This window comes from Myotis daubentonii, chromosome 2 (genome assembly GCF_963259705.1).
Source record: "Myotis daubentonii chromosome 2, mMyoDau2.1, whole genome shotgun sequence".
Classification (NCBI taxonomy): Eukaryota; Metazoa; Chordata; class Mammalia; order Chiroptera; family Vespertilionidae; genus Myotis; species Myotis daubentonii.
This window is the reverse complement of record NC_081841.1, coordinates 26135486-26207574: the sequence shown is the minus strand read 5'-3', so window position 1 is coordinate 26207574 and position 72089 is coordinate 26135486. Positions and strand designations below refer to the sequence as shown.

Genomic DNA, 72089 nt, shown 5'->3' with positions numbered 1-72089 from the left:
CCAGTCTGGGTGAGGGGCTGAGGGCTGTTTTCAGGCTGGCAGGTGACGGAAGCTCCCAACTCCTCCTTTTTTTCTTTTTCTTTTTTTAATTCTGGGCCAGCTTTAGCTCTGAGGCTCCAGCTCTTAGGCCTCCGCTGCTGAAAGTAGGTATCTGGTTTGTTTTGGTTCGAAACAATGTATAACTCCAGCTCTGACTCCAGATCTGAGATCCCAGCTCGCTGAAAGCTGGTTTCTGGGTTTTTTTTTAGCTTCTATATTTGTTAAAAATGTTTCAAACTGCAGGCTCAGAGGCCTGCAAGGCAGGCGGGGAACGTTGGTTTCCTCCATCACTGAAGCAAGCAAGCCTCATGTTAGTTTCAAGCTGCCTGGCTGCCGGCGGCCATCTTGGCTGACAGTTCATTTGCATATTGCCCTGATTAGCCAATGGGAAGGGTAACAGTCGTATGCCAATTACCATGTTTCTCTTTTATTAGATAGGATGTGCTCCATATATATTTTATACACACACACACAGCAGGTCCTCGAATAACATTGTTTTGTTATAACATTGATGAGATGCCTGCTGTAGGAACTTAACTTTTGTTTATATCAATTAGCAGCTCAAGGCCCCGCACATCCACTCCTGCTGCACACGCAGCCTGCTGATTGGTCATTACATGACAGCGTCCCGACCAATTTGCATATTACCCTATTATTAGATAGATGATATGTATAAATATTATATGTATGTATAATATTTATATATTTGTTGTTGTGTTGTTTATTTCCATTGGTTCTGTTTCTCTGGAGAACCCTGACTAACACACAATGTGAGTAGGGGTATTCTAGGCAGAAGGAACAGCATGTGCAAAGGCACAGAGGTATAAAGCCACATGGTGGCTTTGTACAACTACAAGTAGTTCAATCAGTCTGTTAATCCTGTTCTGGGGCCCAGTCTTATTGACTGGCCTGATCACTCTATGCCTTGCTCCATAAACTAGATTCTAGGAATCAGATATTTTTATTCTGTTAGACCATCCAGGTGCTTTTGAAAGTGCATAAGTGCTTACACTTTTCTAAAATAATGAGTCTCAAAGGGCAGTTGTAAGATTTATCAGTTGGAACAAGCACACATTTTATATGCCACCCTGGCAGAGGCATGCACAGCTACCACTGTCAGGAAACAAGGTGCACTCTGGACATCATATTCCTTTTTGCCACAATTTTAACGTCAGTAGCCTTTGGGAAAATCTGTACCAGTCAAGATTCTCCAAAAAATAAAACCAAGAAGTGTGCAGTTTGAGTCTATAGACAGTCTGTGGGCAGAATTCCTTCTTGCCCTCCATCAAGAGACTCCTGGAAACAGGTGAAATAAGTCATAGTCATATCTTGTCAAATTCCCTGAGCCCTGGAGTCTCTTTAGAGCTATCTGAATTCCGTGCTTGTTCCATGAATAAGATTCAAGAAGTTCATAAAACCCATGAAAATGTTTGTAAAATTATGACTGTATGTACAAATATCTGAAGGAAAGGTCTACAGCTTTCATCACTTCTTTGAGAGAGCCACAGCTCACCTCCATTCACAGAGAAGATTAAGAATATGTATTTTAATGGGTAAAAGATCTTTTGGATACAAAAGGACAGACCACAGCTGTAACCCAGATAGCTTGACATACATGGTTCAATGACTTTCCAAAAATAATAACTGTAAAATTGATTCCTAAATTGCTACAGCTTCATTCATCTTTGTTGGGTTGTCTCTTCTCAAAGTGTTGGCCAAAGGAACACAGTTTATTTCTCCCTGCTAAGGCAGCATCAGGACCAGGACTGGGCATTCGGATACTGAAACTCCATCTGGTCCTGACTCAGACACTCACCTGCTCTGAGGCTTTGATGACTCCTCCCACTGCTCTGAGCCTCATTACATCCCAAAGGTTGGGTTAGATTGTAGGAAGCGGCTATAGGGTTAAGCCCCGGGACCGACCTGTTGGCAAAGCCACAAACAAGTCCCAGTTTAGAGGGCACAGCCCTCTTAGCATAATTAAGCTTGACCTTATGACACTCCCTACATCTTACCTGGGTAGCTAATGGGCTGAGGGAGATGCAGCAAGTGCTGCCAAAACAAGAACATTGTTTAACTATGGTGACCACTACCTTGTTTACCTCTGGCTATAAAATAAAGGCTCAGCTTGCCTCTGGATCTCTCTCTGTGGCCTCAGCCAGGCACAGGAAGATCCACCTAGACCCAGATTATTCTCTTTGTCTGTCTTTTCTACATCCTTTGCCGCCCCCCCCCCCACCCCCCGCCCCTGCCCCGCTCAGGCTCACCGAACCCTTGGCTGTGCTGGCATGGCACATTAGCTGATCTCTAAGGTCCTATCAGACTCTCAGGGTATTGTCACCAGTGACTCTGAATTACTGTCATCTTCCTGTGGCATTGCTTCAGGCTGTTCTTCAATGCTCTGGACAAGTGACATCTCCTTAGTCCTTCCTTCTACCTGCCCCTCTAATGGAGCTAGAGAGCCATGCAGATTAGCAAAGGCCATGAAATTAGTTTGGCTGGGAAAGAAATGCTTCTCTGCAAAAGGAAGAATTTTAATATAATTCAAAATTATGAATCATAGTACCTACACCATGGTTCTTTAGGCCATGGATACCCCTTGCCATTGGGTGAGGCATCACTGAGTGATTAGGAATAGAGAAAAACCAGTGACAATTTTACAGTATTCTGGTTATTATTTTTATCGCATATGATTCATTAAGGCCGTTCAAAAGAGTCTTCCACAAGAGGTGAACTGCAATCATTTTTATTATCTATGCCACATTTCATACATTAGCTATATTTCACACATCAGGAAATCAGTTGCTGCAATGAAAGAGACAGTTTGATGCAATAAAAAAAAAATATATTAGATTGGGAGTTCTGAGACCTGAGTCATGATCCCACTTTATCCATTAACCAGCTACATATATGACTCCAGGTAGGATTACCAGTAAGAATTCACTATCTTTCTGTCCTACTTAATTGAGAATTCCTCAGGGTCAGAGGTCTTATATACTTTATCTTGGTATCCTGGCTTCCAGCACACTATCTATTACATTGCAGGCATTTATTAAATGTGCTGCACAGAGAGGTAGATAAATGGATGAATAAAATCACATTCTCTTTAGGCTTCAAATTTCTTATCTGTAAAATAAGATCTGCCACAGAAGATTGTTTGGACAATCAAATGAGATAGTATACATAAAGCTTTGTCCTGATTTGGTATCAGAACGGACTAGGCAATCTAAGAAAGCCAATCTCTACTAATAGACCAGTGGTTGATAACAGACCATGTGTTGAGGTGTTAATCCTCTCAGATTGTATCAGAATCTTTGAACTTAGATCCAAAAAAGTAGTTAAGCTTGGATTTTTACACTCTTGGATATTTGTGGACAGATGGCTCCCACTCCCACAGATTACTCCACTAATGAACACCACCCTTGGCTATCCTGTTATCTCCAGATCCTGCATTGTACTTTTATCCAAGTTAATTCTGATTAAAATGACCTTCAAAGACAAATACCCTATATAATAAAACTCTAATATGCAAATCGACTGAACGGCAGAATGACCGGTTGCTATGATGCACACTGACCTTCAGGGGGCAGACGCTCAATGCAGGAGCTGCCCCCTGGTGGTCAGTGCACTCCCACAGGGGAGCACTGCTCAGCCAGAAGCTGAGCTCACAGCTGGTGAACACAGTGGCAATGGTGGGAGCCTCTCCCAACTCCATGACAGCCGGGCTGAGGACCACCCCCCTGCACCCCTCCTCTCCCGCCCCAGTGCATGAATGTCGTGCATCAGGACTCTAGTAAGTAAATAAAAGGGAATCAGTGGCATAAGAGGGTGGATCAGCATGAAAGGCTTAAAGGCAACTTTTTTTTTAATCCTCACCAAAGGATATTTTCCATTGATGAGGGAGAGAGAGAGAGAGAGAGAGAGAGAGAGAGAGAAGAGAAGAGAAGAGAAGAGAAGAGAAGAGAAGAGAAGAGAAGAGAAGAGAAGAGAAGAGAAGAGAAGAGAAGAGAAGAGAAGAGAAGAGAGAAACATCAATTGGTTGCTTCTCATAATGTGCCCCTACTTGGGATCAAACCACAAAGGTTGCAGGATGACACTTCAACCAACTGAGCAATCTGGCCAGGGCTTAAAGAGAAGTCTTGATAACAGAAAGACTCCTGAGCAAGATTACTTCAACAGAAAGGGATCTGAGGTCTTCTGTAGTGAGATTAATTGGTCTGCCTCTCACTGGCCTACTAGTGTCCACATCTTTGAGTCCTCTCAGCAGGGATGGATGAAGTCTCTGCAGAGCCTGTGGCACTCACTAAATTTTCCCTCCCCTGGCTGGGTTTGCTAAGGGTTATGGAAGCCACAAGGAACAGCGAGGATCAATGTGTCAGCATGTGCTAACATTGTCCCTACTAGAGATGCCCACACGTCACTAACTGAGAGACCTCTTGTAAGCTTTGACTACAGTAGCTGGCTCTATCTCTTTAAGAGTGACTTTCAGGGTGTGAGAAAGGAGATCAGGGTGATTTTCTTCATATATATATTAGGGGCCCGGTGCATGAAGATTCATGCACGGGGCAGGGAGGGGGGTCCCTCAGCCCGACCTGCACCCTCTCCATCTTTGTTGGGTTAATTTGCATATTCACCCTAATTGGTTGGTGAGCGTAGCGAAGGGATGGTGAATTTACATGTTTCTCTTTTATTATATAGGATAGGAAGACATGGTGGGTCCCAAGGAGTCAGCATGGTGAGATCTCAGGGGATTTGAATCCCCTGTCCCATCCTGGCTCAGGGGACTCCTGTAGAAAATGGGCCTTGCCAGCTGAAGAGCATCTATAAGTTACAGAAACGACCTCCTAACCAGTTCCCAGCAGTGCTGTAGATGTCTCTGAATGTCCTTCCACATCCCTCCTCTGGGGCATTTTTGAATGTAGAGAATAGTGTTCTGCACCATTCCCACTTCTATCAGTGCATCATTAGTTTGTATGAAATTTTAACCACCGACTCAATCATTCATTTTTGTTATTCCATTCAAAGCAACAATGTGACAGTGTATCTTTTTTTATGTATTTTGGAGAATGACAAGTAGTATATTGTAGACCAAAAGATTTAGCTGGAAGGAGCAGGGAGAGGCAGGTCTGGGGAAAGGATAGTATGTGTCATTTCATTGACTTTGTATAGTAGCCAGTTCAGCATGTGCAAGTTGGAGTGCAAAGTCAGTTTTGAGGGTAAATGTTTTTGCTAGACCACCTCTGAATCCTTGTAGTGGGCATTTTGACTTCCTCTCAACATCCATTCCAACTCCTCCCCCATTTTTACAGTGTAACACCCAGGGTTTTTGGCTGAATACAACCCACTCCTGGCTGTAAGGTGGGCTTTGATTGGGACCATTCACAATGAATGATCCAGGGCAGGGCAATAAATGGAGATATTAAGTCAATATGCCCATGTCCATTCCTTGGCCATGAGGGTGGTGCAAGATCCAAGGTGGTTAAAAAAACACACACACACACACACAAAAAACAGCCCCAGCTGGTTTGGCTCAGTGGATAGAGTGTTGGCCTGAAAACTGAAGGGTCCTGGGTTCGAACCCAGACAAGGGCACAAGCCCGGGTTGTGGACTCAATCCCCAGTGGGAGATGTGGATGAGGCAGCCAATCAATGATTCTCTCTCATTATTGATGTTTTTTCCTCTCTGTCCCTCTCCCTTCCTCTCTGAAAATAAATTAAAATAGATTTTAAAAATAAAAATTAAAAACAAAAGGAGATTGTAGGAGTTTCATTCTCCCTGGCCCTGGAGGAAACAATCATTCCTGTTGCTGCTGGAAGTCATTCATTCATTCTTCTCTCCAACCTAGTCTTATTGGTCTATGCGCCAAACACAACTCGGTTCTCAGGGCTAGGAATACCAAATCTTCCATCTCCCAATTTAGTGAAAAGGGCAGAAAATAAATAAACATATAAAGACATCGCGTACTGTCAAGTGACAAGGGCTAAGAAAAAAAAATTAAGATAAGAAAACAGAACGTTGTGAGATGTGATACTTATTTAAGAAACAGAGTTGCTTGGAGGAGGGTGAGAGTGCCCGGAGCTGAGGACACCTGGGAAGCCTTCCCAAGGAAGGGGAGATTTGACAGAGTCAGAGACAAAATAGAAAAGTGGATTGAATATGCAAGACATTTTGAAAATAAACCTGTTACGTAATGACTGATTAGATTGGGAGTTTAAAAAGAAAGATGAATCAAAGATTATATAAAAGCAATATTTTTTAAACTGCAATATTTCCTTAGTGGGTCATGAAATCAAATTAAATGGGTCATACAATCAGACTTTTTAAAATGGAATCAAATAGATTAGAATAAAATAGATTAAAGAGCATCATACATAGTGAGGGTAAGTACTATTTTATGAAATGTTACTCAGTTACATGTGTGTATGTGTCTGTATGTGTATGTACACCAGTTGTGATATAAAATCTATTTCTTACCACGGTCCAGAGTTAAAATTTTTAGAAAATATTGACTTGAGGTTTTAAATCTGCTTCAATGTAAGATTATGGTACCACTGGTTTTAAAAAAATACATTAATAAATGCCCATGGTTTTGAAGATGAAGACTTTTTAGTTTGAGTTTAATGTTTTAGCTGAATATCTAAATAGAAAGGAGCAAAGGCAGTTGGAAAAGTGAGCACAGACAAGAAATGTCAAAACTCAAGGTAGGAATTTGGGAGTCATCTGCAGAAAAAAAACACACAAAAAAACTATAGCAATGAATAAGGTTATTAGAAGAGAAAGTATAGGAAACAGGAAAAAAAAGTCAAGGATAAAGCCTTAGGCCATAACATTTGGGGGAAAAGGGTGGGAACAGAAAAACCACAAAAATGTCCAAGAAGGAGCAAGCAAAGGTTCCAGGAAAATCCAGAGATGAAGGAGTAAGAGATCCAATAGAGAACAGAATTTTGATAATGTCAAATGTTCTAAACAATCAAGGAGGAAGATGTGGATTTAAAAAAAGCCACTGGATGTAGCAACTTTGAGAATATTAATGATTTACAAGGAAACTATTCTTCAGGGGGATGAAAATACAAGCTAGAGGGGTTAGAACATAAAGACAGTACACTTTGCAGTGAGGAGAAGCATACAGAATGAAAATATATTCATTGCCTTCAGTTTCCCGCTTCACCAGATGTTTCCAACAAACAATTCTCAGCGTCATTGACACCAACTTTATCTCTTCACTCATCCAGTTCTTAGACCATTTCTTTTATTTTTATGTTTGCAGTTACAGTTTACATCAGCGTTATTTGATATTAGTTTCAGGTGCGCAGCATAGTGGTTAGATAACCATATACTTTACCAAGTGTCCCCCTCATATTTCCAGTACCCAACTGGCACCATGCATAGTTATCATATAACATATTACAATATTATTGACTATTTTTCCTATGTGGTACTTTATATCCCATTGACTATTTTGGAATTACCAATCTGTACTTCTCAATCCATTCACCTCTTTCTCCTAGTCCCCCAACACCCCTTCCCTCCGGCAGCCATCAGTTTTTTCTCTGTATCTCTGAGTCTGTTTCTGTTTTGTTTGTTTATATTATTCCTTACATTCTACATGTAAGTGAAATCATATGGCATTCATCTTTCTCTGACTTATTTCACTTAGCATAATACCATCCAGGTCCATCATGCTGTCACAAATGGTAAGATTTCACTCTTTTTTTTTTTTTTTTTTTTTTTTTTTTTATAGCTGGGGCATATTCTATTGTATGGATGTACCACATCTTTTTTATCCACTCTATTGATGGGCACTTGGGTTGCTTCCATAGCCTGGCTATTGTAAATAATACTGCAATGAACATAGGGATGCATATATTCTTTTGAATTAGTGTTTTGGATTTCTTTGGATATATACCCAGAAATGGAATCACTGGTTAGACCATTGCCTGAAGCACCTCAGATTTTTCCTCAAGGTGATGATCATCACCAACACCAAACATGCTTCACAGGCTGAACACAAGTATATCTTAGTCAAGGGATGTGTTTTTAATCTTTTCAGTGCTAAGAGACCAATCCTGAGACTGGCAGGGGTTCCACTCTGCTGGAAATGCAGGAAGCTTTGGGAGGAGACCATTTGTTTGTTTGTTTGGGAAATTCCTGAATGGGTTTGTGGTTATGCAAATGAAAGACTCCTTGCCCAATCTGGGGGAGAGATTAAGACCATGAAGACTTAAGGCTTCCAGAAGAGCACAAGTGAAAGAAGTGTCTGTCTTGAGTGCAGACTGCCGTGTTGTTTACTGCTTTTTGGCTTCCTCAAAACTCAGAGAGTAGGAATTGTGGTCCAGGATGTGGGGCGATGAGAGAGGAATGTGGGAACTAAGGAAGACTGTCATTACAGCAGGATGCGGAGGCCGAGGACGAAGGAGACAAATAACCGGTTGGGACTCTGCACCACAGAGTGGCCAATGGATTCAGCAGCAGCATCTCATATCCAGTTTCACATTGTTCTTCCCAAAGCTGTAATTTTCCTATAACCTCAAGTCTTCAGGAAAGTTTCTCAATCGTTACAATCTATCACTAGTAATAACTAACATGTATTGACAATGGGCCAGGTGCTCTTCTATTAGTAACTCATTGACCCTCACAGCAACTCTATGAAGGAACTATTATTTTCACCCACACCTCAGAGAAAGACACAGGTATAAATAACTTGTTTAAGGCCATGCAACAAGTAAGGGTCAGAGCCTGCATTGGAACTCATGAAGTCTGACTACAGAGCTCATAATCTTAACCACAGCTATTCTCTGTATCTTTATGTTCCTGTTAGCTTGGGAAACAAAGGGAGGATCTGTGATGACATTTTGGGGCAGAGTGGACCAGAAGTGTTGGTCACTATCAAGAGGTGAAAATGAGCCCAACAGTGCTGGGGTCCAGCCCCAGCAGGTCCAGGGGTCCCCAAAGGTGTGGACAGAGTCGGTGAAGAAGGAAGGACTCAGAGGCAGTGTTCAGGTGATCATCATAGCCAGGTTCCTCTAGCCTCATTCTATCCAGGTTCTCTAGCCAGGATCTCTAGCCAAGTTCTGTCTAGGTTCTCCAGCCAGGTTCGGTCGCCAGGTTCTGTTGCCAGGTTCTTCACCCAGGTTCTGTCTAGGTTCTCCAGCCAAGTTCTGTAGCCAGGTTCTGTCCAGGATCTTTTGCCATGTTCTCTCACTAGGTTCTGTCTCTAGGTTCTGTGTCCTGTTGTCTTGTTACATCTGTATTTATACCAGTTGATTCCAATCCAATCAATCTCTATTCCAAAAATTAGGGTGTTTCTTATTTCCATTCCAGGGAGTAAAGATTATGTAGCTTAAGCGTGATTGTTCATAGTTAAAGTGATTAACTACCCGCCTGGCACTTAGTTAAGGGGTTTTATTCCCTCCCTAACTTCAGGGGAAAATCCCTACCTGGGGAAACAACCTTTCTCAGAGAGGTGACCTTGGTTAAAACACATAGTGCCAAGAAGGTGAGCAAACATATTAAGAACAGTATGCCATATATGCCAGGTCCCTTGAAACATATGCTGTGCAGATGTTTCTTCCCTGCAGTGACTGTGTCAAGCAGCAAGGATGGACCTGCCCCCAGCACAACAGAAGAAATCTGGGAGAGGTCTGATGCAAGAACTTGGCAATAACATCAGGAGAATATCATCAAGTCCTGGGGACCCCAGAAACCCTTGGGAAGGATCCTGGAGTTCCTTCTGTACTGCAGAAATTTGCATGTAAATAGGTGTGTTTCACCTCTGTGAAATGTGGCAGCACACCACTGCCTCACAATGCTTGAATGCCTAGTAATTAATTGGCTGTTGTATGTGTTAAATCTTCCTGCCATCTTCTGATGTGCTTCCTAGCATCCCTTGAAGGACAATCCAGATTTTCACTCCATCGCCATGATTCAGCTCATAGTCACTGTCTGTTTTTGGCAGGTCAGCAAAGTTGACTCCGTGGCACAACTTCCCCTTTTTTATCAACTTCTAAGGCATATTTACAGCCTCCTAAGATACTTTACATGCTGGAAAATAATTACATTTATCCACAGATAAACAGACCAGAATAAAGACAACTTTCCCCATTAATAAAATGATCCAAGTGAATATTATTTCCTGATCAAGGTAACTGAAAGCAGATGGAGAAATACAAAGATTATATAAGCAGCTAGTAGTCAGTTCAGCAGAGATGAAAGTGTATTCGACTAAAACAAATATTAGTTAGAACACTATGCGGTCACTTTGTGTCTTTGGAGGAGGAATGCCAATGAGAAACTTAAGTGTGGAAAGACAAGATAACTGCCTTCCCCCAACTCAAAAAGGAAATAAGCTGCTTATCAGGCATGGTGGGTATATGGTCAGCCTTATTAGCATATCTTAATTGGGAATTAGACTGTCATGTACAGAAAACATTTAAGTTAAAACCTGGGAGACAAAATAATTCATTTAAATTCCTAATGCACATCTTGTTTCGTACCTATTTCTTGAAGTGTTTACCTTTTCCTGTTCCTCTTTTTTTCCCATTATTCATGTCATCTTTCTTCTATCTACAGCCATACTCTCAAAATTCCTGCTCAGGATACTAATCCCTTCTTTTCCAAAATTCTACTTGTGATATATTTCCACAATTATCAGATGTCATTACTTCATTTATAGCTCTCTGTTTTATATGCTTTTTTATCTCTACCTACTAGTATGCATTCTCATTCATCATTTTCACTCTTTCCCACTTTCTCCTTTCTCATGCCCTCCCTCTCTCTACCTCTCTGTCACTCATTCACACAAGCTCAATCTCAAATAAAAATTAACCTATAGTAAAATTTGTCTTTGCTGGTTACAAATTCTGGTTATGTAGCTTATGCCCAGAGTCTTGGGATGGCATAAGATTAGACGTATCTCACAGCCTGTTGCTCTAATCTGCAAATGTTTTCTTGACCCTTTCCCACTTCACACCAACTGATGGAATAGCATTATTTGTTATCTCCTTGGAGCAGGGCTGAGAGGAACATTCTGCTGAATATACATTTAGCCAAGACTGCATCTGTATTATACAAGACAGTGTTCATTTTCAGAACACAGGACACAGGCACATGCATTCAGGGCCTCATCTGCAAATGTGCTTGTGCTGCTCAGCAGCAAGTGCCCTGGTGAGCAACCTTTCCCCTGAACAGTCATGAAAGCTGTTGATCTTGGCTCATAAATGACCTTTGAGAGGGTACCTCTAGTTGTACAGGGCTGGTAGTGTACTGGTGGGTGGTATGTTTTAAAGAAACTTTCAAATAGAACAAAGTAACCATACACCAGCCAGCTGGTGTTTATGTCACAGGCCTGATCTGGTTATGAGAAGAATGTGGTGAGCTATGAACTGTTTGCCAAGGAATATACACAACTCTGTTGATGTGGGCTTTGGCTTTATTCTTGTGCCTGGCAGTCTAAATTGCAAGGCCATACAAAGTAGCTTAAGTTTGCCAGGAACATGATATAAATTATATGCTATTTTCTAAGCAGTGGCTGGGACTTCTGGAATAATTCTCTAAAAGTTTGCATAAGCATGAAAGACCTGACCCACAGGAACACTTTCTCCTCATGGTGGGCCTCAGAGTGTCAAGTTCTAGCTAGTCCCCTCAAGAAATGTCTAAACAGTTGCCCGAGGATGACTTTGAAGGTCTGCAACAGATGAATGCCAAATGAAGTTGTCCTGGATAGTCAAGGAGAAGCCCCACTTAATTAGTCTTCAAGATCCAAGATTGGCCTAAAGTTTTCAAAAACCCCAGGGAATGTGGGAACCTGCCCCAAACCCACTAGACTCTAATTAGTCTTAAAATTAGACTCAGTTTACATTGCCATAAACCAGCAGTGGTTCTCAACCTTCCTAATGCCACGACCCTTTAATACAGTTCCTCATGTTGTGGTGACCCCCAACCATAAAATTATTTTCATTGCTACTTCATAGCTATAATTTTGCTACTGTTATGAATCATAATGTAAATATCTGATATGCAGGATGTATTTTCATTGTTGGCGACCCACAGGTTGAGAACCGCTGCATAGAGCTAAGTAAGCATTTATAGCATACCTTGCTTATTAAACCACATGGTACAAGTGATTGTAAGTACTATGATTGGTCTCTTTTTTTACTAGTAGGACATGCCTGGTGAGAAAATGTATTCTTCCACCCAGAAATATAGAAACCCAGAGACTGGCTGAGTGGCTCCCACCAGCCTCTCTAGCTGGTTTGTATCTCCCCTTGAGGTTGGGTTATTGGGACTTGGCCTGATTGTCATGGTAGCCTTCTGTATAGAACCTGGCAGTAGATATTCCAAACTTAGCCACCTGAATGCCAGAAGGTTGTTCTCTAAGGCAGGCAAATGTCCTCCCCAAAAGCCAAGAAGAGCAATCAAGGACAATGCACCCTATAATGTTGTCTCGGGGTACAGGTCTATGATCCAGAAAGACAGATCCCAAGTATGCAACTTCAAATTTAACTCTTTCTAATACAACTGGCATTTTTCTGGAAAATGTTCAATTTTAATGGACTAACTCAATTAGTTTTCACCAGACACCTAACTTGTTGGTAACATTGACAGTCATATATTTCCAAATTTCAGATGAGGAAACAGAGGCCAAAGATCATTAAGAAAAACAGCAGAGTGACTCGGGAAGAAGATAAGTTTTTATTTATCTAGTTACTAAAGCTCCAGGACTGTGTTGAATCCACTATATATTACTATATAGTCCTTTGTCTTGAAATTAGTTAAGAGATTATATCATAGCATCAGTCTTGTTTGTCTCAATTACTTGTAAAATACAGCTACCATGGGATACAAACAAAAGAAATATAAACCTAAATTAAATTTTGGGATGGCAGAGTGCTTCAGAAATACAACTTCCCATACGCATGTCATTGATAGTCTAATAATGTCAACTTTCGCACTTTGCCTTTTATCAGAGTACAGAAGACATTTCCTGAGTTCCTCACCTTCTTCCTTTCAATATAAAGAAGGAGATTCAGAAACGACTGTGTGCATCATTTCCCTAAGGAAGCTCAGGCTCACAGAACTGAAGTGGAAACCCAGCTTTCAGTTTAGACTACTTATGCCCAAGGCCATTCCAATTTTAAATATTCTGTCCCAATATTAAGATAAGTGGCCTCTTCCCTCTCAGACCAGTCTGACTAGGCTCCAGAAACACGGACTCCAGCCTCAGCATTGATATTCATTTACCCATTCAGGTTATGAACCTACTATGTATTAAATAGATCAGATACCACCCCTGCCCTAAAGAAACTTACAAACCTGGCAAAGGCAAGTCTGTAGAAAAAGCAAACCAATTATAAGATGTAGTCTAATTGTCATGGTGGCAACATGAACAATGGCCAGGCAGTTCATGGAAGTCAGAGTCTTTGAACTGGGTTTGAGTCACCTGGGATTAAATGGGCAAAGGAAAGTAGAGGGATAGCAAATCAGATAGAGGAAACAGCATGAAGGTCAACACAGCTTTGATGAAGTAGAGGCATAGCTTTGAGACATGGTCAAGGTGCCCGACACGTAAGCATGTGAAGGTCGGGGAGGCAGGGAAGAGTAGAACAGACTGAAACTGCAAAGGCAGATTAAACCCGGACTCTGAAATGTCTTGGATACCAGGCTGAGGAGATGGGACTTTGTTCTTCATTTAATTTGAAGTCATTGAATATTTTTTGAGCAGATTAATGGCCTGAGAAAATATGAACTTTAGGAAAATGATGCTTTACTTGAAGGAGGGATATGTGTGGAAAGAAAATCAATTGGAGGCTGATTTTTCTGATGAGAGGAGGCAATAATCTGTGTGAGTAGCTAGATCGCAAACTGAGACCAAGCGATGAGGTCATAGAGGGCAATGCGGATTTCATGAAGAATGCATATGGAGACCATAGTTCCTATGGGCCACACTTTTATCTGAACTTGGGGCTGGTATCTTCCCTCTTGAATTTGCTTGAAATGATCCATAAATACTTCTCTCCTTCCATAACTCATCCTCCCATCCCCCACAATGTGTCATGTCTGAAGTGGACACCAGGGGGCACACTTATCCTAACAACTGTGGAAGAGACCAGAAAATAGTAGGAATTGGAGCAGAACATGAATGGGAAGGATTAGGGACACTAAAGTAGTCCAGGATGTGGGGTGAGGGGGAGGTGGGGGGTGGGGGGGGAGTAGGAGTGGACAAGACGAGAGGCATGGAATTCTTATCATTTTAGGAACCTTGAGATGAGTTTGCAATAAATATGGACAAGAGAGAATGGAGAATCACATTTCTTGAGTTCTTAAAATATCCCAGGAATCTGTGCTGGGTGCATTTCTACTATATCTAATATATATGATTTCTGCATGATGACTATGCATAGTTTCATCTTATAGCCAACAATTCCAGGTCAGAAGTTCACTAGCTGGGATATTTGTTGTGCATCCAGTGTATACCAAGTACTCTTCAAAGCACTTGGGATGCACTGAGTGAACAAGAAAGACCACCACTGCTCTCTAAAATGTCAGTGACATGAGGAGTGGGGGAGGGGATCACAAAAACAGATAAACAAATAAATGAATGAGACAATTCAGATAGTGTGATTGCTATCAAGAGAATAATAGCTCACTCATGGGACTGGCCAGCTGATACCAGCTGCTGGAAGGAGCTTCAATCACCATGTGGCGGTCTCCATCATACTGCTTAAAGGTCCTTGTGACATGGCAGCTGGCCTTCCCCAGAGTGGGTGATCAACAGGAGAACACACAGAAGCTGCTGTGTCAGGGGATTTGGCCTACGCAGTCAGTAGGACATCCCCCAAGGGCTCCTGGACTGCGAGAGGGCACAGGCCACGCTGAGGGACCCCCACCCCAGTGCATAAATTTCGTGCACCAGGCCTCTAGTATTATCACAACACAAGGTTGTTGGGTGGGGATTCAAACTGGGTAGAAGAAAAGGTAAGGGAAATAGCTCTCAGGATTCTAGCCCTAGCTATCAATACTTGGGGAAGTTTTTTATCTGTAACATAGGACTCATACTGGTACCTACCTAGTAGGTCTGTTTTTAGGATGAAATGGATTGATGGTTGCAAAATTCTTAGAATGATACCTAGCACATAGTATGTGCCATGTGAGTATTTTTAATTAATAAGCCAGTCAACAAATAATCAATAATACTGACAGCCCTCCATATTTTTATTCCTGTCTGAGTAATCTTCTAATCTGAGTTACACTGAGTAACTACCTCGATTTTTGGTCCACATCAATTTTTATACAACAGGAAGAGGTTGTCAAGATCGCTGTGTGGCAACAGATATCCTTGTCAATATCTGTCATGAACGTTAGAATGATTTGTTGGCCTGTTTGCCTCCCATCTCCACTGAAAGCCTTCAGAGAAGCTCTGTCTTTTTCTTCTCATGTTCCCTGAGCCTTGCCCAACATCCAGCTCACAAATAAGTGAAGACACACCCATGTGACATTAAAATGCTATTTTTGATGATGATATAATGGCTTCCAGAATTACCAAGAAGACTCCTGGAATGTATTTCCATGGGTGGGACTATTACACTATGTCTGGGTGGGCCCTCTTCCCACTAGGGGATTGCTATTTTTAGCCTTGGGCGTGCAGATTTTCCAAGGATGATTGAGAAGACTATGGCGTTGACCCTTTAGAATTGGGGGAGAGGTGTGCATGATGAGGAAAATCATGTACCCTTTTCTGGCTTTGTTCTTTACACTGTCCTGCCTGATTTCAGTTTGTTCACATTGCCTTCTTTCAGGTAGGTAAGTAGTGGGGTGGCGGGGGGAGAGGCGGATGAGAGAGAAAGAGGGAGAGAGAGGCACAGTGGGAGGGGGGAAATTTTTTTGAATGTGCCATTCACAGTAATGAAAAAGCACATGGCTTTTTATTACATCAGAAAGCCTGTTAAGGGGCTGAGAGCCTTGGGAATCTATCAATGTAACTAAAGCAGGTCAAGATTTAGTTATTCTGCAGCAAAACCACATTTTTAGTTAATATCATTTATTAAATGAAAGAAACTACCACAGAGTATTGGAATGATCTTATGAGACATTCATGTAATTTTTAATCAGGTTGGCTGTTTCCTAATTCACTAACAAAAAGGATTATAAGAACATGACCATGCTATGTCTACTGTTCTTTTTTGTTCTAAATAAAATTGAATGTCTTTTATAATAAAGTTGAAAGAATAAATTGGTGATTCTCATTTCTCCCCTCCCAAAACAACCTAATTCTCTGAAGTGACCTTGACATAAACCATTCTATAAATGGGTTTTTTTTAATTGATTTTTAGACAGAGAGAGGAAGAGAGAGAGAGATTTGTTGTTCTACTTATGTATGTACTCATTGGTTGATTTTTGTATGTGCCCTGACTGGGGGTTGAACCTACAACCCTGGCATATAGGGACAACACTAACCAACAGAGCTACCTGCTCAGGGCATGTAAATGGAATTTAACAGCATCAAAGGAATATCTAATAGGGCATGTGCAGGGCAGTGATGTTTTTGCCTAAGAACCCTGGTGTCCCCAATAGTCACAGTGGGAAATTTGCCAATTTTCAATATCTGATTTCCCTCAGCAGGCAACCTTCCTTTCTGCTGGATGGTGTTGAGACCTGCAAATTAGAATGCTAAGTCTTTCCCTGACATCTAGTGTCAACCTGTGAAATAACAGACTGGGAACCAGCCACTCATTAAGATGAGGATGTTAATCTCATTTGTTAACTGGATTGACAAGCAGCACTTTTTAAGGGGTGGCTCTTGGTCTCAGCCCTGAAGAGTTCATCCGAAAGTCTCTGTGAACTTCAACCCCTCATGAGTAGCCACAAGACAGAAGGAGCAAAGAGGCACCTGGAAAATGGAAATACATTATTGTTCTTAGTGTAAAATAGGTCTTATTGGTGTAAGACAGATATAGCATTCTTTGGGCTTATCTACCTTCTTATTGAAAACTAGCAGAAATCATGGCATACATATATATATGTAATATGTAAATAGACCATAATATGTAAATAGACCAAATGGCAGAACAACTGAACAATTGAACAACCAGACAACTGGTCACTATGACGTGTGCTGACCACCAGGGGGCATGCGCAGAACATGGCGCGCATCCACAGCAGGAGGCAGAGTGCAAAACAGGGTGGGCATCAGCCACAGCAGGATGGTGGAGCAGGTGAGTGGGGGCGCCAGACCAAGGCAGGGTGCTGGTCGCAGTCATCGGGGCAAGCCTCTGGTGGTTACTGAAAATTCTTTGCTCCCGCGTGCTGCAGTCCCGCTGGGCACTCACACCTGCTGCCAGCACCAGCCCACTTGCACCCATTGCCGGCTCCAGAACCACTGCTCTCACCTGCTGCTGGTGCCCAGCGCCAGCCTCGATCACTTGGCACCATCAGCAGGTGCAAGTGGCGGCTGCCAGCCCTGATCACCCCTCAGGGCTTCTCCACCTCCCCCTGCTCCAGAGGGGCAATCAGGGCCAGCAGCCGCCTCTCACACCCACTGCGGGTGCCGGCCTCACTCGCACTTGCAGCCGGTGCCAGAGCCGCCACTCGCACCTGCTGCTGGCGCCTAGTGCCGTCTGGATCGCTCAGCACTGTCAGCAGGCGTGAACAGCAGCTGGTGGCCCCAATCGCCCCTGAGGGCTTCTCCCACCTCCCCTTGCTCCTGAGGGGTAATTGGGGCAGCATCCGCAGCTCGCACCTGCTGATGGCGCTGGCCCTGCTCACACCCGCTGCTGCCAACAGCCCCAATTGCTCCGCGTTGTCAGCAGGTGCGAGCGGGACTGATGCTGTCAGCGTGTGGGAGCAGTTGTGGCAGGAGTGGGGCTGCTGGCAGAAAAGGGACCAGGGGGCCATAGTGGGAGGGGCCAGGCAGAGGCACAGAGGATGGGCTGAGACCTGCCTCTGTGCCCACAGCAGCCTTGCACATGAATTTTTTACTCCTATTTTTTCTGGTATATGGAATTTACACATAATGTACAATAAAGGGAGAGGAGAGAGAGAGAGAGAGAGAGAGAGAGAGAGAGAGAGAGAGAGAGAGAAGAGAGAAGAGAGAAGAGAGAGAGAGAAGAGAAGAGAGAAGAGAGAAGAGAGAAGAGAGAAGAGAGAGAGAGAGAAGAGAGAGAGAAGAGAGAAGAGAGAAGAGAGAAGAGAGAAGAGAGAAAGAAGAAGAAGAAGAAGAAGAAGAAGAAGAAGAAGAAGAAGAAGAAGAAGAAGAAGAAGAAGAAGAAGGAGGAGGAGGAGGAGGAGGAGGAGGAGGAGGAGGAGGAGGAGGAGGAGGAGGAGGAGGAGGAGGAGGAGGAGGAGGAGGAGGAGAGGGAGAGGGAGAGGGAGAGGGAGAGGGAGAGGGAGAGAGAGAGGGAGAGGGAGAGGGAGAGGGAGAGGGAGAGGGAGAGGGAGAGAAGAAGAAAAGGAAGGAAGGAAGGAAGGAAGGAAGGAAGGAAGGAAGGAAGGAAGGAAGGAAGGAAGGAAGGAAGGAAGGGGAAGGGAAAGGGAAGGGAAGGGAACATTCTTTCTCTAATCTTGACTCTGGATATCCCATTTGAGCTTGTCCCAGAGGTACCCAATAGCTACTCCAAGTAAGCAGTAATAAAGCACCATATGTATGGTGGGCTACAAGAAGTCTCCCCAATGAGATCTCATACATTTCTTCTATCAACCTAATTAGCAACTATAAAACAGCAAATGTCTTAATAGCAGCCTTATTAGCACAAATTTTTCCATTTCCGGTTAGGGCACATGCCTAGATTGCGGGTTGGATTCCAGTCATGGCACGTATGAAGGCCACCAATAGATGTTCTCTCTCACATCAATGTCTCTCTCTCTCTCTCTCTCTCTCTCTCTCTCTCTCTCTCTCTCTCCCCTCTCCCTCTCCCTTCCTTCCCTCCCTCCCCTCCCTCCCCTCCCTCCCTCCCTCTCTCTATAACAATAAGGCATATCCTTGGGTGGGATTTTCTTACAGGCTAAGGGTGGAGCCTGAGAATATCATAAGAAAAGACAGAAAATCAATAAACACTAAGGTCAGCTGTTGACCTGCCCCAGACAGCAAAATATAACTTTGACAGACAGATTTTTTATCTCTTTATTGGTGAACTTCAGAGTAGCATATGTAAATATCTGACTGGAGGAACATGGTGAATTTATCTTAAAATGATGAAACTGTTACTTGACCTCATTGGAAAAAATGGTTTTTATAAAATCTGTCTTATTTTTTGCTATTTCCAATTCAGTGACTCAAGTCTGTGAGCTTTTGAGCCAAACTGCATTAAGAAAAGAAGCTGACCTTGAAATTAAGCATTAGGAAATTCTTAAGGTTCTTTTAAAGCACAATTAGTTCTCTTTATTTTATTTTAATCCATTTTGTGATCCAAAGACTTTCCTTCAACAAAACAAACTACTATGACTCATCATTAGAAAAACTAGAGAAATTAGATGGTAGAGAAGAAAATTCAGACATTAACAAACTGGATTATCTGCCACCTTTTTAATTGTCCTGATATGAATCCCCATATAATGAGAGTATACATGGCAAAGACAGAAACTTAGACCACAGGGAGGGAGGAAGTTTATAAAAAATGAAAGCTCCAAAGTGTGATTTGAAAAGTAACATCTGTCTATCTGGTCCAACCCTTCTCATAATTTACTACAGAGTAACAGCAAGTATTGATTTCTGCCCTTCAGCTTCCTGATCTGCCATTCATCATGGCTTACCTCCCAGAGACTCATGTCAGAAAACCACTGTTCATCACGTTTTTTCATAACAACATATAATGAACTACAGGGAGAGAGAGAGAGAGAGAGAGAGAGAGAGAGAGAGAGAGAGAGAGAGAGAGTTAGTTTTCAATTAGCTTCATTAGAGCGTCACAATGCTTCCTCAGCCAATCTGCATTCAAGGTCAACCTAAAGTCAATTTTCTTCTCCTGGACTATTATATTTTAAAGAGAATATCCTGATAGAAATGCTTCCTTTATAACTAGCTCCATCCATGTATTTCTTTTTGTTCAAGCATTATGAGACGTTTTTGTCAGCATTATGAGACTCTCTAAGATACCTGTGAAGAGCTTGTTTGAGAGGACACCTAAACTTTATGTGATAAAATAAGCAAAACAACGTCCAAGTCCTTTACTGAAAGCATTCCAGAGATGTCCAGTTCACTCAAAGGACCAAGACCCATTATCATCTATAAATTAAGTTCCTTCATCATGAAACTCATTTAACCAAATGATTTAGTAGAATTGTAGTTCTGCAAAGAGCTTTGAGAAATCATGTGGTAAAAACTCAAGCCCTCAGAAAATTAAATGTCTAAACCTAGAGTAGCAAATGGGTTTCTTCTTAAGTAAAATTTTCAAAGGATTGGCAGAGGCCGCCTGGAATTCCAAATAGAGGATTTTGAGAGTTGGCCCCAACTCTGCAGAGGGTGTTGTCATTAATTAGTAATGTCTGCCAAGAGTACAGGGAAAGGATAAAAGGCTGACTATGGCCTAAATTACCTAAGATAGAGCACTTTTCTTAGGTTTGCTTACCATCTTCCTCCATCATACATTCTAGTGTTATATCTTTCTGTTAACCATCCATCACCTTGTAAAACCTTTCCAGAACTGTGTCCCACCTTAGTCATCCCTTCTGGAGACATCAAAAAAACTTTTCATCTTTCACTCTGGGACCTATTTTCCATTGCTTTAATCATCTTCATTGCTTGTTTCTACCGTCACTGCAATTTATTCACTTCCCTTTGAACAGTGGTGACCAACACTGAATACGGTCCTCTAATTTAGACTATAATCCTACCAATTTAGAATATAGACAGATTATTTCCCCTCATCTTCAAATTTCTTCATACATCCTAGTATCACATGAGCGTTTTCATAATGTCATGTGACTAACGCCTATGCCAGGTCATTGCTAACTGTGTCCAGACATTATTTTAGAACTTTCTCATTGGTGTGATTGATGTTCAGAGGTTTAGCATCATAATAGTTTGCCCAAAAGAAGTCACCATTTTGAGGGTAAAAAAGTTTGGACAAAAGTAAAAGATGTCTTTTAAAAAGAAAAAAGATAACCATTTTTAAAACAAAAGCAGATGTTAAAAATGTTCAAAATACAGTATTTTTGAAAAGTGAATTCAAAAATATCAGATGTTTTAATGAGAAGTTTTATGGGATACCAAATTAAAACTTCAGGTGACACAGATCCATGTCCTGTTTTCTTGTCACCCCTCCATGTCCATGCCACCCCAATTGACTTGTTCCCAGAGGGCTACAGGATCTGGGTGGGAGCTAACATAAAGAGAAATTATGATGCTAATTTGAGGAAGCTAAATTTGGCAATAAAACAATTTAAAAGTAAAATTTTAAACAAGACGACAGCTGGATTAATACAGATATGGGAAGGGTCAGTCCCAAGTGAGTTGACTCAGAGTTGATGGATGTGCCAGAAAAGCTTAACTGTATAGAGTTTAAATATGGAAAATATGCAGCCTTTTCAGGATTTATATTTTGGGTGCTTCGGGGATTTCCAGGACCACTCTGGAATGGAGCCCTTCAAGATTATCCTAGAACCTCTTTAGACCTGAAAGCAGGGGCTACCTAAATATCCAGCTGGCTCCTCATACTTTGCATGTCCAGATCTAAGTTTGACATCTTCCTCCTAAAGTTAATTACTCCTACAGCTTTCCTGTTTCATTAACAGCATGGCCAGTTTCCCAGCGTCCAGGCTTGTAACAGCAGAATAATTTTTGTTGTCTTCTCCTTAAATTCTTGTTGATTCATATGGCATCTAAGCCATATTTTTGGTATTAATCTCTTCCATTCCCATCCCATCCACTTTTTCCAGTTACTTCAAGTATACTTTCTTTCTTGACTACTGTAACATCTTCCCAACCCTCTCCCCACTTTCTTTCTTTTCCCCTAGAACCCATTCTATAATCATTTAATGACTATGATCTCACCAAATCAGTTTAAAATTCCAATCTCTGAGAGTCGGGACCTTCTGCAACAGAGACCCCAATCTACCTCCCCAAATAGGTCACTTGCTCCAGCTAGCATTTCCATCTCTATGCTTTTCTTGGCTCATCCTTCTGAACCAACTTTCTTCTTCCTCCCACAGATGCAACTTTCAAAATTTTACCCACCCTTTGAGTTCATCTCAAATGCTCCTTAAACACATGTACCCATGGAGGGCAGTTGGATTAGGGCCGGAGCAGATTGCTGTAAGGCAGGGAGCACTCCAGAAATCCATGGATGGCTCCCGGGGAATTTATGAATGTCCTAAGTTTTATGAAGAAGAAAAAAGTACATTTTTGCAGAGATGACTTTTACAAAATTTAAGGAACCTAAAAAGATTTCAAGTTACCTAGAGATAACTTCCCTCCCGGCTTTCTCAACATCAACCATGATGCACCTGCATTGGAGCCACTTGTCTAATTTCCCTCTAAACCATAGGGGATGGGCTCTGTCACCCTCTTGATATCACCCACCGCCTTCCCTGGCACTCCTCACAATTATATTGAATATCTGCTAATTGCCATGCATAGTGCTCAATGCTGAGGGTAAGGAAATGAAAGGTGAGCTCCCTGCCTTCATGGAGCAAGTACAGGCTGGTGAGCAAGGCATACAGTTAAACCCACAATTAAAATAGTTTGTGAAAAATATTCTACTGGAATAAGCATTGACAAAGAGTATCCCAGTCGGGCCTGGGGTGGTCAGGCCATCTCTTTCAGAGATGAAGAATTGGCTGAATCTGGAGGTAGCCAGATGCCAGAGGAAGGAAGGATCTTCATGAGAAAGGAGTAGTTTGTGGGAAATACTCCCTACAGCATGGTGTGAGTGGTATGTTTTAGCTCAAAGATGGAATGGACATGATATGGAAAGATTGCCATGAGTTTAGGACTCTGGATTTTATCATGAACAGCATGAAGGAGCCAGTGAAGAATTAAAAGCAGAGGAAGTACATGATACTATTTAAATTTTAGGGCAGTCATTTTTGCAATAGGGTGAAAAATGCATTATAGCAGTGAATTCTTAAGAGACTATTCAGATCCTTTAAATAAATCCTATTAGAGGGCTAAATTAATATCATAGTAAGGGAGATGGGGGGAAATGAATCTAGAAATATTTAGAAATTAGAATCAACAAGATACATGTACTAATTAGATGTAAAGAATGAGATACAAAGAGGAATCATGAATGACACTTGCATTTCTGGCCTGTGCATCTTAATAATAGGTGGTTATTTCCTGAGACCAGGAATGCAAAAAATAGGGGAAGGAAACTCATGGGTTGAATTTGTAGTTCTTATAGGACTAGTTCCAGAAACTTGAGGGGGCAGCCATTTGCAGGATGGAGAGGGGTGAGAACTGGTCTTGGATGGGTGGGCTGGGGTCTCCACACGTATGCACTCAAGGTCCTCAGGGATGAAGCCATAAGGTTATATGCATTGGCATCCTATGCTGGAGTTTTGGTCCTCTTAGCCCTCAATTGGGTCCCTGGCAGTAACAGAAGAATCCATCAACACCCATCCTGACATCAGCATCAAGGACAGGTAGGAGGGACTATGAATGAAAGTATGGAAGCCAATGGAATGTTTCTCACCTGCAGTTATACAGATGGAAGACATTGAGAGCCTGGAACAAAGGAGTGGCCTTTGGGGCAGGGAGATTTGAGCAGGTAAGAGATAAGCAAGGTGTATCTCTTCTATCCTCCTATCTCCATTCTTCAAACTTCTATTTCCTCCCTGAGGTGGCAGTTCTCCCCATCTCCTCTGTGCTCCCTCAGAGTCCCTCCCATTTTCTCCAGGTAGGAGACTTACCCCCAAACGAGACTAAAAGACAGGAAACATGTCTGCTTGGTCTTTTCCCCCAGCCTCTAGGTACAGCATCTAGCACCCAGCAATGTACTGGTGCATGTTTTAGTAGTCACCCTTGGCCCCATGAGTAGGCCCCACCTGTCTCCTTACAGAAGTAAGGCCAGGCGGGACTCCAAACACTCCTCTCCTTGGGGTTCAGCGTGGAGCTTTCCCTACTTCCTGTGTGCTCAGAAGCTGCCTGCCCTTCTGAACTGCAAACACGTCTTTAAAAATGAATCACTCCTCCTCAAGATCTACTTCAAAATTTCCAGTGAGTTCTCTTCTTTTTATCTTACCACCCACCACCCAACCCTATTCCCCTCTGTTCCCTGAAATAAACCCTTCTTTTAAACTCATTTACACATTTTTTACTGGAGCATTTTATCTAAATTTTGATATATTCTGCCTATTTCTTACTCAACATAAAAGACAGCTTCTCTTTTTGTTTAAGTGTGGAGTCCTGCACAATATCTTCTTGGTGAAAGGCCTTCTTTCAAGGCCTTTCTGAAATATTTTTGTCTGTGCCTGAAAGTCAGTGGAGTTTTGCACAGGGACTGTACTGGCTGAGTCCAAAACACAGTGGTATAGCTGTCTATTAACCATTTAATACCTCAAGTTTATCACTTTGATGAATAAATAAGTTGTCATTTGCCTAAAGGCCGTATTCTTGAGTGGTAATGGAGAGCTCCATAGCTCATCTTCCTGATACTCATAATTTAGACCAATTTCTTCTAAGAGTATTTAATTGCCCTACCGGTTTGGCTCAGTGGAAAGAACATTGGCCTGTGGATTTAAGGGTCCTGGGTTTGATTCTGGTCAAGGACATATACCTCAGTTGCAGGCTCAATCCCTGGCTCTGATTGGGGCGCATGTGGGAAGCAAGTAATTGATGTATCTCTCTCCATCAATGTTTCTCTGTCTCTCCCTCTCCTTTCCACTCTCTCTAAAAATCAATGGGGGGGGGGGGAAATATCCTCAGGTGAGGATTAACAAACTGAGCATTTAATTAATACTCAATTTAATACTTCAATATTCAATTCTATTTGATTCTTCCTAAGACATTTAATTCAACAAATAGTTATTAAGCTCCTATGGAAAAAACTGGCAATTTTCTGTCTCTTCACAGGATATCTAAGATCATCTTGAAAGTTGACCCCCATATTACAATGTCACCACTGAAGAGAGCTAAGTGTCAGCTGTAAACACTGTCTGGGCTTCTTTTAAGTCATCTCTGAAAATGTTTAGTAAGCCAGTGTCTTATCCTTGATAAGGATGTTCCCCCCTGTGATGGTTAATATGATGTGTCAACTTAGCTGGGCCATGGTGTCCAAATACATGGTCAAATGTTCTTCTGGATGTTTCTATGAGGGGGTTTTGGATAATATTAACATTTAAATCATTGGAACTTTGAGTAAAACAGGTCTCTCCTTTCTCCCCGTCCCACCACTGTGTTGGGTGTCATTGAATCAGTTGAAAACATAAATAGGACAAAAGACTGGCCTCCCCTAAACAAGGGAGTATTCTGCCAGCAGATAGCCTTTGGACAGCACAGACTTTTCTTTGGATCTCTAGCCTGCCAGTCCCCCTCCCCACTGCAGATTTTGGATTTGCCTGCCTCCTTAATCATGTGAGTGAATTTCTTAAAATAAATCTTTTCTCACACACACACACACACACACACACACACACATTTTATTGGTTCTGTTTCTCTAGAGAATCCCAATTACTACACCCCCATTCACCATCTAGGTCTTTGAGGTGGATGATTCCGTCTTGGCAGAAAGGTAATTTGGGTAGAGCTAGGTAATTGGAGATTATGCCTAAAGACCTATAAGTATAAGGGAAGAAGAGATTCTCTGGAGGTCTGATCCGTGACTGGGCATATGATGTGGGGCAAAGAATTCCTGGGAGAGCCAAGCAAGACGAGTAGCCTCTTATAATGGTATCCTGCAAGCAACCTAAGAAATCATATATGTCTCTGAGAGGGTATCAATAATCAAGGCAATTTAAGTAATTAAATTTAAAATATGCTGAAATTTGATTTTCAGGGTCCTTTGTGTATTTGTTGTGTATTACTCTGTGAAGTCATTTCATCCAAGACCATAGGGCAGTGATGGCGAACCTATGACACGCGTGTCAGAGGTGACACGTGAACTCATTTTTTTGGTTGATTTTTCTTTGTTAAATGGCATTTAAATATATAAAATAAATATCAAAAATATAAGTCTTTGTTTTACTATGGTTGCAAATATCAAAAAATTTCTATATATGACATGGCACCAGAGTTAAGTTAGGGTTTTTCAAAATGCTGACATGCCAAGCTCAAAAGGTTCACCATCACTGCCATAGGGAACTGGAAGATTGCCAACTCCACGTTAAAACCATTTTTCTCATACTGGTGTTGACAGGGTGCTGGGACCCATAGTATCTACCCTACTTTGTAGCACTGATTCCAATCCCTATGGCTCATAGAAAGCAGTAAAACTTTTCTTCTCTCAAAGTGTCCACACAAATATGTACCATTTTATGCAATGAATGGGCTCCTGCAAATTTATGTGTTGCATATGTGAATTGCTTTATATATTGAAGACACATTAGAGGAGTTTGCTATTTCAAGAAACTTTGCAAGTATCTCATTTCTTAATGTCATAAGCCATTCTGATTCAAGATCACAACCTCTATCTAATGTATTAGCAATAAGAAGTTCCATTCTGTGCTTAAGAGGTTTAATTAAAGTAAGATAAAACTAAACTTAATAACATTCAATTGCCTGAAAGTTATTGTAGAAATGTCTAATGTATTAGCAGAAAGTAGCATAATGTCTCAAATAAATGCCAAGTGTTCCATATCAAACTGATTGACAACCTAATTAGGAATAAATGTCACTGTTATCCATATTTTCCTACATTTTTTTCAAAAGAAAACATTCACACGGTGAAGGGAATCAGAATCTATTTTTATATCCCTAGAGTTATAAACATTTGTATCAAAATATTTACAATTATAGTATATGAAATATCAATCTATTAAAGAAGAAGCCAAATACAGTACTAGAACAACCCACCAATGTAATGCAGTTACATGAGACATAAATGGCACAGAAACAAAGTAAAAGACATGGGACTACATGGTTCACTCCAGTCATAGTCTGACTTTTTAACATAATGTGATTATCTCTTTTGAGTATATCTGATATATAAGTATGCTTCTGCATGTAAGACAGCCTTTTATAATCATATGGTAATTAAATGATAGTAAAATGTTTATTATCCCATAGTTTTTGCTTGCCAGCCTCTCTACCTTCAACCCAGTTAAGTCAGTGGTCTATCCTTAACATTCCCTTAACCAGAATGAACATAGAGAAATATACTTAGTAAGAGTCCTTTTACATAAATACTAGCAATCATAACAACTCCCCAAAAAGGAAAAGTATATAAGAAATGACATGAGGAGAGAGCTAGGAGAAGAAAAGTAGGCAAGATGTCTCAGATTCTCCCTAAGGTAGATCTTCTCATGGTGATCAAGGAAATGTCTTCCTAAAATAAATCCTTTAGGCAGAATCTGAGATGGCTTAAAATAGCTGCTCCAGGCTAGAGCAGTGCCTGCTTAACCAGGAATAACATACTACTTCTAAGTCCTATATAGAAAAGCTCCGTGGCAACAGGCAGATCAATTACCATCTGACCTGGCACCACCAGAGATTTGTGTGTGTGTGTGTGTGTGTGTGTGTGTGTGTATTGTCTTTAAAGAAAATATCTGCCATCACCTATAATTTTACTTCTCTCACAGAAATTTTCTTATTTTCCTGGGAGCACAGGCACTCCATTCTTATCATGACTTAAATCTAATATGCTTAACACTTTCCAATTACATAGCACCTTTCACCCAAGGACCTATTGTTTGGTTTTGGTTTGTGTGTGTTTCAATAAGCTTCCAGAATTGTCTTGCCTCACCTATGAAGCAGGATAGGCAGGCTTTCGGAAAGCTGACCACTCCAGCCAGTGTGAAAGCCAGAGTTGCCTCTGGTCCCCAATATGGATAATTAGATAAAACATCCTGAAAAGTTTATAATTTCGAGGGAGAGTAACAGAGTGCGTTACAAGGAGCTATGTCTGTCTCTCTCATTCTATATTCAAAAGAATCATTGCTTGCAGGGAGAGGGAATCCTAAAATCATAACCCTAATATAGCATTGGTGCAAGACTGCCCCGTGAGCCCATAATTAGTGTGGTGCTTTCACCACAGAATTGGTCATTTGTGGCATTACAGAAACTCCAGAAGAGCCGCCCTGGCTCTAAGCGAGAGGCCTAGCAAAGTCCGTAGCAAGAAGTCTCCAGGAGGGACAGCTGTGTGAGGGCTGGTCTGGGTTCCACCACCCCCTACCCGCCCCCCAGGCCTTCCACTGTGAAAAGTTCTCTTTCTTGATTTAACTAACCCACCAACTTGGCTTCATGACTTTATCCCTTCCGACCATTTTGTCGCAAATACCACTGAATTGCACAGAGATAAATATCTGTTTTCAAGAGGGATAATGGCGTGCTAGCCGAAGCCCTCCTGTGGGCCCTTCAGACTGGAATGCGATGTTTTGCTTTGGGTCAGGAGGGCAGGAGGGCTTCCAGGCTTAGCATACTCAGTACAAAAACAAGATCTGTCCTTGTTGGAACTTGTACCGCTATTTTAACTTGGTGTAGTAGGTCTGAGGACCACAGTGCAAGACCCAGAATTCACCCTCAGAAGCAGAGCCAGTGGTGTGGCAGCCGGTGGGCCCCCCGCAGTGTGTGTAACTGAGAACTGGTGGCTGGAGAGAGGCTCTCTGGCCCACATCTCGGGAGCATGGAAGTTCTAGCCAACTACTTTCTCCCAAGGGCAGGGGCTTGACAGTAGGAAACCTCCTGAGTAACAGTTTGGGTTTCAGCCTCTCCCACCCTCATGTCTTCCCTCCCCCTCCCCCCTCCCCTGGCTTGGCTTTTCCTGCAGAGCAACTTTCACTTCCCTCCCAGATTCCATGGCTCCCTCTTCCCCACCCCCCAGATCCCCATACACTTGTTCAGACTTATTTCTTTCTCAGGACCAGGTAGAGAATGCCAATGATGAAGCTAAAGCAGAAGCAGATCCAGGTCAGGATGAAGCAATAGCCGTGGTGGCTTTTGGGGTATATACTTCCATAACTGCTCCCATAATGATGAGTGTAGATGGACGCCCCGACCATAATGCAAAGCCCTGCAATGGAAAAAAAGAAAGTTTGGGTATTTTGTTTGTTTGGAGGGGGGAGAGAAGTTATTTTGGTTTCTTTCTTTCTTTCTTTCTTTCTTTCTTCTTTTTACATTAAAATCAAGAACAGGTTTTGTAATTTTAAAAAGATCCTATTTTCTTCATCTGCAATGGGAAAATGAAATCTGGCTGTTTGGCCCCAAAGAGTAGTTCTGTTGATCCGCCCTGATCTGAGCTCGGTGGTCCTGTTGATAAATTAGAGTTGCTTGGGCTCTCACATCTGCACTGGGTTGTGGCTGCAAATGTGAAGTGAAACAGAGAACCTTATGCCCACAGCCCAGCCCATGTAGGCAGACTGCCCGGGATGCAAGCATGCCACCAAATTGGATGTGTGTGGGAAGAATGAAGGAAAAGGAGAGTGGCAATAATTGAGAGCAGCGGTTTTATCTTTCGAGGACTCCCACCTGTCGGACATCTTCAAGCGTTTTGTACACAAGTGCTGCTGGTGGGCGGCCCGCCACTTGGGGGCTGCCTCAGAGCACTAGACTTAAACAACGAAGTAGACAAGGGTTCTTATTCCAAGCAGCTAGCAGGGGTTTTCAGAAAGAGAACAAATAACCAGACCCATGTGCTCATCTGTTCAAGTTGCCGGGAGCACCCATGGTAAGATCTACTTAAAAGCTTTGCCTGGGTAAACTGGAGTCTGAGCCTGATACTCACAGCACACCAGCATGGTGGCCCCTGAGAGGAAGAAACGGTTTCCCTTCTCCATGGTGAAGAGCTGGAACACGAAGACCACGAGGGAGATGACGGAGAAGATGATGGAAAGGATCATGAAGGCCTGCACTGCCTTGAGCGCATCTGTGGACACAGGGGCAGGAGAGCACGGGTGTCAGACCAACCAATCCCCGACAGGCTGGACGTTTCCCCCATCACATGAATTGTCAGCACTGAATACAATAGCTTTATAGATACCTTCATCGGCATATGGCAGGGGTCCCTCGCAGTTACCGTTGCTGCAGTTTTTCCAAAGACCTACTGATGCTCTTGAAACATCTGAAACCACCCAGACCTGAAATCAGGAGGAAACAAAACATTGTTTTAAAACTGACCCTCTGCTTTAAAAGAAAAAGAAATATCAAATCAGCTTGTGTCGGGAACAAATCTTAAGCAAGACACCATATTTAGCCATACATGTGGCTGTGCAATCCATTTCTTAGTGGAAATGAGATTCAATGCAGGTTGTGTTGCCTGGCTAGTGTAGCGTGGTGGTTGAGCGTCAAGCTATGAACCAGGGTTGTGGGCTCGATCCCCAGTAGGGGAGTGCAGGAGGCAGCCAACCAATGATTCTCTCTCATCATTGATGTTTCTACCTCTCTCTCCCTCTCTCTTCCTCTCCGAAGTCAATGGAAAAAAAAATACACACACACACACACACACGCACACGCACACACACACACATATATATATTTTATAAAGATTGTGTCATGTAAGGGCCTGGCTAAAAAGGGGGTAAAAATAAGGAAAAATGTTCAACTGGAGAAAACTAAGAAACATAGGATAACAAAGAAAATAGCAATGAGTCCTGGTGGTTAATAAGCCACTTTCATCTAAACAGAAGGATCCGACTTTGATTGTCACAACATGCAACGTAATTTCATAGCAAAATAGTACATCAAGGGCTTTACTGTGGGGCAGCTGAAAGTGGCCAGAATATATTCCCTACGGCTCACCACAGTACCAGCTCCCTTCTTACTGTGCCCAACAAACCCAGTTATCCTTCAGGAATGGAAAACAAACCCCCAACTCTGTCCACGTGGAGTGTGTCTGCTAAAATGCACATTACTGAAAAGGCAAGGTCAAGGGCATGCAGTTGCCTGCTCCTGTTCAGTATTCAGCACTTTGGCATCCACAAATACACTTTGAAGTCATTCATCAGACCTGTTATCCTGAGAGACTCGGGGACTGGCATACAGATGGCTGAGTTAGAGCCTGGGGGAAGCTGCATGGGCAAGAGTTCTTTCTTATCACAGTCATGCTTAGATTAGCCTTGCTTATAATCCCCCCCACCCCCCAACCCCAATGTTGGCAAAACTCTTCTATCTGAACTTTAAAGCCCATTTATCCTTGAACTGTGACAGGGATCTATGCAGATTCTGGATCCATCATTTGCCTATCTAGAGACGGGTGTTTTTGGTTTTTGTGTCCAATAAGCTGTCTTGTTTTTCCTGAGAAAAGCACAAGAAAAGCAAATTGGATGCTACAAACTAGCACTAGAGGGCAGAATAGCTCAAGGTTCTGAGAGAAGGGACATGCTCCCTCCATAATATTTTATGATGTTTCCTTTGAGTGAGTGATAATCTTGCAAAATTCCACTTTCACAGGCTACTCCTCTCTGCCCACAACTTGAATCCATCAGTCTGGCAACCAAAGCTTCTCATCATCTCACTCCCATCCCTCCTAATCGAGGTTCCCAGAAGGAAGGGAAGTTCTGCCCCTGACACCTACGTGTCCTCATTATGCCCTGAAGGAAGTTGGTCCCTCCCTCCTGGGCACTCCAGTCTGGAATGTATCCCTATGCTCCTCCCACTATTCCTTCTTATGCCAAGAGAAAGCCCAGCCATAGCACTCCTGCAAGCTCCACCTCAGCTGGGAAGACTCCTGTAGAGACTGAAGAAGCCTCATTGAGTTCTCCAGCCTCTAGTCTCCTGCAGACACTGATGACTTTTATCCTCCTGTTATTTAGTTATTTGAAGTGTGAGAAAGAGTGTGTATGTGTGTGTTTCCACACCTCAGCTGAAAATTCATGAAGGGCAGGGATTGTGGCTTAAATGTTCTTTGTAGCACTTTATGTAAATATTTAAATAACTCCTGGATGAATGAATAAACAAAAGAAGGTTACTCACATTGGCAATGGTGGAAACAAATAACATAATGACGGTGGCGATGTGGACCACAAAGATGCCAGCCAGTAATACCAACATCTTGGCTTTTTGATGACTTGGTGAGTTTGGAGTCCTGAGAAGAAAGGAGAAAACAAGAGGGAAACAAAAGGTTACTACTGTCAGAGGCAAGAAGATAATTCAGCTTTCCCACACCTGTGAGCTATCTGCTACAATCTGAAGGCGCTGCACTAAAAACCGTCACAATTCCATCATAAATTCCTAAAAACAGCCTGGTTCCCTCCGTGCCTATTGGTCTATTGACATGTACTTAAATATAAACACAATTCTGCATCTCAGGTACTTATATACCCATCTCTCCAAAACAGCCTGTTTCCAAAAAGGACATTTTATAACTGTTACTACTTTATTTAATTTGTGTTTTAGAGGCCAAACGTAGGACTTGGATTTTTTAAAGGCCTCCTGACAACTATAATTTTCAGTGCAGCAGTGTCATATAAATTTCCATTTTCCACGAGGGCAGTGTCCTTGCCCCTGTCAAACTGCATCCAGCAGTTGTCATAAAAATGGATGCGTCACACAGAATAGCAGCTATAACTCGGTGTCCATAGACTGAAGAGGCGACTAATTGGATCCCAGGTGAGATATATAATGTGAGAGCCACAACTTCTATTATTATCGTGCTGTTTCGTATTCAATAATTATAACAACGCAATTGCAGTTTAATGGTCTGATCACCTACATTTGACTATTTCAGACTTGTATCACTGCGCCTAAGCCTTGGGCTGTGTGCGTCCCTTGGCGGGGAACCTGCTATTGGTCTGGGAGCCGTGTTATATTCCCCATGAGTCAATATGACAGTTTTGGGGGCTCTAGAAGCAGGCAGCTTGGAATACCACCAAATGTGCCTTCTACGCGTGCGTGACATTTATACAGACTCCAGTCCTTCAAGAGTTAATGCAGAAGACAGGCAAATGCATAAATCACACGGTGGGAGAATTGGGAACTAATATAGATTAAGAATGTGTGTGGATAAACAAAAGTGTTCAGCCATAATCTCAGCGGTGTAGAAAAAGAGAGCCCATTGATCGTAAAACCCAGGACATAAAGGGAGTGTGAAGGATGCACATTGCTATTCTGGTTTATGTCAGCTGCGGGAGTTCTGTGTCATGCCCAAACAGTCACATGCAGTGCAGGCCCCCAGGGACTTCAAAGCAAAGGGCTCGGCTTATTCACACCCTAGCATCCTGGGACATGTGGACTTCCCCACCTAGGGGCTCTGCACATCCTGCAATCGGCCCACGACTCTCTCTCACTCCACCTCATTTAATTGAAGCATTGAGTGTGCTTGAGCCACTTTCCTACTGCAGCAGGTATTTATTGAAGAGCACTAATTCCAGCACTTCAGGTGCCTTTTATCTCTGCTCAGGAAACACTAGAGTGCCTTGCTCTTTACAGGCCAAGCGTGAGAGGCAGACACTTCCACTCTTGCTCCAACAAGCCCCGCCCTTCCTCCCAATCTAAGCACTTCCCTCCCACCCAGGCTATTTTGTAGGAATTTGTCCAATTTCACTGTGAGTGACAAAAATGATGAAGTTTCTCCTGTGGCCTCAGGGGAGAACTTGGAGCTTTCATGTGTCTCCTGTGAATACTCTCCCCAGGCCTTCAAATTCATTTTTGCTTTTCTCGGGCTCTTACACAACTCCACGATTTTCTGCTTGACTTTAATGCACCGTGAAAAGAGGTTTTGGAATTAGACAGAGGTTGAGTTAGACTCATATAAAGTTACTTGACCTTTTGGTCTGTTTCCTCCTATATGAAGTGGAGGATTGCAACAGGGAAATATGAGGGTTAAATTGGATTATATATGTGAAACTCCTAGCACCGTGCTTGGCACATGGCAGGTACTAAGGGGGTTGCTTTGGTTGCGGTTATAACTATGATTATTATATGAAACTGTTGCCAACCCAAACCAGTCAATCAGTCACCAGGCTGCCCCATGTAAAGTGCAAGTAATAGGATATCTGCCATCCAGGTCACAAGGGCGTGTATATGCAATGATTCTTACAAGTTGCCATTATGACTAATCTTTGCCGCTTGAGTGGGAGACCTCAGGAATGAGGAGGAGAAAGTTCATTCTTCTCAGCCTTTCATGTCTTTTGGGACTCAATAGCATTTTCTGTCTGCCTGATTTATACCTGGCCACACTCTCCATTTTGATGACTTGAACATCATTGCATTCCAAATATCTCCCCCCCCCGCCCCCACCCCTGCATCCTCACCTTGGCCCATCCACACACCCCTGGGGCACTCGAGTTCCTGGCCTGCACATCTCACTTCTGATCTAAACCACAGCCCTATCCAATCATTGTCTCCTGCCCAGTGGAGGCAAGAGGAGAGTTTGGGAGGGGGAGCGGGTAAAATCAAGCAAATCAGTGACTCTCTTTCATCATAGATTTCTGCTGTGATTGTGTTCATCTACTCACCAAGGAAAGGAGCACATTGTCTTGGAATGGCAAGTGTTCTTAGTGTGCAGAAAACACAATTTTCTTTGCTTTTGGCCTCTGGATACAGCCAGAGGTAGTGGCTGTTTAGTGGAGCTATCACTTTATACTTATAATTTCATCTTTTCACTGCCCCAAATTTGTCAGGTTTTTTGGTGTCATCCATTGTCAGTGTAGAAAGGCTTCTATTGCTTTCAGTGGCCCTCCCAACATATATGGAAACAGAATGAACTGTATCTTTAAATTTCTGGCCTGGATCATTCCTAGTTATTCAGTCCCTATAATAATGACCCCCAGGAAAGAAACCCCCAGCCTAAGGAAGTTGGGTGGGAGACAACCCTTAGATCTTTAAGGTTGAGTGGCACCTAATGGGTGAATGTCTGGGGATCTAACAAAGAGCAGAGTAGATGGGTTTAAATAACAGCAGATCCTGCTCTCTTGATTTCTATACACCCATCACTTGCAGTGTAGCTTCCAGGGAGACTCATTTCCTGCCCTGGTGTATATCTTGCTTCATAGCACTAAAAAGAGACCATTTCTGAGCATTAATATCCTTGGAAGTATTGGTTGCATGTTCCACTAAAACAATAATTGACTTCCCCCTCACACCTCTCTAAAATGCCGTGGATGGCACTCTCCAATGCAAAGCATACCCCTAGTCGTAGCTGGGCAGCTTGAACCAGGAAGTAGACAATAACAATATTGCAATTCTGACTACTTGGGTGCAATGCCTGCCTCTCTCTCAGCATTTTGTGCACTGGGCAGTCCCAAAGTTTGTTGGTTGGTTGTTGGGAACTCCCATAACAATAGGGTTATTTTTGGTGCTTAGACTCTCAGATACAGGCCACCAGAGCTAGTCAATGCACAGTGTCCTTAAAGGATAGGATATCCACTGACTATACTACTTGGGGTTCCAGGAACACATTTCTCCACCCACCATTGTAAGCAGAGGAAGATCTCCCCCTGTACCCTCACCAACCCAACATGCCAACACAGGTTGGTCAAAGCTCCATGGGGCTGGGTGGAAAACTGAGAAAAATATAGGAGGCATGAATGTTAACTCTAGAGAGAAGTGACTGCTAAGAGAAATGGAGGTAAGAGACTAACAGCCACACATGGGTTCTCTGTTATCCCTCCTAGATTCTTCTTTCTGCCCTAAGGCACAGGCCTGTCAGTTCCCTTTCCACTGCCGCCATTTGTTGTTTCTGACCACGCTTCTCCTTTCCTCCCCACAATGCCCAGGCCACACTAGAGAAGCTGTCTCTTTATGCACCTGTCCCAGATACAAGCCTCACAACCATTCTAGATCTGGGTTAAGTTCTTGGCTAATAGAAAATGTATTGCAGTTCCTGGAAATGGCCCTGAGGATTACAATTGCTGGTGATGGAGGCTGTAAATGATGACCTCCTGTGGGCAGGGGGATAATTGCCCTCCGTTGCCTCCATCCTCTTAAGTGATTGTTGGTTTCTCGACTCCCTCTTAATACCTTCCTCCCACAAATGAAAGAATAGAAGGAACATAGCTCTGAGACTGCCTTGCATTGATTGCCTCTTTGCCTTTGCTTGGGAAACCTAACACTTTTAAGGTCCTCAGACTATGAAAAATTTATCAGGCCCTTCTGGACACCTTTTCTTTTTTAATGAGAAACTAGTACTACGGAGACCTTAAGATAATCGACTCCTAAAAATGTTGGTCATTTGGCTTCATGTTTGCTAAGCTCTGGGTCAGATAACTTCTTCCTGCCATGTTGTCTGTGTGCTTATTAAGCTGCTATCAGAGCCTGGGGGGAGTAATTCTTTAAGGGTGATCTGTGGTACAATCATTGGGAACAATACAATAAAACAGAGTAACCAAAAACCTACTTCTCCAGCAAAGGAAGTGGTGGAAATCCCGGGCTTGAGTCATTGAAGAATACCCTGAGCCTGGCGGCATAACATAATCAGAAACAGGGAGCCAGGGCCCTGTGAGCAACAGGAGAGTCCCGCAGAGCTCCAGTGTCCATGATTCATCGGAGAGTGGGTGAGATTCTCCCAGACAAAGGCTAGTGGAGATATCCTCTACCAGATGGCGCAAGAGAGCTTTATGGGAAGCCCGAGGCGCTGGCTGGCTGGAGAAGGCAGTTTGGTCATTTCCCTGGCAGCCCAAGATGGCCCAGGCTTTTCTGGGGAGAAGAGAGTAATAACAGCCAGATGCTAAGTCCCCTGTTTCTCCTTCCTCTCGTCCTGCTTTCATTGCCCAAAACATCACAATCTGGCCATGAGTTGTTCCTCCATTATTTATTTTGTATCCATTCTTTACCTACCATTGTCCTTGTCCAATTCATGTCGTAGCCAGGACCAAGGTCCTTTTCCTAAACGACCCCTCTAATATGCTCTCCACACTACCAGTGTGTTATCTGACCATGTTACTCCTCTGTTCAAAATTCTCCAAACTCCCCACCACCAGGAAAAAGAGACTCCAAACTCTGCAGGCACTCCAGCCCTGGCAATCCTAGGAATGTGGGGATCACAGGAACTGGGTTTCAGAAAGAAAAAAGCATCCTTTCTCCAGTGACTACCTATCAAATTCTTTTCAAAAAACTCAAACCCTGCCCCCTCTAGGAAGCCTTCCCAGATACAGAGGCCAGAAGTCGTCATTTCCCCCTGTTATGCTGCAGCTCTTCCATTGCCCTTTATGAAAACCACTAGTGGCAGCTATTTGGGGAAATGTTTGGCTCCCCCATCCTGAAGACCCTAAGTTCCTGAAGGAGGGAAGCGTCTTGTGTATGACAGGTATCGAATCAATATCTGTTCAGTGAGCAAATAAATATTTTCTTCTTGATAGAAAAATAATCATTGTCAAAGAGACTGAAGATTTTATAATAAAAAACAGAATTCTAGAGGGAAAATGTTTCCTTTTAAAACATAAACTTTTGTCCTTGTTATTTTTAGACATTATTTATATATTACTATAACTATGTATTGAGCATCTTATTACATGCAAACTCTTGTTATATATTTCCATATAAAAACCTATATAAATGTATGAATATCTCCTCAGTACATTTGACTAGATAGGGGGTATATATGTGCTTATTGTCCTTTATTCCAGAGGAAATAAGTGAGTGAAAAGATAATACCTTAAATTTCTAAACACTAATTTGTCCATGGATTTAACTTTTCTAATTCAGTTACAGAATCTCTGGACTGCAGTTCCTCCCAAGTACATGAAAACTCATCTACAAAACTACACCAAGGAACTATCTAACTCAGGCTTAAACTCCTCTGGTTACGGGGAGTTCACTACCTCCCAAGACACACACACACACACACACACACACACACACACACACACACACACACACCCAAAGTAGGAAGGTCCTTCTGCAATGCATCAGCGTCTCTCTTGGCAACGACTCCCCTGAACTTCGTCCTGCCCTTTGTCTAATGCTTCCTCTTCAGCCCATTTCTAAAATGGTTACCTTTGCAACAGAACTTTCCGGTTATCAGAAAATTAGCCAGAGGGCACCACCTTAGGTTCCCAAATCTCAATCAGGTGAGAACACAGTCCTGAGAGACTCGACTGCTAGACACCACTCCGCCTTTTCATTGATTGACGTTTTTCCAGCGGTGACATCCCACCCTCTTTCTGGATAACTGCAAACTTTGAAGAAAGCTTTCTCACACCATCTGACCAAAGGCGGGCTTCTTCCTCCGAGGCACAAGAGACGGTGAAAGCCAAGTTGTTCCTAGTCATATGATCTCCATGAGTCAGCCCGCGCCTCCGTCTCCGTGCCATCTTCCTCAGCATGACACCCGAAACTCCGGCGGCGGCTGCTCCCTCAGGACACTGTGTAAGGTTGTGGCACGAACGTCTTCCCAGCCTCCACACATTCGGGTCAATTTTGCTTTTGTTGGTTTGTTTTTGATGTCTTTGTTTCCCACCGGGGAGCATTTGCGTGGGCACAGTGGATGTCCATTTCACACAAAGGCAGAAAAGGAAACACTCTCTTCTGGAGCGGCCATGGAGGATGCATCCGGAGGAGGAAAAGGCTGGGATTCAAGTCAGGCCAGTGGATGAGACCTTGGATGAGCTTTTCTGGCCAGTGTTATTGTTGTTTGATATCAAGTGTACTTGCCATTCTAAATATTGTTTTCACAGAGGGGTGGGGCAGGGGGGCATTCATTCTCCATGGGAAACATGTGAAGAGAAAGCTCCTAAAGAACCATTTCCTCCTGCCCCGGGATGTCTGACACTTGGTGTGGGAGGCGAGAACTCCGGGTTGCTCCTCACTATGCACACATCGTACCAGGCCTGATGTTTTTAAGTGCAGGGAAATTTTTATGACCTGGAGAAACATCAGCCATCAAGCAGCAAAAGTAACAAGGATCGCCATGCTCCAAGAAAAACATCTATTTTTTTTTCATGATCCTGGGGAAAGGGGAGACTGCATCTCCCAAGTGCTGGGTATCATAAATGGGGGTGACTATGGAAAGGGTAGTGTTTATCGGCACTGGTATAGACAGACGCTCACATAGTTAGGGAGGAGGGACTAGGGGGCAGGAGTGAGGGGGCAAGCATGTTATTTTAAAAAGAAGAAGAGCACCTATTAGAAAACCAGCTTCTCATGAAACTTCAGCCTGACCAGTTGCTGACTGTGGGAAAATCACAAAACCTCCCTGGTCCATGGCTCCTAGAGCGGCAGTACCTAATGGTAAGGCTCACAGGTTTGCGGTTCAAATCCTGACTCTACCACTTCTTTTTTCTCTTTTTTTAATTTCAGTTTTACTGAGGTCTAATTGGCATATAAAATTGTCAGACATTTAAAGTATACATCGTGGTGATTTGCTGACTCCATGCTTCTTAACTGTGACCTATAAACCTCATAGGGTTGATGTGAGGATTAAAGGGCCATGCTCGACACAGAACAAAGGCTATATACGGTGGCTGGTTATTCTTTTGATCAATTTTGTAAAATGAGAGGCTTGGGCCAGCAAAATGGGCTTTGGGCTTCCCTGGCAGAATCTGAGGACCAACATCTACACTGAAGGCAAGCAAATAGCATGAATCTTTGTTTTGCAAATGCTCCCACAGAGAATTCCGTGTCTCTCTTATTTCCCCTTGTCCGGGGAGGGAATGGGTCAGGGCCACATCTGCAAAGGCTGAGGCCAGGCTTGGGCTGCGAAGAGGCAGCCAGCCCACGCCCCCAGACCGCAGCTGGTCAGGCCCTAGGGCGAAGTCTCCCAGGCGAGGACGGAAGCATCAGTGTCTTCTGCTGCTGACAAAGAGGAGCACTCTGGCAGCCAGAAAGTCTTCAAGGGAGAAGTTGCCAAAATAATAACTAGGGTTTGGGAAGAAAATCAAGGTGTGGCCCGGGCCCAGCGGCGCTTGGGCGGGTCGACAGTAGATGGCGGCAACATGCTTCAACCAGCAAAGCTGCAGCCTTGGGGGGTGGCCACGAGCTGGGAGGTGCCCAGAGAGCACTGGGTGGGCTACGAGTTTTGTCGCTCTTTCTTAGGGCAATTGGTTGTTTAGAAGTTCAGAGGTGGTTAAGTTATTCAGTCCAATCCCTGGACAAAGGAGGAAATGGAGTCCCCAGAGGGAAAGCAGAATGAGAACTGAAGCCCACCATCTCCCGCCATCTAGGCAGGCCTCTTCCACTCCAGTGTGATCTCGCTCCTGTCTTGGTCTTAGAGTTCAGCAGAAGTTCCCAAACTACCCTGTTCCCCCTGCTACCTCCTAGTCAGTCAGGGAGTCAACACAGCCCCTCAGAACAGTACCACTGGCAAAAACAAAGGGTCTTTCAAGGGCCACTGCTTCTTCCCGCCTGGCCACCAAAGGCCGAGACCCATCCCCACACTGCAAGCCCTGAGATGAGCTTCAAACATTCCGTCCTGGCCCCTACCCTCAGCACGGAGTCCCCTCCCCACGGAATCACAAAGTAAAAGGAAGCTCCAGGCCTCAGCCCTCTCCATGCTAAATGTGAACACACCCACTGGCCGGACTCATTGTTTCAGCATAGGAATCCTCTCTCCAATAACCTATTGCTCCAGCCCGTGGAGGAGGGGCCCTTGATTACTTGAAGGAAGAAGTCTAAGGATCAAGGACCTCATTTGGCTCTCAGCTCTGATCTGAAAAGAGTTGAGAAGTGTCTGGAAAATCACTGACCTATTGGCACAATATTCCATGGAAACACAAATGATACCAAGGATGTATTGACCAACATTTGTGCCTGCGCAACTAAGATTCTTCACCGGGCACAGTGAACAGAATGTTTGAACCTGAGGAGTGTCCTGAAACATGAAGGGTGTATGATCCCCAAACAAGAGGGAGGGACTTAGGAGTGGAAACATCCTCACACTTCTGTCTTGCTCTTTCACCTCCTTCGTCTTTCTCTGTCCACTTTGCTTTTTCTCCCTCTTCTAGGCCTTTCCATTTCCCTCTTCTTTGTCCCAACACACAGGGCCCTGGGGAAACACAGGCAGTTCCATTTGCTCCCTCCTCTGCCCTTTCCTCCTAGTAGCTTCCCTTTCCTCCTCTCAATTTGTTCCTCACTGGCTCCCATCCACACCTTAACGGCCACACCCTTACGCTGCAGAGTCTCCCTCCTTAAGAAGAGGGTGGAGTTCCTTTCCCAGGACCTGCTCAGTTTCTCCCTAAGCCTGATTGGGTGCCTGGCTGCTCTCAGTCTTGACAGGCTTAGGTAGCCTGCCCCTCCTCATTTGAGCTGGCTTCTTTGTGTTTTATTAATCAAACCTCTTCTTTTTCTCCCCAGAGCTGAGTGAGTGCTCATTGCTATTAGAGGATCAAGCCCGCAAGCCCCATGCCTAAGAAATCTAGAAGAAACTACTGGGGCCTCGATCCTCTAAAATGCTTGTTTCAATGCAATAAGTTGCCTCGTTTCACTTTTCAACTAATTTTTATGGATTAAACTAGCTATGAGCCTGAGCCAAGGATTTCTCAAGATAGGAATGTTAGGACCTTGGGACAATAAATTTCAGAGCTGCACAGGCCTTGGGAACCCCCAAGTTCATTGAGAAGACAAGTGACCTAACCATGGTCCCACAGCAGAGTCAGGACAGGACCACAGCCCCTTCATCTTCCTGTTCAATGTTTGCATCTACTCTAGGATTTCTGCTACCAGTTTCAACCTATGCCTAAAGGGTTCTCAATTTCACCTTCCCCAGTGGAAGACAGAATTCATGAAATAGGTTCAGAAAACACAAAAACTGCCGCACCCACATAAGGCCACCAGCATTAGAGGCTGAGGAGTCCATTTTAGTTCCAGGAAAACACCATTTCCACAACAGGAAAGAAAACGTTGATCCAATATTTTGTGAAAAGGGAAGAGAAAGAGCAACATCCATGAGGATTTGTAGTTTTATCTTTATGCTTCCTATCAGTGAATCTTCCAATTAAATTGAGAGCAATGACTTTACCTAGCCAGTGCCAGGGACCGGAGGGTTACCAAGTATGATCTTGAGACATTGTGTTTGGGGTGGGGTGCTGGGAATTCATTAAACTACTAATCAGAACCATATTTGGGCTCCCTTGATCACTAAATAGAAATCAGAGTCATCTGGGCAGAACTGGGAAGAGGATTGGAAACGGGAAGTTCGTGGTCAGAAGATCCCAGTCCTGTACTGGTTAAGGATGACGAGCTCCCTCAGTGGATTGACATCCAGATCACCTGCCAGCAATTAGACCCAGGTTACACCGATAGGCAGCCTGTTCCCATAGTTACCATGACAGGTGGTAACAGTGTAAAGGCACGGGCTACAGGAACTCTGGACCAAGTTAAGGGACAACCCCCAGATGGCCAAGTTAGAAGCCTCTGTGTCTGGTATTAAATTGATTTAACCATGACCTTGTGGGGAGCAACTGGGTGTGTCCCCCTGAGTATGTATATCTGAGAGTCCCGAATGTCTCTGAGCTTTTGTGTATACAGGTGGTAAGTTAAGGAACTATATTCATGTGTAGAAAATGAAATACCTCGGACTCAAATCATATGGCTATGCTTTACTACATGCATAGTTTCAACGATTCAAAATATTTCCTGCTCCTTTGCTGAGTCTCAGGCAATAATATTCATAATCAAGTTTGATCCATTAGCAATTAAGTAAGGGTTAAATGTTTAGAGGGTAATATGCATTGGGTGGAGCAGCAACAACAAAAATGGAATATATTCTGGGTTGCTTCAGGACGGCAGAGTTAGGAACAGAGAATAGAAGTTCTAGAAACCCAATTTTGCTGGATTTAAGAAACTCTAATCATTAGAGCTTTCCAGCAAAGGGGGGTGGGCATGGACGTGCACTCTGAGGTACTGAGCCTCCCACCCCCCACCCCAAAATGTTAAAGAAATGTCAAATGGCCATCTGTCCAGGGTGGTGTAAAAATAAGATTTCTGCATATTGTAGGAGAATGGAAAAGTGGATCTTCAAGATCCCTCCCAAACTGAGAAAACAATTAAGGATGGAATATAACTAAATTTGTCCTGTGCCCTTTTCTCTGGCCACTTTTTCAGATGTGTTCCCCATTAGGCCCTGATGAGCCTATAAAAAGTTGTTTTCTTCTTCCTGCGGGACCCATTGATCTCAGTGGTCCGGCATGAACCAAAACCCACAGAGCCAGCCAGACCAAGCCAAGAGGGTCTTCATCTCCAGCACAGCCTTGGTGAAGCCCATTCGGTAACCACACCCCCCCATGTCTGCATGTCCCCCTGGGGATTGCATGGGCCCACGCTGGTCTCAGGAGGGAAGTGGGAAGGGTTGGGAAAGCCACAGTGAGTCTTTCCAGTGGTCTGTGGAAGGATGTCCTTCCTTCCTCAGAGGTCTGCCCTGAACTCCTGGGAGGTAGCCAGCGTCTGTTCTGAGATGTGATCTGCCCTGGGTTGGTCCTTGACGGCATTCTGACAACTCCCAGGACAGTTTAGTGCCCTCAAAGCACTACTGTACAGTCTGGGGGGTCCTCTGACCGGAACGCTAGACCGGATGTCCTGCAGCCCTCCAGACAGCGCCCGCCCCCGCCCCATTCTTCAGAGTCTGGGGTGGAATTCGATCCTCCTCTGAGGGTGAGAGGCAGCAGGGGAGGAGAATATAACCCTCACAGTTCAGCCTTGTCAAAGACTTCCAGCTGCGATCTAGAAAAACTGCCTTCGCTAAGGACTCTCACTACTTCTTTGAGGAAGAGGGGAAAGCGGGAATCAGAATTGCTTTTTTTTTTTCAGTTGCCCTCAAAGCCCAGGAAATAACACGCAGCCTATTATCTCATTTATAAAACTACAGTATAGCATCAAATGGGGCACAAACAATGCAATCCATGATGGTTTGCACACAGAATTTTCCGTATTTTCTATTTGCTATTAGCTTATTAGTTTAATCCGTGCAACATGAAAAGATGTGTACTAACATCATAGAATACCATTACTATCAACTTAATAATGACTTTCCTAATCCATATCAGGTAATCTGGAAATAAAAAAACCTTTGAAGCAAGTGTGGGAGTTCCCTGCATCTCGAAAAGTTGCCCTTGCATTTACTTAATCATCCCCCTGAGGGCAGTTTTCCCAGAAGCATTGCCTGTACAATGTATACAGGCTGATTACATTTAAACCTTCCCTTCCAACGGACTGCGTTTCTAAAGGAAAAGTCTAATTTCACCAGACAAGCTGAATCCTGTCATTTTCGTCCTCTTGTTTATGTGCGTGTGGTGCAGGAGGGGGGGCGGGGGTTGGAATCCACCCGTAACTATGTTGAAATAGGCCACACCTCAACCAAAATGCTAACCTAAAAAAGAGCAAACAGAAAGCACCTACTCCTTCCTTTCTCCAGATTCACTGCGTGATTAAGCACGAGTGTTTGCATCTGTGCAACCACAACTTGGACGCGTGAGACGATACACGTCCCCGAACAATGACTGCCTTCCTTTTAGAAAAATTCCACATCCACCTAAAACACATTTTTTTTTAAATCACTTCTGATTTCTCAACTGTTCCCTCAGCACTAAAACCCAGCAATTTCTGGGGTGGAAGCACAAAGCCATTTAACATTTCTTACAGAAACAAATGAAGTTCCCCTGCCCTACCCTCTCCCCCAATTCCAGTTTCCCTCCTTCCTCTCCCATCCTGCACATCTGGCCAAGGAGAGAAGGAGCTCGGGCTCCAGACTCTATTACGTGAACCCCTCCCAGAGTCTTATTTGAAAAAAGCATTTGCTTCTCTCTCTCTCTCTCTCTCTCTCTCTCTCTCTAACGGTTTTCTTTAAACAAAACCCACCTCTCCCAACCTGTGGGGAGAAAAAAACACTTCAATTCAAAAAGAAGTGAATGAACAAGCAAGAAAGGCAGTAGTGAAAGCCACAGCAAAAATAAACCGAAGAACAGCCCTCTACCCACCGTCACCCCAAAAAGACCAGCAAACAACCAACCAAGCAGACAAAATTCAAGTCCTGAAGCAATTTTTGAATCAAAATGGAGGAATGGAAAACATCTGGCAAGCGCCGCCTGTCATTTCAAAGGTTTGTGGTGTTTCTTCCATAAAGACTGTCCTATCCAGGTGTGTTCCAAAGTCCCTGCTCCCTTCACATCTTCAGAGCAAGCACCCAGGCACTGCAAGATCATTACAGCCCCGTCCTCTGAACCTTATGGAAAAAGTTGTCTCAGTATCCACTTGTAGCCAAAAGTTTCAAAGATTCAGTTCAAGGAATCACAGAAACATTGAAAAGGGAAAAAAGAAAGAGAAAAACTTAGGTGAGGTCAGAAAAAAGAGAGCAGTGGAAAGGAGAGAGAATTCTCCGAGTTTCCCCACAGTGTTGGGAGCTGTCCTACCTGAGGGTCCCAGCGAAGGAGGTGCCTGGAGTGGCAGGAGCTGGCAGCTGCCCGGTCTGCTCTTCTGGAGGTTTGTGACCACAGTGAGGGGAGGGACCTGCCTCCCGAGGTTATAAGTTTCCTGCGCTGGTGTGCTGGGGTGTGTGATGGGCGGTTTCTTTTCCCTGTGTTTTAAAGGAGTTTCTATGAATCAGTCTGGCTTAAAAAAAAAAAAAGATTTGTTGGTAAGCTACGCCCTTCTAGGTTGGCAGGCTGTCAAGAGAGGTTGGGAGTGAGCCATCAATTCAAAGAAGCCTGTTTAGGCTCCCTCTGACTCAGACACACAGACCACAGTGGAAAAAGGAGTGACATTGCTTCAAATGAGTAATAAGAGTCACACAAATAGATCTGTTTACCGAAGCCCATTCCTCGTTACCAAAAAGAAGACTTGGTTACCAAGGGGATAAGGCAGAACACAAGTTATGGGCCCAAACTTCTTCTGGGAAGGGGGAGGGAAAGGGACAGTGTCCTGCCCATTGAAACCCTATTTGATCGGCCAAGGAGAGTCCCATTCTCTCTCTCCCATCAAATGCATCAGGTGCTGTTCACGATCAAGAATGATCAGATTTCTTTCTTATTTACTTCCCTGGCTGACTCAGGTGCACTGTCCTGTAAGGTGAGGCCCTGGAGGCTGAAGGGCACATGCCAAGAGCCCAGGTAAAGCTGCCTCTGAATGACAGCGCACTGGTCGAACAGAAACTGATTTATCCTTGCGCTCTGTGAATGCCCATGCCTACTCCACACACAGTCGGGAGGAAGTGGCTGAGAACTTTGCTCTGTGATCTCCATGCACTAATCATGTGGACCTTGCTCTACAATTCGCTTTCCTGTGCTCGGCCAGAGCATAATTGGCACAACCCTCCCGCACCACTCCTCCCTCACTCAGCCCTGGAGCCAGGAGGGGCCGGAGGAGTCATCTAATCTCAGCCAAGACATTCCACTGGAAAGGACAGCCCCGATGCCTGAGTTCAAGCCCTGCTCTCCCCCTTATTGTCTGTGCGACCATGGGCAAATCAACCTCTGCGTGCCTCAGTTTCCTTGCATATAAAATGGGGGTAGAAGGTTCCTATCTCACAGAATTATGGTGAGAGCTTATTGCAATGCTTGGCACATAGTAAGCACTCAGTCAGTGTTAACTATAATGATTATTGTGCTGAAGAAGAAACTCAGGCCCAGAGAGGTCAAGTGACTGATCCAAGGAGACACAGTTAATTAGCAGTAGCAGCTTGGTTCCAAGTTTGTCACATCTAAGCAACTTTATTTCTATTATTCAATTCAAATTATTCCTATGGAGTTATTTATTTGTTCATTCATTCAACCAACATCTGCAGGTCATGACATCCTAGGAACTGTCAGAGCATTGGGTCACAGATGTGAGAAAGATTCCTGTGTGTACTCTTGGAACTTAGATGCCATAAAAAAAAAAAATCAAAAACAGACTGGTGGCTATTCACCTAATATTGATACAATTAGGTGGTAAAAGGTGGTAAAATTCTCGGTGCATTTTAGTTTCTTCTGTGTCATAGTTTCCAAATCCTCTGCAATGAACCTATACAACTTTGTTTTGTTTTTTTAGGGAAAAAATGTTAATGGAAAGGAGAGAATATTTTCTGAAGTAGATGATGGGGAAAACACCACACACACACACACACACACACACACACACACACACACACACACTGATTTGATGCCATAACTTCCCAAGTCCAAGAACTGAATTCTGTCCCTGTCAGGATGAGACAGGGTAGATTTTTCATTAAAAACTGATGATGTGGCAGCAGATGGCTTCAGTTTCTCCCATCTTTCCTCACCCGCCTCCCCCATCACTTGTTTGATAATAAAAAATGCCTGTTTGAGAGGAGCCACTCCCAGCAATAGGTTGGTTCCTGTGATCTCTGAGCAGCCTAACTGTCGGGGAGGGCAGGATGGTGAGGCCCAGGAACCCTCTTGGGCTATAAAGAACAGAATGACACACATTCTCTCGGAGCAGCATTCTACCACTCCCCCCAGCCTTCTCCCACCCTTCCGTTTGCTTTTCACCCCCAAGGCCTTCTGCCAGTGTCAAACTCTCTTCCCACTGCCTGGCAATGGGGTGAGCCAGTGGCCTGCCCTCTTGCATATGATTTCTCACCATAATTTTAAGGGAGTATATAACATAGTCTTCCTAATGGACCTAATAAGTCTCTCCTTCCAAGTACATTTGGAGATGTAGGGTTTGGAAAGAAAATGTTAAATGCTTTGGCTCTTAACACACACACACACACACACACACACACACACACACACACACACACACACTTACACTAGCACTCACACTCACACACATAGCACATAAAGCTAAATTGTGTAAACATTTTTTAAAAAAATAAATGCCAGTCCAGGATCTCTAAAGAATCATAATTAACCCTTGAAATGGTTAATTATGAGCTCATTTTATAAAGCAAAGTTATCAAGTCTGAGGAGGAAACTGGACCTGTTCTGGCTGAGGCTCTGGTCCATTGTGCCTCTGGAAGGGATTAAAGCAGTAAGGCTGTTTCTTTCCATGGCTGTGAGCTGGACAATTTTAAGTCTGCAAAGGGTTCAGGGTCTAAAACCGCATTGGGGTTGGAGAATGCAGCTCTGTCTGGTGTCTTCTCAGTCCATTCAAACAAGTAGGACTCATCTGCCTTCCTGCTGTGCTCCCGTTCCCCTCCTTGGGAAAGTGGATTAGACACATTCGCTTTCCACATGAGTAAAGAACTGGGCAAAGTTTCATCTGACCCCAATAGAGCCATATATTCTTGGGAAGGAATGTCCCTTCTTGCCCAGTGCCACAGTGCCGCTCAGACACGGCAATATTTGCCCCTCCTTCTGAAGCAATAAGAATCAACTCCTGGCGTGGTGCCATCTGGGGCAGATTTTCAAGTATGAACTGGTGTAAACGCTTTCAGTGAATGTAGGAATCAAGGGCTTTTAATGACTAGATATCAGGAGAACTCTCCTAAGGAAGGTCTACCCAGCGACGCCCCTCCCTCCCCCCCCCCCCCCCCCCGCAGTGGCCCCTAGGAAAGAAAACTAAGAAGAGCTTGAACTTGTTTTTGCTCAAACTCAATTAGCCAAAAAGAATCTCAAACCTGCTCCCCAAAGCTGTGATATATGCAGGGAATGTCAATGTTCATATTAGCAACCACTGCTTGAGAGGTAAAACGATTAAAAATGATAAATAGCATTTTTCCAAGTCTAATGAATATGTGCTCCTTGCCACTCCTGTTTGAAATTTGAGAACTTACCAGAAATTTCATCTTTCTTCCTGTCACCTCTTTCTGCTATGCACTTCTCTTTATTTCTCCCACTGGCTGTTTTTTCCTGTTTTATTGTTTGCTTTCTTAAAATCCTTTCAGCAAGATGTGATTTTGATGTAATTTTACAAAATGAGAAGTCTCTAAAAGCCTTCTAGTCTTCCCTTTTCTTGTCTCTTAGCGAGCTTGTCCCGAAACTGCTTTTGAAAGATAAACCTGATGAAACTTTAAGTTTCCAAGATTACGGGCCCTTGGCCTGAAATTTCCAGCTGAGTGGAAAGTCTCCATAACAAAGCGCTATGATGTACGCGGTTGTAGAAGAGACATGGCTGCGTTGAAGACAACATCTGAATCTCGGCAGGTGAAATAAGCCAGCCCCACCACCTTGGACAGTTACCAGATTAATATTAATTGCTGTAATCAACTTGTTCGGGCAGTTGGGATGTGTATAGATGGTTGAAATGGCTAAAAGAACAATCACCCAAGCTATGTCTAAATGGCTATGGCTTCATAGCCAGAGAAGAATAACAAGCAAACAAACTAAGAAGTGAAAAGATCCTATCTTTATAGAACTAAAGTCAACTGCAACACCAGAGGGAGATCTTAAAGGTATATTGTCTCCTTCACTTTGGCCCTCATGCTACTGACCACTTGACTCCTACCGCTTAATGGACCATTTCAGGTACTGAGTATTCACAAGTAATGGAACAGTGACTGCCCCTCCCTTTGCATAGAGTGGGCAGCAGGTCTAGTAGGTAGATGTTACCTACATTAAAATCTAGTACATTTAATCAATGGAGTGTCCAATTTTCAAGTAAAAGTATCTGTGTCCTCCTCCAAAATTTTCCCCTCAAACTCAGCTGCTGACCAGAGCACCCTTTTGCTAAGCCCCCCACAGCTGTAAGAAAAGCAATGAGCACATATTTTTTAATTTGTCCATGGAAATTGTTGTGGAAGGGGGGCACACAGCCCCTCCTGGGTGGGGGTGTGTCTTAAAATGTATTCCCCACTAGGCCTGTGTGGTCAGTAGAGCACACAGGGACACTACAGAAGTTAACTTTGAGACCAAGTTGGCACTTTCAAGCTCACAAATTATGTCTTGGTAACAACAAACAACAACTAAGTAGAGTGACTCAATAATTCAGCCTCATTGGAAATTCTTTCTGGTTAAATTTTAAGGTGATTAGTTGAATGTTTTTAGGTCTAACAAGACTAAACGACCTCTTTCAAATCCTTAAGACTGGTATGCCAATGCGCGCACATGCACGCATGCGCATACACACACACACACACACACACACACACTCACACACACACCAAGGTAGCATTTGCCATTCCAAAAACAAGGATGCCAGGTCCACCCCACTTTTTGTGGGGCAGTGCGGGGAGGTGTCTCAAGGCACTCTAACCTGGCAGAGTCTGAAGTCTCTGGCTTTACAGCCTGTCTTTCCTAGCAGGCCTGGGTAAAAGCTGATGAGCATGCAAAGCTCCTTTTCCAGACCCCACACCGATCATCCCCTCTTTGGTTAACACACTAGACCTTCAGTCAAATTACAGTGCTATCCAGCATGATTTATTCAGTAACATATTTCTAGTTATAATTTCATCTTAGCCATACTTGCCTGAGACTACACCCAGTCATGTAAATTAGACTGGGGGGGGGGGGGGCGGTCCATCAATCTCTGCCACCCTTTGTGACTATTCTTGGGGAGGGTCACATCCACAGAGGCTCAAAACAACCACTCTATTTTTCCTAATTTTTACTCTTAATAAAAGATTTTATTTTGATGTCCTGGGAATGTCTTAATATACTGTTTGGACTAGGAGTGTCTTAATATACCATTTATACTAAGAAGTTTCTTTTGAAGATCCAAGGCATCATACCCTCCAAATGCCCTTCCTTCTGGATTGTGTGCTGGGCAGCACTTGCCTATATTGAGGGGGAAACAACTGTTAACCAACCACATGTGAAGACATTCACTCCCACCATCCTGCAGACCTCTGAAACTGCACACAGGATCCATGACCCCCAAAGGATGTCCTTTTACTATTTGATTTCTGGTTGTAAAAAGTGATCTATTTTTTAAAAATGTTTTTATTGATTTTTAGAGAGAGAGGAGGGGAGAGGGAGGGAGAGAGAAAGAGAATGAGAAAGAGAAACATCAATCAGCTGCCTCCTGCATGACCCCTACCAGGGGATCTAGGCCGCAACCCCAGCATGTGCCCTGACTGGGAATCAAACTGGCAACCTTTAGGTGCATGCGACAACACCCAACCAAATGAGCCACACTGGCCAGGGAAAATGAATCATTCTTTGAACAAAATTTCAATAATGCATTAAAATGTAAATAATAAAATTAAAATCATCCTAAACTTTGCTTCTGAGATAATCATTGCAAACATTCTTTCATTTGTAGGTACACATGTATAAAATATAATCCAAGATGATGTACATCAAGCATGTCAAACTTGCAACCCACAATGAATATTTTTGCGGCCCGGCCAGTATAACGGTATGTAAGAAACGTTTTAATAAAAATTTATTAACTTAATTTTTACAATATCCTGTTATACATAATTATTAATAATGAACTACAACATTTGCTAATGACTGATTACTATAATTGTGTTGCATTCATTTCCCTTATGTGCCTTACTCACGGCGCACCATTTTCTCCACTAATACTGGCAGTGAATATTTTAGCAGCTGACTGCCACACGTTATTAGTCTTGGACTGACTTGTTTGGTATGTGCAACAGGAAATATTTCACTTTTGGAGAACAAGAAAAATAGGTTTATTTGTGTTATGCTTATTAATTTGTGCAGTTATTCAGTGTCTGGTAAGTTAATGTTCAAGAAAAAATATTAATTTTTATTAAAATGTTCTATTATTTTATGCTAACGATTACTCGTTTATTTCAGCCCTTTGTATTCAGCCTTTCCCTATTGAAATAAACCTACATTTCTATGAGAATTGAAGCTTTTGTTGTTGTGTTTTGCGGCCCACTTAAACTTAAACCTTGTTTATTTGGCCTGTGTTAGCCTTTGAGTTTGACATGCTTGATGTATATGTGCATTAACACCTGCTATTATCACACAACAGATCACAGTGTCCCCTCTAGCTCAGCCCCACAGCTTCCCATGTTAATAAAACTAGATTTACACTGTTCTTTGTAATGGCTACAAGTATTCTGTTACATGCATCTACCATAAAGTGTTTTTAAAATTCTCTATTAATGGACAATAGATATTTATGTTGCTTTGATTTTTGTCACCATAAATAATACTATCATGGAAATCCTTGTACATAACATATCTACACATGTAATGATAGATTTGCTCTCTTTTGAATATTTTATCCCACATTCACTGGATTGGCGTGTAGTATAGATTACATCACTCAATTGTGTGCAATCTTGGAAAATTCACATAAGTGCTCTGGATCCCAGTCCTCATGATCTTTTTTGTTTTTTCACTAGTGGCTTATAAACAACAACAAAATTATTTCTCGCAGTCTGGAGGCTGGGAAGTTCAAAATCAAGGCTCTGGCAGATTTGGTATCCAGTAAGGACTTCCTAGTTCATACATGGAACCAGAACCCAAATCCAGATACCTGCTTCCACAAAAACTAAACTCGTGAAACAGATGCTGGTGAAAAGGGAAAGTGGTTTACTCAAGTGCCAGTCACCTGAGGAGATGGGGGACTCTTGTTGCAAAGCCCATTTCAGTATTTCAGTACAACAGAGGTTTCTATAAGGAGGGAGAGAAAAAGCAGAACAAATAAATCAAGGGGAGGAGGTTGAAAAATTCTCTACATGCATACTAGCACAGTCCATTCTGATACGGATCTCAAAACTGGTCAAGTGATGGTCTGGTGTGCGTCATCCTGGTCTTCATCATCCTGGTTCTGTGTCATCCTGGTTTTACATTTGAAGGTCAGCAAATCTTCCAGCACTGGGATGATTGAAGGTCAGAGTCTGCATCTTCTGAAGTTAGTTCCTAGGATTAACAACAGGAATTGAATCTCTCATGGTTCAGGAGGACAGAAGAAGAAAATCAGTATCACAGGGCTAAATTCAGATGCTGCCCCTTACAGTTCCTGGTGGCTGCAGGCATTCCTTAGCTTGTGGCTGCATCACTACAACCTCTGCCTCTGTCATCACATTGCCTTCTCCTCTTTTCTCTAGTCCTTGTGACCTTGAGGGTTCCTTTTAGTATTAAAATTTATGATAGTCACGTTCCCAATTCTAATAACCCATGCAAAGCATTTATAAATGGATGCTAACCGCTCTAACTCTTCCTTCTCTTTTTAACCTCATCAACAGTGATCAATGATCAACACTTTATACTATTGTCCTTCTGATCTTCCATCTGAGAACATGAATCCAAATGGGACTGCTGAACCCTAAATATATAGGGCTGGGTAGTTGCCAGGAATGTGAGATTTTTAAGATTCTTTAGTTCTGGCTAAATCCCATGGACTGCTTCATTAGTGTTCTCAGATTGACCACACCCATTTCCCAAAATTCCAGGCCCATGGCATCATTTTACTCTCATTGTATGCCTTAATCCCATTGCTCAGGATGTGACCCTAGCCAGTTGCACAGGATGGAGCCCACACTGAACTCAGAGAGGCCACAGGACGTGTGCCAGTGATCTGTTCCTGATGAGCTTATAGCTCCTTGCCTCCTGGTACTGTGCGGTGCCCTCATCAAATTGGGTGCAGTGAAATAGACAAGTCTGGGCTGGTGGGGCTCTTGCCAAAGAATTTCCAGCCTTATCTCAGAAGCAATAAAATGCAAGGTCCAGGCTAGATGGTGGCAAGATGACAGCTGCACAGATTCCTTAGCCCCATGCTGGCCGGCTGATGGGTGGGGCAGGGAGGGGTTGACTCACTAGGCACTGGAAATTAGACTGTCTTCAGCCTGCTGAAGGGGTGTCCATGGATTAAGGTCCAGAATAGTATTTACTCCAAAAGAGAGGCCTGCTACAAATAATAATAACAACTACAGTTAAAAATTTGCATTTGCATAGTATCTTATGGACATACATTTCTTGTATTTTAACCTCTTTTTTAAAAATAATATAATGGAAGAGTAAAATTGAAGCTCAGAAAGGCCTAATTGCTTGACCAAGGTCACAGAATGATTAAGGAAAAGCATCTAACTTTCTTGGGTGTTCTTTTAAACTCTTTCTTTGTTGAACTTTTCTCTTTCCTCTACATTGCTTACCTTTTTGTGGCTCATAGATGCTATGAAGTGTCTGCTGTAGACCCAGGGTGATCCAAAAAGGTAGAGGATTCCCAGTATGTGAGGTGGTTTTGAACTACTCCATTTGGTTTTCTATATGCTCAAGGAGCAGCTTGTAATTCCAAGATATCCCTCCCCACAACCTGCACCAGTGTTCTCTAAGTAGGCAAATGTCTGGGTTCCTTGCATGCCTGTCAATCTGATGAGAAACAACCCACCCTAGGGAAATTTGGTTGAATATCCTGCTTTAGCTACCAAATTCAACTTCATGAACCAGCTCAAGCTTGCATCCCAGGCACCCTTTGGAAACTTTCCCCCAGAAAGAACTCCTAGTTGAAGACAAAGAATTAAAGATTATAAGAGCTTTACGACAGAAGGTGCATGTCTAATGAATGGTCAATGGATAGGATTTAAGAATTTATCTTCTCAAAAGAGAACATAAATTGGTTTCAGAGTATACAGAGGGGCTTCCATCTGTGGGATTTAAAACAGTGATATTTAGAACTTGGACAAAGCATTTCGTGTCCTGTTTGGGACAGTGGATCTCTACTTGCCAGGTTAAGGAGCTGCCATGCTGTGGAAAAGCCACACTAAGGGAATGGAGAGGCTCAGGTGATGAAGAGCACAGCCCCACATAAGAGAGAGCTAGAGGGAACATTCTCCTGGCTCAACTACTTGCAGCAAAGTAAGGCTACTTAAGGGTAGGAGTCCTTCGTTATTCACAGATGCATCCTAAGCAGCTATAACAGTTCCTAGCACTTGGTGGGCACCCAGTAAATATTTGTTGAGTGAATGAAACAGAACTTTCTAAAGGATCTCAATAAAGAATGTGGGGTACTCTCCGGAAGTAGGTAGAGTGATTAACAGCATGTAATGCCCCCCCCCCAAATCCACCAAATAATAATACCTGAAAGAAAGCAGATCACTCACCACAACAGTGATGAGTAAACTAAAAAAGCAAGCACAGGCTCACTTTACAAATATTGCAACACGCAAGACAGACAGCTAGTGGGGAGGGACCTGGGGAAGCTGGGGACAAAGGCGGTAACACATCTACTACACTCTCAGTGATGTGCCCACTTATGCTGACCATCTTAATAGAGCACAAATGGAAAACATGACTGCAAGAAAGGAATGTGTCATAAAAGTGAGCGAGCTATCTGGGCTTTTAACCGTCACGGAACTAAAAACATCATGGAAGGTATCAGATCACAGAAATTGTAGGGTTGGAGATAAGGCTCAGCTCAGGTAATTCAAAATCAGATTCATGATCGTCTCTCTCCCATGTGCACTTCTCCTGTATTTCTCAGTAGCAGAGCCTTCCCTGGAACCCCACTTCCTAAGACTGGAGGAAGTGCTCCTTTGTGCCCCCAAATTTCTCTGTGCTTACTCCCCAACAGACCTTCTCACAAAATTCTGGGCTCCTTCACAGCAAAGTACTATGTCAGTCCTTGATGTATTTCCACTCCTAACACAAAACCGCACCTATAGTACTCAATAAACACTTGTCCAAAACTTAAATGAATTAACAGCTCCATCATCCACCCAGACCATTTAGACTCCTCCTTCTGCCACCCTCCATGTCCAAAGCCACCAAGTTTGATTTAACCCATTTAAAATTTGTTTCAGGCCTAACCCCTCCTCTTCATGCCTACTGCTATGGCCTTTGCTTAGGGCTTCCTTTGTCTAAACTATTACAGTGGCCTCCTAACATTGGTCTCCTTGCCTCTAAGCACTCTCTATTCCAAGGTGTACTCTTTGCCAGAGGTTTTGAACTAGCAGGTATACACATAACCTGTTTGGCCCTGAAAAGGTTCTAAAAATAATCTAAATTAGTTTCCTACATTTTAAGATTAAGAAATTTCAAATAAAATTTTGGTTTTCAAAAATTTATTTTTTAAAAATAAGAGGGACTGGCAACAAAGAGACTTCTTTCCTACAGGGCAACACTAAACCATGAAGAGCTGCAGGGGCATGAAGCCTGTTACCTTCAGCAGAGACATCACCTTCATCCCTCATGGCCTGGTCTCTCGACTTTAGGGGCCTGGTTCCTTGTAGGCATGGAGGTTTATGGGTCCTGCTGTTTCCTGCCACCAGAGTTATCTGTATAAAACACAGATCTTACCAAAAAGGATCACATGACTGCAATCTAACTTTGCTGGAAAATAAAATCATGCTATGCAAGGCCCATCACCCACTGGCCCCATCCACCTTCCAAGCCTATACCCTCCTTTTACCCATCCTTCACCTTAAACGTGGTGGGTATTTGCTCATTTCTGAGGCTTTGCTCAAGCTCTAGTCTCCAGTTTGAGTGCCAAGTCTTGTGATGTAGGGGTAGAAGATTGTGCTGAAGTCAGACTGCTTAGGTGCAAGCCCTCTCTAAGCCTTCATTTCCTCCTTTGTAAAATGAGGATAATACTAGTTGATGCCTCATGGGGCTATTGGGAGCGGCAAATAAATAATAGTTGTAAGGTGCCTAACATGGGGCCTCGCACATAGCAAGGGCTTAACGAGTAATACCCGGGTTGTTGTTGTTGCTGTTGTCCTGCCCTTCTCTCCCTGAAGAAATGCTGTTCTACCTCCATATCCAGTTCAAATGTCACCTTCTCAGTGAGGCCTTCTCCAGCCCTCCACTCCACCCTAAGTAGAATGATTAATCCCTCCCCAGGATCCAGAGGGTTCTGCACCTTCCTCTAGGGTGGCACTGACCACATCGTCTCACCCTTAGCTGACCTGTGTCCATTCCTCTGTGCACCACTCACTCCCTAAGGGCCAAGTTGCACATCTTTGGACACCCAGGGCCTGGACACTGTAGGTACTCAGTGTTGCTTGAATTAGTTGGGTTGGAGATAAAGATTGAAATAACCAGAGGGTCAAACAATTGTTTCCCAGAGTCCTGTACACCAAAAATTGTCATGGGATGCTATTTGCCACCTGAACATAGTCAATAAAAGACAACAGGAAGGAAAAAGGAAAAATTCAGAGCATTAGAGCAAGCCATGTCAATTATCTGACTTTTGTTTCTCTGAACCTCCATTTTCCCATCTGTAAGATGGAAATAATAATGCTTTTCCCACCTCACTGGAATACATGAGGATCTAATGAGGGTAACATAGGTGAAAACATTTTCTGAACTACAAAACTTTCGTTTCAGTGCCTGGCCCAATCTGTGACCCTTATTTAATATGAGAATTGGAAGGTACAAAAATGAATTTCCTATAGGATCTGGATTACTAAGGTAGTTATAAAGTGTAGGTGGAAAGGCAAGAAATTAGCCCCCAAAACAAATACCAAAAACCCATGATGAGACTTCACTGAGATGATAGACTTGGTTTGAATTCCAGCTTTTTCACTTCGAAGGACTCTGGGCAAATTCTTAACCTTTCCAAGCCTCGCTTCTTTATCTCTAAAATGAAGAGAATAAAACCCATCTCAGAAAGGACAGAGCATATGTAGGAACCTTGAATACTACTTTCCACCAAGGCTCTCAATAATGTCTGCAGACTTGCTGAGTGATAATCAATGAGCACTGGATATAAGCGAACTAGAAATACCAACTTGAATTTAAGAATGACATTAATAACATTAGAATGAAGGCATAATATGTGTTTTCTTGATTTGGGATGGAGGGGACTTGAGTGTGCAAAGCCCTCTACCCAAATCAAAGCCCTCTGTAGCCCTGTTCCTGATCACTCACCTGGATCTCTGTGGTCACTTCCTATCTTGTCTCCCTGCTCCAGGTACCCTCTCCTGATTCTTCTCACTCTTCTCAGAGTGGCTTTCCAAAATTACCATGGCACTCCTCTCTGGAAAACGGTTCAACAGTAGCCCATCATTGCTAGAATACGGACCCACTACTTGGCCAGCATGCGAGGTCTTTCATAGTCAGATCCTGCCAGTCTCATCAGTCCCATCCCTCACCAACATGTCACCCCACTTCTCATGCCTCTTATCCCAACCACCTTAGCACATCCCTAAGCCTTCAACGTCCTGCTTTGATGAAATTCCCTTTCCCTGGTCTCCAAGACTCAGCTTGGGCATCAACTTCTCCAGGAAAACCCCCTCCACCCGACATGAATTTGGTTCTCCTCCTAGGAGCTCCCACAGCCTCTGAGCACACTTGTCTTGACACTCATCACAAGGAAACACAATATTCATTTACTTGTTTGTCTCCCTCTTTCCATCAGATGGCGAGATCCTGGAAGGCAAGGATGGTCTTTTGTGTTTGAATCCTCACAAATTACCAACCATGCCTAAGCACAGTGGGTGCTCTATTATTTTTATTGAACAAAATATGTTCATAAGTTAATGGATGATAGTGAAAATGTACTATAAATAAGCTAATCTCCCTGCCCCCTCTCCCCCAAAAAATCACTTGTCTCCTGTCTTTAGGGACTCACCTTTACATATACAGAGACCCTATAGCACTATGTTCTGAATTTTGACCCTACAACTTACTAACTGTGAGGCCTGAGAATATTCTGTAACCTCTCTAAGGTTCAATTTCCTTCTCTGCAAAATAAATACAATAAAGGTACATGCTTCATAAAGATTGTATAAGAATAAGACAAGGTGATTCAGATAAAACACAGTGCCTAGCATGTGATAAGTGTTCAATAAATGTTTAAAACAAATTAAGGGTTAAGAAGGCTTAGTAACTGCCTTGTTGATAGTGAATCAGCAAGCAGTTGAAAGCCTGTCTGCTAGACCCACAGGACGCAAAAGAGAGGTCCGAGTCACCATCATGATATGGAATCCAGATCACACGTGGGAGGCACAGTACACAAAGCTGCAGAAACGCTTGTCCCAGGAGCTGGAAGGGACACGTGAGCTCACTGGTGAGTCCACGCCTTGGCAAAGTGGCCGAAACACTCCAGAAGCCAAATGTGGCCATTGCAGCAGCTCCTGGTCTTCCTGCCTCCCACGGTGTTAGCCGCTCTCACACTCATGGACCTTTAATTTGCTCTGAAGACTTAGCTCTCTCCATCCCATGCATTACTTCCCAGCCTTCTGAGTGCTTTCTGGCCTTCCTGACTCACTTACCACACAGTCCCTCAGGCCGTAGGCAGGCCACTCTTAAAAGCCTGAAACTTCTCATAGTGTCACAGTTGGCTTTATCAGGATCTTATCATATGGCCTTTGAGTACTCACATGGATGAAGTGTCAGGGTCAATACTAGTAAGAGAGGGGAAGAAATAGTGCCTGGGGAGGGTGGGAGTCCCTGGGCCAGCTCTCCCAGGTCCCATCCTGAGTGTCCCTTCTCAGGGAAGGACTGATATAGGCAATCATCAACTCTGTGATGCTAGTAAACTAGCCTCTGTCTTCTGGTAGGAAGGTTCCCAGGAGCTCATGGTCCCTTGGCTGGTGCCTGCTTAGACCTACACCGTAGTCATCCCCATCTACCTTGTCCCTGCCTCATCTCCACTCCCTTTCCCATCAGCAGTCCCGGGTCCTAGAAGTGCTCTCTGCGCTGATGGCTCCAGGTCTGAGTGTGCAATCCAACAACACCCCCAGTGTCCAGTAACCAGGGCATATCACTTAACCTCTCTTTGTCCCCCTTTTAGTCACTTGCCCCAGGCAAAATGCTCTACAATGAAATATGAGTTTGACTACCATTAGCCTTATGACAAGATCCCACAATAACCATAGGGTGCCCATCATTTTATTTCACATAGTTATGTGATATCTTGATAATCATAATAATGGATATGACTTTCTGCGTGCTTTATGTGTACCTTACAACAGCCCTGTTTCTTTTAAAGGTGGTGTTTCCAATTTAGAGATGAGGACACTGAGGCTCAGAGAATGAAGTAGCATGCCCAGTCACAAGGTAAGTGGCCAAGCAAGACTTGAATCCATGGCCTTCTGGCTGAGGGCAGAGCCCTGGTTTTTTGCCCTTGCCACCTCCCCACAAGCTCTGCTAGAGTGAGGGACACCCCCACACCCATGCAACCTCCCAGTCTCAGAAGCAGCGATGGAGATGCTTAATGCATCTACCCGAAAGGGTATAATTAGGCAATATCACTGTTTTTCTTCAAAATGTGTAACATGAGACACAGGAAAAACATTTATTGCAGTGTACAGGATTTCAGTATAATGATATCAATTTTATCTCTCTCATTTCTTCTTCCTACTAAAGTTTTCTCTATTTTCGAAGGTTTAGATCTAGCCACACCCCTGCGTGCATTTCCTCTGGCTACTCACTGAGCTGCTCTTCTACTAAAGTACTTACCCAGCCTGGACCATGCAATTTCAATACTTTTTGTCTTTCATGCTTTTACTCAAATGTCATTTTCTCGGTAGTAACTTTTCTGGTCACCTATTCTAAAATTGCAGCCCCTCCCCAACACTTGTTATCCCCCTTCCCTGCTGTATTTTTCCCCTAAGGCAGTGGTTCTCAACCTTCTGGCCCTTTAAATACAGTTCCTCATGTTGTGACCCAACCATAAAATTATTTTTGTTGCTACCTCATAAATGTAATGTTGCTACTGTTATGAATCGTAATGTAAATATCTGATATGCAGGATGGTCTTAGGCGACCCCTGTGAAAGGGTCGTTCGACCGCCAAAGGGGTCGCAACCCAAAGGTTGAGAACCGCTGCCCTAAGGACTTACACCACCCAGCATATACATCCTATTGGCTCCTCCTACTTATTCCCTGCCTCCCGCATTAGAACACAAGCTCCCTGAGGCTAGGCTTTTCTTTAGGTGTTTTTTTTTTTTTTTTTTTTTGTCACAGCTGCCTGTCCCAGAGCAGTGTCTAGTAAGTGCTCAGTACTTAAATGCTTGGTGTGTTTTATTTCTAGTTTATTTCGGCTAAGTTAGTTCTTCCTCTTTAAATAACTATGAAGTTCTCAAAGATAGTAACCAGACCATATGTATCTTCTGTCTCCCCAGAACACTTCCAGAGGTGCCAGGCACATAGATAGAGGTTATTTTATTTTTAAATATATTTTTATTGCTTTTAGAGAGAGGAAGGGAGAGGGATAGAGAGATAGGAACATCATCAAGAGAGAAACATCGATCAGTTGCCTCCTGCACGCCCCCTACTTGGGATCGAACCCACAACCCTGGCATGTGCCCTGACTGTGACCTCCAGGTTCATGAGCTGACACTTAACCATTGAGCTACACTGGCTGGGCTAGATAGAAGTTATTTTCAAACCCACTTGCCTGATTAACTGTGTAGCAAATTAAGCAAAATTGAAGGCCCTCTGCCCTATAGTGGGATTACCTGTATCTTCTCATCATTGTGAATTTGCCTCCATTTTGAAACTTTTAATTTGCATGGCAGCAGGTGGAGGTGGGCCATTTCATGATAAAAAAAAAAAAAAGATTTCTCCTTTATTCCTGAAAATTAACTGCTGGTGGCCCCTTGTGCCTTCGCAAATTATTTTTCTCTTCTGTTTGCCTTGGAAGCCCACTGGGTCCCTTTGGTGCCTGTCACTCCGACAGCTCCTTAATGCTAAGAGTGGGATTCTGCATGTTGTACAGGTTCAGGGGAGGATGCACATGCCCTCGACCAGCAGGAGTGACTGGCTCAAACCACAGAGAGGCTTGCCCCAGCCTTGCCTTCAGGAGCCAGGATGGGTGTGTGCTGCCTGCACTGTGCACAGGCTATGCCCAGGGAAGTCACTGGTTTCCATGGCAATCTCACCCTCCGTGTGTCTGTGTCTGCACATGTATGCACACGTGTGTGTACAAGTACATGTGTGACGAGCCAGCTCTGCCTGGTTCACAGTCCTCCCGAGATGGGCTGGCTCTTTGGGGAGCACCAGGTGTTGAAATCTTTAGGGAAGGGCCGGCCTTGACCCTAAGAAAATTCTCCAGGTGCCAAGTCAAGGGATTAGTTCCATCTGCCACCACCCAAATCAGGCCATGAGTTGCCGTGGATAGACAGTGAAATCATCTTTTCTTCTGGTTTTGGTGGTTACTATTTTTAACTGTGTTGAATGGCCAGGAAGAACCTGAGGGGAAGGTAGCCAGAGCAGCAAAGACCAATTTCCTGGCTCAGGATCCTCACAGCCCAGGCAGTTTCCTGTTTGCCAGAGGAGAGTGGAGGGGCATGGGATTGGGGGTGGGGGAGTGGTTTTCCCTTACAGTTGGAAGGTTTTACAGCACTTTGAGGAAGAGAAAGAAGAAATCTTCAGCTCTGCCCAGGCTCAGCTCTCATGTCAGTTATTTTTTCTATTGGGTTGGGACAGGGCAGGTTGGTGAGCAGGAGGGAACAGAAGAAGGAAGGAGAACAGAATTGGGGGACAAGGGGTAGCTTTAACGGGACAGGATGTACTTAAAATTCTCCCTGTCAGTTATCCATCCAAAAACTGGCCTCTTCGTGGGTGTAGGAGGCCACTGTGACTTCTCTATATTTATAGTATTTGGCAGAATTGTGGAACACAATTCTAACAGTGTATTTTAAATGAAGCTAAATGAAATGCATTCCTAGTCCATGGGAAAGTTCTTCCTTGTTTTTTCTTTTTTTGTGTGTGGATATAATGTGATGTGAAGAGTTGGTGCTGACTGAAGCATCATGGATAATCACACAGTGTGTGAAGCTGATGTGAGTCTAGGTGGGAGCTGGGTGACCCAGACTGGAATGGTCCCCCACTAGAAACGATCCAGTCACTCAAACCATTCCCAGAGCTTGGAGCCCCCGGAGCAGGGGTAGCTCCAGTTCTCAACTTACCATGTTTTCAAAAGGTTTTTTTGTTGTTATTTTTATTTGTTTGTTTGATGCCCTGATTCTCTCCATCCACACTGGCCCCAATGCAACTCTATCCACCAAAGTTCTCCAAGGATCAGGGCTGATTAGGGGTCGAGTTTCTGAAATCAGCTTGCGGAAGTCATGAACCCAAACCTGACATTCTGTTTCTTCTGCTTCCGTCTCCCAATTATGTCATGGAATTTTCTGTGTCTACATCCTAAAATATGTTTATGTTATTTTCTAAAAAGTATACAGGCCTAATTGAGCTTCACTGGCCCCTGTGGATGTCTATAGGTACACCTTCTTTACTGATCTTGGTTCCCTCATTTGTAAAAGAAGGATATTGGATATTGAACTAAAGGTTTTTCCAAGATTCACCAAAAATACATTCAGTATCGCTCCTCCAATCCCATAGCCTTTTTTATTCTGAATCCTGCTAATTGTTCCTCTGCCTTGCTTCCTATTTTGAGGTATTTTTCTCCATTCCAAATGTATCAACACTAGTTCATCTCCAAGCTTCTTCATGCTGGACTACTAGAGCTATCTTCTTAGGGGTTGCTTTGGCTTTCATTGTTTTCTTCTGTTAAGTGATACCACAAGTAGCTGCTCAGAATAATTGGTTTCACAGTTCATTTTATATCTGATTCAAGGACCTGTATATGGCTCCTTACTTTCCCACTCCACACACCCCTTAAACCTCATTATCACCTGGTTTACCACGACATGGCCCTATGGCTCCAATCATGTTCATGTATTACCCCGCCCGCTATTCACTTTGAAGATTCTCACCCCTTTGTATCAACAATAACATCTCCATGCGGCCTCCCCTACTCTCCAAACCAATCTTCACTATCCTCCACACAAACTAGGGCCATGATACACTGCCTGGAGACTGACACCCATTCCCTGCCGTGCTCCTTTCATCCTCTTTTCTTTGCCATTTTGATAACATACTCCATGTCATTCTCTAGTGGCTTCATGTTTATTTACTGAGCCTTCTCTAAGGGAAAACATCCAAAAAGGGGATCCTGGGAAAGGTGTGGCCTTCTCTCCTTTATTTGCAGTTAATTAAAAACAACAACAACAACAACATGAAAAGGCTCTTTTCTAAAAGTTTATTTTGAGGGCGCAGAAATTAAGCCCCTTTTCTCCTCAGTCTTTTTGAATTCAGTAGTCTTCTCCATGCCATAAGTAAAGTTTTCTGTGCGACCTCCAGAAACACCATTTCTCATGATAAGACAGACTGCAGAGTTACACTGTGACTTTCGGAGGACGAGTTCTATACCCCCAGGATGGTCTGCCAAGCTCCAGGAGCACATTGGAGCACATCAATTGTCATCCTTGGAAACAACAGCACTGCAGGTGCCTCACATTTGTGTCGGTGTGCCTCAAGTACTCTATGGAAGGAGGCACATTGAGGGTATAAACCTCCCTCAACCATGCTTCTACTGTATACATACATAGACTTATCCTCTGGTGGCCAAGAGAAGTTGTTCTTGAAGGTGTCAGGGGCATGCCCAAGAAAATAAACTTGAGGGGAAATCGTTTATACAGTTTTTAATAGAAACACTACCTTGTTACAAGTTCTAGAATAAATATCTGCATTTTCAATTGTTCTATAAAACGAGTATCAAGTCCTTGATCCTGTTTTATCTCACTCTGGTAACTCTAGCCTTTTGTTCCATCTTGCAGGGCCTAGCAGTTACAGATTCTGCATCTCCAAGAGCAGGGTCATGAACCTGAAAGGAATCTGCCCAATCAGGTTCAGCTACAGAATTAAATCCATCTACCCACTGAAAAGGGTGGTGGCAGGTTCACACACCTGTGGCAAAAGTCATTCTAAGGGAAACGCCTACTTTTTTTTACCTGAAATCTTCCTTTTAATGTAGAGGGTGATTTCTAACCTTTCAAGGTTTGACATACTTGTCTCCTTCTTTTCACTTCATCACACACCTATGAGACATATAGGCATCATTACATTTATTAATAAAATGAATTCAAGTAGATTGGTTGGGGCATTTGAGGATTTCTTGAAATCATGGAGGACCTCCTAGGGCCGTGGTCGGCAAACTGCAGCTCGTGAGCCACATGCAGCTCTTTGGCCCCTTGAGTGTGGCTCTTCCTAAGCCTTAGGAGTACCCTAATTAAATTAATAACAATGTACCTATCTATATGGTTTAACTTTTAAAAATTTGGCTCTCAAAAGAAATTTCAATCGTTGTACTATTGATATTTGGCTCTATTGACTAATGAGTTTGCCGACCACTGTCCTAGGGTAACCTGAATCAGAACTAATGTCTTTGGAGATGGGGCTCTAGAATCAGACAGAGCAGTTTAATCTGATTTCTAGCTAATTCTTCTTGGGCAAGGGATTTGGCCTCTTTGAGCCTCAGTTTGCTCATCTGTAAAATGGAGACAGTACTATCTAGCTGATTAGGTTGTAAGTAACAATAAATGTGATCAATGTAAGTAAACCGCTTGGCACATAGGCGTGCAACAAATGTAGATGTAATCTAATAGATTAATATGATATGACCAGGTGCATAGCATGCAGAAAAGAACTCATGGATGGAGAGCAGTCATTCCTGAGGCATTTTCTCCAGCTCAAGTTACCAAAAGAAAAGAATGAACACATACATGCAAGAGGGCAGAGCTAAGCATAACAGACAGGTTTACCTGAAAGGTTGAGGGCAAGTCAACAAAAAGGAACATTCCAAATGACATTCACATCCTTTGGATTCCAAAAACAAGGGCTAGGTTTTTATCTTTAGTCACTGCTGAAGTATGATTTGCTGCAAAGGACACAGTTGATATCCTCTCTCCAGCAGGGACCTGCATTGTGAGAGGAGAAAAGCCATTTGCCTTTTCTCTGAAAAGACCAGCTAGACTCAGGGAAGCAAGTGCAACGGATCTATGCATCCCTGTGTTCACTGCAGCATTATCAACAATAGCCAAGATATAGAAGCAACCCAAGTTCCCATCAACAGGCGAGTGGATTCCAAAGCTGTGGTCCATACAGGGTGGGGAAAAAATAAGTTTACAGTTGTTCATATGGAAAATAATACAATACTTAATAAATAATAATATAAGGATAAACCCTATATTTTGTGTGCTCACAACTGTAAATCTACATTTGTCCCACCCTATATATACAATGGAGTATTATTTGACCATAAAAATGTGGAATCTTAACATTTGTGATAGCATGGATGGACCTGGAGGGTATTATGCTGAATGAAATAAGTCAGTCAGAGAGAGACAAATACCATATGACTTCATTTATATGGGGAACCTAAAGAACAAGGTAAATGAATAGACAAAACAGAAACAGACTCATAGATACAGAGAACAGACTGATGGTTGCCAGAAGGGAGGAGGGTTGGGGGACTGGGTGAAAAGGTAAAGGGATTAAGAAGTACAAATTGGTAGTTTCGAAATAGTCACGGGGGTGTAAAGTACAGCACAGGGAATACAGTCAATAATATTGTAACAACTATGTATGCTGTCAGGTGGGTACTTGAAATAGCAAAGGAACACTTTGTAAAGTAAATGGTTGTCTTAACACTATGATGTACACCTAAAACCACTAAAAAATAATATATTGAATATAAACTCTAATTGAAAAAGATTTTTTTTAATTTTTAAACACCACCTCTCCTGGAGTAGATGTGTGGCACAGTGAGGCAGTGTGGGGAAAGCCTAGATAAGAAGGCAGAAGACAGTCTGTATGACCCTGACGCTCATGCAGGATGTAATGATTCAAGGCCTGTGGTGCAGCATTTGGGGGCAAAAGAGGCTCATGGTAGCAACAAGCTCTCTGGAATTTTTTTAAAAGATGATGATACAACCAACTCACAAGAACTAAATAACTTGCCACCACAAATGCCAAACAGAATCTATTTGATTCAAAGGCATGAAATACGCCAAGTTTGTAGCTAAAAGTCAGAGTGAAGTGTGTACATTTTTTTAAACCACAGACTGAACAAAACCTAGCTCCCTTATCCTCTTCAGCTTTAAACCAAATCAAAGTGGGTTTAAGTATACAAATTTATGGAAGTATATTCTAGTGTGTCAGGACAGAATCAATTTTATAAAATGGAATCCGGTACTAATCAAATATCAAAATTTGCTCAGAATCAGACCTAAACAGTAGCTTGAAAATTCAACTCCAATTAGAATAAAGGGAAATAAAGAACTCAAAATTAGCCAATAATGATGATGATGATGATGATGTTGGTGATGATGATCATGATCATAATACTACTGTACTTCCTGGTACTTGTTCCCAGAGCAATGACATATATCCATGTACCAAGGGTGCACTGATGCGTTCCCCTTGCAATGATCTCAGAACCTTTTACTTGGATAATCTACCTTCTGACTAGTATGAGCTTTGAGAAATGTGTTGAGCTGCAGATCAAAGAGAAAAAGTAGTTACCACATAAGAAAACAGAAGGTAGCTAGTAAACTTGTACACGTTGGTAATTATTAATTGCATTATTAGCATATTGGCCAGAGATTATGACTTGTACATGTGTGATTGGTATATAGGCATTGTTACATGTGCACATGTTTGAATGACACAAATAATTAGCAACTTAAATTAACCAATTTTGTTGGCATATGTTCTTTAAATACTGAAAACCTTAGAGGGAGATAAAAATGTGGACCACCACCAGTGGGACCAGCAAAGAATGAGTTATTTGTGTCGCTGAAAAATATAGACAAGAGAATAAAAATCACATGTCCAGAATGACATGGAAATTAGGGGTTGGGAGAAGAGGAATGTGTGGGAGCAGTAATTTAGCCAATCTTTCTGGAGAAGGTGAAAATGCTAAACAGAGGAAAATAAAGGGGTTTCATTCCATGCAGCCAGGAGTTTGACAATGGCTCAGATTTCAGAAATGTGACAAACCATGGTCACTTGGCCACAAAGCCTGTTTTCTGTGGTTTCAGATTTACTCATCTGTGAAACATGGGACTTCCTAGCCATTGAAAAGGAACAAAACAGGTGATCCCCGAAAGAATGAGTTGCTGATTCAGAAGCTGAAGAAAGAAAGGACTGTGTAGTTGTTGGCTCCCTCTCCTTCCGCATTTCTGGCCTCAGTTCTCTTCTCCCGCGAGTAAGACTCAAAGCCCGTCCAGCCTGCTCTGCAGTTTGGACAATTTACGGGGAAATTCCTCTAAAGGGCGAATCAGATCCGCTTAGAGGAGCGTGAGTTCCTGCAGGCACAATACCCTCTGAGTTTTCTCTCTAGCAGCACAGTTTGAGGCGTGGCCTCGATGTTGACCGCATATTTAGAATGTCAGCCCACGTGGGAATGATTCCTTCCAGTTAGCATGATCCCACGTTGAAGAGTTTAACTTGGATTCTGTTTCTCTCGTTTCATTTCTCTTCCCTTTGTCCTACTTTCCCCTGTGGCTGAGAGATATTTTTTCCACTTCATTTTGCAGACATGTGAGGCATCTCACGCCCCCATTTCCCCCACCCCATACTTCCACACATCTGGAAGAGCAATGTTCACATCTGGAGGCCATTCTCATTTGGAAGATTTCTTTTGACATTCTTTTCTTTGAAATTCAATCCATGTAACCTCCTGTTCAAAAGGGCCTCTGAACTACTGGAATCATTTGCAGAGGCTCAGGAAAAAGTCCTTAGTTTTATCCCTATGTGGTGGAATTTATGAGTCAACCCAAACCCAGCATTTTGTTTCTGATTGCTTTTTCTTTTCATAGTAATTATTTTTCTGAGGTTCATGTTGAAAAGGACTGGAAGTCCTAACCTAAGTCACATGCAAAAGGAAGATGGAAAGTGAGATATTCAGCAATCACAATGGTGAGTCTGGTTCCTAGCTCTGTGAACTTGAACTAGATAGTCATTTCCTCATCAACAAAATTGGGGTTCAGTGTTTAAAACTTGATTAATACCCCCTGCTTTGTTATCTCATAAGATTATGCCAGGATAAGGTGAGATAGCACATCTGTGCATGCCTGGTCTCACCCTGGGTAAGATAAGGATGAAGGAGAAAGGGGAAGAGGCTCCCATCCAGCTGAGACAGTGTCTGCATTTGCACCCCTCTCCCCCCCCTCCCCACCCCCACCCCTCCACCCCCTCCACCGCAACACTGTGGATCTGTGATGCACCACTGGGCAGGGGAGAGGCAGAAATCTCTGGAACATGAAAGTCCTGCATTCAGCCACATGCTCTCATTCTAACCAAGTAGAGTGTAGAGTATTTAATTGGTGATTCTCGAACTTAATGTGCATAAAAAGTACCTGGCCATTCTGACAAAATGCAAGTTCTGGTTCAGCAGGTCTAGGGTGGGACTGAGGTTTGCAGTTTTAACAAACTCCCATGCTATACTTAAGCTATTTGTCCCTAGATCATATGTTGAGCCACGTGATACAGGGAAGTAGATCTCCAGCCCAAATATTCAACCTCGACAAGCAAGAGAATTTGTCATGTTGGCAGTGTCAAATCTAAATATCAAGAAGTCAGTCTTCCAAAGGAGAGGCATAGAAGGAAAGGAGATCCACATTCCTAAAATGCACAAAGACTTGTTCAGCTCAACTTTGACCCTCTCCTGCCAGGAGGCAGGAGCCACGTGGCCTTTTGGATGTGAAGGGAAAACTAACTGCCCTACTTCACCCCATTCCCTGCCCTCAAGTATTTCCCCTCAGAGTTAGGTTTACGCCTAGTAGAGAGAATGCCACAGCTATGGATGGCTGCCTTTGACCTTTAGCAAGTTGCCCATTCCCAGCCAGGAGGCTGCTACAAGAGGAAGAAACACCAATGCTTTTTCAGCTGGGCATCGCCAGCCAGCTTCTCTTGCCCCTGAGCTATGTTGCCTGGCAACCAGAGGGCAGGAGAAAGGCAGGGATGGAAGTAGGTAAGAAGGCAGGGAGAAAATGATGGGAACAGGAGCAACCGGGCTAAAAGCCATCTGAGGGCTCCTGGTCACACAGACACACACCCAACAGGGTAGAAAGTTAACAAGCCTCAGAGGGAGGACACCAGTGGGTGTGAACCTAGAGAGCAGAAGGCCAGAAGTTTATATTCATTTTTTCCATTATATTATTTTTAAAATACGTACTAATAATAAAAGGAGGAGAAAAATAATCCTACTTCTTCGATGAACTGGCAAGGCAGAGGGAAAAATTGAAAGAGTCTTTATGAAAACCAAGGGAATCATTAAAGGGTGTGTAGGGGGGTGGGGAGAAGTTGGTAAAAATCCTGTACGAAAAGCTAAAACATGTCTTGAAAAATGGCCAGAAAATAGTTTATAGTAAGCTCTAAAAAGCTGAAATGAGACACCGCCCAGGTGTGGGCTCCTAGTGGCTCCCGAATGAGGCAGGGAAGGGTGATGCCACGTGGCCCACTCGTTGCCACCCACCTGCCACCCCATCAGTGTGTCACTGGGAAGGGGCCACCCCAGCCAACAGGAGGGTGTGGGACAACAGACAGCCATTCAGGGAGACAGCTAAAGTGTCAAGAAGATTTTTTTATTACAGCCACAGTTCTGGAACTTCAGTTTCCTTAAAGGTTGAAAGCCTTAATTCAGGCCTGTAAGAGTCTCTTAAATTGTTGAACTGCCTCTGCTCTGGCCTTCCTGCTTCCTGTCATTCCCACACTTGCAACCTTACTCCAAACTGCCATAGGGATGAGCCTTCTAAAACACAGGTGGAACCACACTGCTCAAAATCTTTCATAGTGTCCCATGGCCAACAAAGAAAATTCCAAATTTCTTAGCATGGCATTTGATGCTTTCCACAGTCTTGCCCTGATCCACTGTTTCAGAGTCATCTACAGTGACTCCTACCAACCCCCAACCACCCTATGGTCAAGTCATCTAAACCATACTGTTCTCCACCAACCCATGAACTTTTTCCCTTCCATGCCTTTGCATATTGTTATAATTGCTCATGTGGTTTATCTTCCAAATAAGCCCTATTTTCCATTTTAAAAGTACACAGAAATAGCATTACAATTTTTTCAAAGTAATACCTTCACATAATTTAATTTTTTAAAAGGTGAGGAAGACTTAACATGCAAAGAAGCCATCTCTTGCCTTCCTCTTCCTCCTGCTCATGCCCTCTCCCTCAACTAAATCACCTTTCAGTCTAAATTTTCTCTCCTGGTGGTTACCTTCATTTCTCTAGGAACTATTTCTTGATTTCTCTAAAGTTATTTGTTAATTTAGCAATTTTACATAGCCTTTTTTTGCATTCTGACTCTAATTAATGAGTGCTTTGCACACATGGAACGTACTGCTGTTTTCATTTTCCCAGTGGAAACATTTCACTTTAAGATAAGTTACAAGAAAAAAAACAACATATGATAAGGAGTAAGAGTTCAGGCTACTTACCACTGTGTGATCTCAGTCCATTGAACTAACTTTTCTGTGCTTATGATGTCTTCATAGATGGTGGAGGATACAAATTAGTGTTTTCTTCAGCTGTAAAATCTGTACTGGTCTCTCACTAGACCTGCAGCAAAACTGTATCTCTCTTCACTACTGTTCGAGGTTGGAGATACTGCCTCCAGATCCTACATCTCCCTCTAGTTTGCTTTTTACACCCTCATCTTGCAGGAGTGTGTTCTCAAATGACCTTCTTAAAAAGATGTGTAGACCTGAAACTAATATAATATTGTATGTCAACTATAATTGAAAAAATGTGTTAATTATTTTTTAAACGTATAGAAGTAAGCATCGCACCTGTCTGCAAATGTCTTTTCTTCTGCCTTTAAAATTCACAATTACTTTTGCTAGTTATACAATCCTAGTGGAAAGTCACTTTATGCATTCATTTGTTGCTTCTTGCCCTGACTGGGGATCAAACCCACAACCTTTAACCAATTGAGCTACTGGGCCATCCTGGATTATTCTAAGTGTTATTTTTTTATTGATCATTTCATAATATCTTTTTCTTTTATTTTTCCTCTACTTTTATCCTCCAACTTTTTAATTAGATTTTTCTTCTTATTTAATTTATGTAGAGTCTTTATAAATATCTCTAGAGGATACAAATTCACTTCATTCAAGCTCCGTATTTACCCAGATTATCTCTTGTATTCCTTTTGGTCATTTCTCTATTTCCCAGTGTTTCTTTTTCATATATCATAATTCTCTCAAATACCTACTCACTGAGGGGATTGGCAAAACTGACCATTAATTCAGTGTACATCAGCAGGCATGGTTGACTATTGGGCTCCATTTCAGGCTAAGTAGAAATGGACCCAGATGTGGCATTAGCTCCCACACCACTAGTAAGAGCAGCTTGTTCAATTTCTTTAGAGAGGAACAATCCTTCCACCATGACCTCTGGGTGAAGAAGTAAGGGGCTTTCCACTGTATCTCCCGCTTGTCCACCATCAAATCTACAGTTCTTAGTACTGAGCCCTTCTAGAATTCTTCAAGAAAAATCGCCATGGACAACTGCCTGCAGAGTGTCTGTCTTCACAGCACCTTCCTCTGTGTACCTCAC

General features: G+C 43.1%; 1 protein-coding gene and 1 long non-coding RNA gene across 4 annotated transcripts; both read right to left on the bottom strand.

Moving 5' to 3' along the window:
* Positions 1 to 12711: 12711 nt before the first annotated feature.
* Positions 12712 to 17989, bottom strand: LOC132227320 (uncharacterized). Its single transcript, XR_009451168.1, has 2 exons — positions 15105 to 17989; positions 12712 to 14680 (listed from the first exon to the last, which is right to left on the bottom strand). It is a non-coding gene; the product is annotated as an uncharacterized LOC132227320 (long non-coding RNA).
* Positions 17990 to 26849: 8860 nt separating this feature from the next.
* Positions 26850 to 45493, bottom strand: EMP1 (epithelial membrane protein 1). Of its 3 annotated transcripts, XM_059682269.1 has the most exons (6): positions 45335 to 45483; positions 36394 to 36634; positions 32031 to 32142; positions 30100 to 30196; positions 29845 to 29985; positions 26850 to 29133 (listed from the first exon to the last, which is right to left on the bottom strand). In XM_059682269.1, the coding sequence occupies exons 3-6, from the start codon at positions 32106 to 32108 to the stop codon at positions 28967 to 28969; spliced, it is 483 nt and encodes a 160-aa protein (XP_059538252.1). In that variant the 5' UTR covers positions 32109 to 32142; positions 36394 to 36634; positions 45335 to 45483; the 3' UTR covers positions 26850 to 28966. The 3 variants fall into 3 exon arrangements, with proteins under 3 accessions (XP_059538252.1, XP_059538251.1, XP_059538253.1); XM_059682268.1 differs by lacking the exon at positions 36394 to 36634 and having other exon boundaries at positions 45335 to 45493; XM_059682270.1 differs by lacking the exon at positions 45335 to 45483 and having other exon boundaries at positions 36394 to 36635.
* Between the last annotated feature and the right edge of the window lie 26596 nt (positions 45494 to 72089).

What these genes read in the sequence shown, in the direction of transcription:
- EMP1 (XM_059682268.1), bottom strand. Translation starts at nt 32,108, where the DNA reads ATGTTGGTATTACTGGCTGGCATCTTTGTGGTCCACATCGCCACCGTC. An exon ending in CCTGCCATATGCCGATGAAG is followed by an intron (nt 29,986 to 30,099) that starts GTATCTATAAAG and finishes CTGTGTCCACAG; the next exon opens with ATGCGCTCAAGGCAGTGCAG. An exon ending in GGCCACCATGCTGGTGTGCT is followed by an intron (nt 29,134 to 29,844) that starts GTGAGTATCAGG and finishes TTTCCATTGCAG; the next exon opens with GGCTTTGCATTATGGTCGGG.